This window comes from Hesperophylax consimilis, chromosome 21 (assembly GCF_061612785.1).
Source record: "Hesperophylax consimilis isolate HC1 chromosome 21, BYU_Hcon_1.0, whole genome shotgun sequence".
In the NCBI taxonomy this organism is placed as follows: domain Eukaryota; kingdom Metazoa; phylum Arthropoda; class Insecta; order Trichoptera; family Limnephilidae; genus Hesperophylax; species Hesperophylax consimilis.
In genome coordinates, this window is record NC_142856.1 from 14,551,491 (window position 1) to 14,615,704 (window position 64,214).

General features: G+C 34.4%; 3 protein-coding genes across 3 annotated transcripts; all 3 read left to right on the forward strand.

Annotated features, from left to right (window-relative positions):
• The first annotated feature begins 6,211 nt into the window (after positions 1 to 6,211).
• LOC149413639 (sodium-coupled monocarboxylate transporter 1-like) lies at positions 6,212 to 22,002 on the forward strand. Its single transcript, XM_089644445.1, has 11 exons — positions 6,212 to 6,399; positions 12,843 to 13,002; positions 14,840 to 14,957; positions 15,076 to 15,143; positions 15,293 to 15,447; positions 16,421 to 16,561; positions 16,774 to 16,882; positions 17,990 to 18,099; positions 19,108 to 19,282; positions 19,981 to 20,234; positions 21,735 to 22,002. Exons 1-11 carry the CDS (start codon positions 6,212 to 6,214, stop codon positions 22,000 to 22,002), a joined length of 1,746 nt encoding a protein of 581 aa, XP_089500571.1.
• A 555-nt stretch (positions 22,003 to 22,557) lies between these two features.
• Positions 22,558 to 38,003, forward strand: LOC149413640 (sodium-coupled monocarboxylate transporter 1-like). The gene is made up of 13 exons (XM_089644446.1): positions 22,558 to 22,775; positions 28,163 to 28,322; positions 28,779 to 28,896; positions 29,107 to 29,174; positions 29,283 to 29,437; positions 29,998 to 30,138; positions 30,318 to 30,426; positions 31,779 to 31,888; positions 33,240 to 33,321; positions 33,419 to 33,425; positions 34,563 to 34,648; positions 36,083 to 36,336; positions 37,745 to 38,003. Exons 1-13 carry the CDS (start codon positions 22,558 to 22,560, stop codon positions 38,001 to 38,003), a joined length of 1,767 nt encoding a protein of 588 aa, XP_089500572.1.
• A 2,686-nt stretch (positions 38,004 to 40,689) lies between these two features.
• On the forward strand, positions 40,690 to 59,638 carry LOC149413641 (sodium-coupled monocarboxylate transporter 1-like). The gene is made up of 11 exons (XM_089644447.1): positions 40,690 to 41,077; positions 51,840 to 51,999; positions 52,368 to 52,485; positions 52,687 to 52,754; positions 52,924 to 53,078; positions 53,580 to 53,720; positions 54,049 to 54,157; positions 54,349 to 54,458; positions 55,544 to 55,718; positions 56,470 to 56,723; positions 59,374 to 59,638. The coding sequence occupies exons 1-11, from the start codon at positions 40,860 to 40,862 to the stop codon at positions 59,636 to 59,638; spliced, it is 1,773 nt and encodes a 590-aa protein (XP_089500573.1). The 5' UTR covers positions 40,690 to 40,859.
• The last annotated feature ends 4,576 nt before the right edge of the window (positions 59,639 to 64,214 follow it).

Sequence of the window (64,214 nt, forward strand, 5' to 3'; positions counted from 1 at the left end):
TTTTTTTAAATATATGATGAATTATTTTATTGGGATGAGTCATAAAAAATCTTTATTTTGGGCAATATATTACGCTCTTGCCGGATCTGATTGACTGAGTACTAAAGACTGACTAGATGCTTTTTGATTTTTTTGATTTTGATATTATTTATGTTCAGAGTTCCTAAACCTGAGTTTACTGACTAACGTAATTATAAAGGATTATCTAAAGATACTTTGCTTGGATTTTTTTTTTTTTTTACTGACTAGATGCCTTGACATAGCCGCTTTATATAGGACACACTTAAGCCTGGTGCAGTCAATCTTCCCAGTCATCTCGGTACGATATACACAGAAGATCTCGCACATTATATTAACTCAGATGTACACCGCAGTGAAATTGCAGTTATCAAACATTAAGAATCACGGTTAAATATCTCCGCCGTTGGGGTAATGGTTTACAGAATTTTAAGCAGTTTATTTGGGGTTCTTTGAGCAGTGGTTGGTTTAAATTTACACCATGTAGTTTAAATTCTCATATTCATTCTTAATTAAAGCAGGAAGATACCTTACTTCTTAATTTATTTATTTATTCATTCATAAAATGGTACATTACAATAGAATCCTCTGCCACTCATCTCACTAGGGAATCCTTGTATCGAGATGAGCAGCTTAGCAATTATATTTAATGAAATAAGTAAAGTACATAATACATACATAGATTGATTATATCAAATATGGGGTTTCTATCTGATATATGACAAAAGCCACGATATGGGTAATCCTATATCACCACTTTCAGCTAGTGTGGAATTTTTAACCATTTTCTTGAATAGATTTAACGAACCTATAGTTTTTATATTTTCATTAAGCATATTATAAATTTAAAAAAAAACATTCTAGTGTTGCGCACTTGTTGTGATCTTTTGGCAGCATCAATTTTTTTGAAAAATTTATACTGTGCCTGTAGTATACTGACATAATTTTATTTTCACTATATAATAACTGTGAGGAATACAAAAAAAACTTACTGTACATTATTTTTTAAATTAATTTTTGTGCAACATTTAAGGGCTCTAGGGTATTCTTGTGATTATATGAAAGCATTGATTGAACAAGCGAATAATATACAGATTTTAATGTAACTATGACCAATATATTTCTTAGAGTCTTGAAGATGTAGGCCAGCTTTCTTATTCTCTTTGTTAATACAGTAATTTGATTGTTCCGTTTTAGATTTCTATCAATTATTAAACCAAGATTTTTGATATTGTCTACTCTTTCCAAAGGCCAACAACTACACTCCCGCACACGACAATAAAGACTGCTGATTTACAGAAGAAATGCCAAAAGTAATATTTTTTTGTTTTGGTCATGTTTAAGGTTAACAGGTTTTGATCAAGCCAAATTTTGACTACCCTTCCCGCCTCGCACTTAACGTAAATTTCATCCCATGCATCATCAACAAATACTAAAACAATGGAATCTACAAATACAACTGAAGTACTAGAGAACGGCAGCTTACAAAGGTCGTTAATATATTACAAAAATAAAATTTGACCTAGAACACTACCTTGAGGAACACCATTTACTATTGATTTATTTGAACTAATGCGATCATTAATCATTACTCTCTGTGATCTATTTCCAAGATTAGTTCTGAATCTATCTAAAGCCTTATTAATAAAACCCATTATTGTGAGTTTTTTTAGGAGTAAACCATGGGATTCGGTGTCAAATACCTTAGACGAGTCTAAAAAGACAGCCATTGCTCTTGAAAGCATCTGGAGCTTCAACGACTGGGGTCATCATTTTTAATGCTGCATCAATATTTCCCAAGTTCTATCGGAAGCCAAACTTTTTATCTGAGAGAACTTCATATCTTTTTATATAAGACATCAACCTAATTTTTTAACATTTATTTTTTTAAATTCTTTGAATAAATATATTTTATTTATTTATTTATACATTATTTATTTTCATTATCATTTATACGCCTATTGGGCTTTTACAATTATATAATTTTAATAATTTTAATTTTAGCTAATGTCTCTATTATTATAGGGAGATAAACAAACATCTAGATTATCCCCTCCTTTAACTCCCTTTGACATTTTTCAGCAATTAAGAATCAAGTCACTCTTAAAGCTAACATTAACAATGTGTCTAATAGGTATAACTAGATCGGAAGTATTTTTTTTGTAGACCATTGCACTTATGCTGTCATTTTCACTCGATAAACCTGATTCAAGATCATTCAGATTTTTAACTGCATTACAAATCGTCGGGTAAAATTAAAAACTGGCATTTTTCATAGAACGTGTCACTCAAAAAAAAATGATTGGTGTTGTTTGAACTGCACAAAATATTACCAAAATTTTTACCTATATCAGTGAAAAAATTATTCACATGATTAGTGATGAGTGTTGGATTATCATTTATACATAGAAAATTATTATTTATTATCAGTTTATTCATTGGTACTGCTATTTACTGTACTAATATACTGATTCCTTTAGCATATTTTGTTGCAATGCTTTTTTCATTATTTTCCATTATTTTTTATATTAACTCCACACAGGAGGCCCTGAAGAAAATAATTTCCCTCAGGGCCTATGTCATCTTTGGGGATGCTGTGTGGAGGGTCTTTTTGTGGAGAGGAAGGAGTGAACATGGGTCTTGAAGAGTCCCATGTTGTATGAGGGAGGAAACACAGAGGCCGGCAGTTCGTTCCACAGCCGAGCTGTTGAACTTAAGAACGAATCTTAGAAGCGACCCGTTCTCATGTGACAAATGTCAACCGTGTACAAATGTTGGTCGCGCGTTTGGCGTGTATCCCGACTACGCACCGGTGCCGAAGGGATCAATGACGCTAGTTCCTCAGAGCATCTTCCATTGTAATACCGATAGAACAAGGACAGCATACCTACCCGACGCCTGTTCTCTAAAAATTGCAGTCCGTTTGTTAAGATTGGGGAATCTATCAGACGGACCTCCCGTTTTTGCACAGAGTCAAGGGTTTTTTCAGGTATTTAGGGGCTCCGGACCAGAGATGGCTGCCAAATTCGACAGTAGGGCGCACTTGCGATTTGTACAGGGTCAGCAGTTGTGTACTATTAAAGTATCTGCGGGCCCTGTACAGTACGCCCAGCTTCTGAGAGGCCAACTTTACTTTACTCTGGCTTCGATGGAGCCCCCATACCTGAGCTGGTCACTTATAGTTACACCAAGCATATCAATGGAAGGCCTGTTCGGAAGATTGCTTCCGTTGAAGGAGACTAGATTATCATTTGGATCCCTTTTAGACGTAATCAGACAGGATTGGGTCTTTGAAACATTAAATTCTAGCTATATGTTGCCTTTTACCTCTTCAAATTTCTCTTTATAACATGTTGTTTTTACAATTTTTGAACTCAAATGTCTGTATCTTTGGTAATACGCAAAAAGTTCAATATTATTTGGTTCTTTGCGACAACTATTGTGTAATTTGTCACATTTTATGGGCAGTCAATAATTTCAGAAGTTATCCATGGTTTACAATATATTATATATTTTTAATGGATTATCTTTTTAGATGAACAAAATTATCTTATCAAATTATTAACATCACTTGCGGATAAAACCGTATTCCATGTTTCCTCTTTTAGTTTTGAAATTAGCATGGGTTTATTCTAAAAATATAAGAGTTTGTCTGTTTTCTTTCCTTCCTTATTTGAGGATAGATCTGAGAAGAGGAATTACGTGTTGCGGTCCCCTGAATACATAACAAAGCTTTTAATTAAACCACTTACAGAATTATTGTTTGAGCTCCTAATCTTGACTGTGTTTGCTCTGTGAAATTAATTATTTTAAAGACGGAAAATCTCATTTAATTCAGCAATATTTTAATTACAGAAACATCCGGTTTTTGTACTGTTTCGAGACAACTTTTTATTAACCTCAGTTTGCAGTAATAATATTAAAGTTTTTACATTAGAATGGTACAGGTTAAACGCCTATTCTCAGGGTGTTTTAACTTTTAACCAAATTGTCATATTATAAATTCTTTTCTGTTACTAGTTCTCTCTCGAGATGAGAAAGAGTAGAAGGACTTAATCGAGCTATCAGTGGTATCAGTGGCATGCAGTTCGTAAAGGCTATGCCTATCCTAAGAAAAATTAACGATGTAAAAAAATTAAAATAAAGTAGAAGCTTTTAAGAATTAGGAACTTTATAAGTTTTACACTCAATTATTCAGTTGGCCACAACAGTCAGCGGAAGACAAAAGATAAAGTTGAATTGTCATTTTCAATTATTTGCAATGAACATTTGTTTTATATCTTAACTTGAAAACTTCACAAAGCCTGCCGTTGGTCATAAATCAATGGACGCAGTTGAGTTGTATGCCTTGATTGACAATGGTGAATCCTTATTTTTCCACTCTTATCCCTACAACTTCATGACTATGAGAATGGTAAAAAATCTCAGTATGGTCCTGGTGAAAGACTACCATTCAGAATCTTAATGCTGCTTGAAATGACTTTTGTTGTGTTTGGTGATCAGATCTGTCTGAATAGCCAGGTTTTTCCCATCCTCTTCTTCCCATCTCCATCTGCTTCCCCTACCGACTCCCTTCAGCCTTACAACATACCAGAATCGGGATGCCATAGTCCAACTGTCTCTGGGTAGTTGGGACTGAAGTGCTGTTACAATAATAAGTAACGTCAAAGATTATTTTTCACTGCCTATCCACTGCCGGATTTTTTCGCGAGCAGCTTCCACAAAATTCTCCTGTTACCCAGCTACGTGTTTTCACAGATTGTCGATACTTAGGCTTTTAAACTGGCCTGGGGCCTTTCGGTTTCTCTATTATTGACTAACCAAATAACCACAATAGGCCAGAGACTATTATGTAAGTTTCATCCATCGATTTTTTTCCTCCATCAACTTCCAGATGTTTTCCTTGGTATTTTTTTGCCATAAACCCTCGTGTTATGCAGCCACGTGTTTCCAGAGAATAATTTGGTCGATTCTTTGGCTTTCAAAGTGGCCTCTCGTCTTTTGGTTTTTCTATTATTTATTTTTCAAAGAACCACAACAGACTGTAGGCTATAATGTGAGTTTTATCTCAATTGAAAAAATTAAAAAATAATCAATTCACATACCTTCGACCTACATAGTATATTTTTTTACAGGTCGCTGGATGTAGGTATTCCAAAGGTGACGGTGGAAAGGATATTACTTGGAGAAAACTAACTGTTATAAAAAAGGATGTTACGAGATTGTTGTAAAAAAAACATTAAGTTGACCTAATAAATCCTGAAATATTCTTGTTATTTGTTTTTGGGGTGTTATGCCGTGTTTCGCTAACTCCTTTTTTAGCCTTTAGGCTAAAGAAGGAGTTAGTGCGACACGGCATAACACCCCAAAAACAAATAACAAAAATACTTTTGGCCGTGAAAATCTTAAATCATACCTGAAATATTCATTTGAGTAAAGAGTTTTTGCACTGTTATTATAATATACATTAATTTCTTTACAAATGAGAACACCAACACGTCAACATGCATTAAAATCCTACCAACAATAAATTAATGGTTAATTAAATTATTGATTAACCGTTTAGTCGCCCTCTCTTTCATTACGTCATGACGATGACGTCACGATGGCAGTGTAACTCGCTGGCTCGCATTTTCCCAATAATTGAATTCTGTAATTGGGGTTTTTATCTGATTATAACACAACAAGAATTCATTTTCAAATCACTTCACAAATCTCTAGTACAATTTATGTCACTGTTTGAACAGACAATCTGACACAAACACCATAGACAAATAAATAATAAACATTTATTCGCTGCAATTAGGAAAGTATTTCTGATAGAAGACTGCTAGACACAGTGATAACCAACAGCTGAGAAGCTTTTATATCACAACATGTAATCATTTCAAATCTAACTGGTGACTTCGAAGGCAGTGGATCAAAAATCTGATCAAATATTTTTGTTTTTACGTTTTTGTAAAGAAAATCAGTGCCATCAATTGTGAATATTGAAAGGTTCATTTTTTGTGGTACCCTTAAATCATCTACTTGAATTTAGTTTTTAAATTGAATTGGTTTCTTATCTGATTTATACTCTTTTTGCGGTTTCAAGTAATGTACCATTTGGTCAATTTTGGAAAAATTTTACAAATTTTGGCAGGTACTTTTTAAAAATTTTACAATGGAAGAATCGTTAAAAAATATCACGATAATGGCCGATCAAGAATTGGCTCTATTTGACTGGACGGATTACTCTGTGTTCTTCGTGATGCTCCTCTCTTCTGCTCTGATTGGAGTTTACTTCGGCTGTTTTGGCAGTAGACAGAGTACTCCTGCAGAATATTTGCTTGGGGGAAAGTCCATGAAAGCTCTACCTATCGGCTTGTCACTAGTTGCAAGGTACGTATATCTTCTACTTTAAGATTTTGGCCCATTCCTCTGCAACTGATTAGATTTCAAGTTATCTTTACAATTCATATACTTTTTGATGTGAAACATCTTTTGGCGCTCCGAGATGAGTAAAATCGACTATTGCATAGCGTAGCAAGACGGAACGACGTTCTTGCACGAAAGGAGGAGTCACGAGGCTGGCCGAACAAACGCCATTTGTCGGCTCTTTCCTTCCAGCCGCCAAAACTCTGTGCGTTATATATACTTTTATTTTCAATGAAATTGACAATGGATCTTTTAAATATGATGATGATTTTTTTCAATTTGTAGTGTGTTTCTTTGCGTATGTATAATTATAAAATTATTTACTTATTATCAAAAATATAAATAACTTCCTTTAATAAAAATCAATTTCGATGTTTCTCATCTGCCAGGCGTCTGGCAGATGAGAAATTTTATATAAAGAGAGATAACACTTTACAAAATTGATTTTCTTAATTATTATAACTGTCTTGTTGCTACTTAAACATTGAAACTAATACGAAATGCAAAGCGGACGAGTCAAAACTGGACTTCAGCCAACAAATATGGACAAAAAACCCATGACTAATGTAAGCGTAATGAGTAAGATTCAAGTGGAACAAGACTTTTAGATGATTTGGACAAAAAGGGATAAAATAAAAATACATGGGCAAAGCGGTAAAAGCAAATGAACTAACAAAGGAGTGTAAGAAGTAAGACTATATCACGAAAATGTGAATGGTAGAATAAGTCGGAGACGAGCGAGGAAGTAAATCAAATACTTGAGTGAGATCATGTCAGAAGAACAGAAGAGTACAATATATGAGTATTTGAGACAATTTATGAATTGGAATAAGCAACGAATGTGTGCCAAGGAAAAGTTGTGCGACGGCCCTGTCTGTTTAACCCTCTAGAATTCCAATGAAAGGGAATGATAATTATTTAGTTTAAAAATATATATTGACATAATTATTTAATAAAGAAATAATTATTTCTTTATTTTTGAGGCACGCGGTATCACAGAATATTATCTTTAGAGTAGAATTACTGCTTCAAACAAGTCATAACCATAAAGTCGGTTATTGCCCTCGCGGAAGATTTGCATGCCACATCCATTCGACTGAAATATATTAACAAATATGACAATCATCTTTATTATTGTAATAAGCCTCCGTAAGTAAATTACGAACCGAGATCAATTTTATTTTTTTTATAATGTTTTTGAACGTCAATTCACTTCTTACTTTGCCGATACATCTTTAAACGGTTAAAAAATCAGATCAGCACAGCATGTTAACTGGTACGGTGTTGTAAAACAACACGTCTCTTTATATCGTCAACGTAAAATTTTAGGTTTTAGGATTAAAAACTTACTACTGTTGAAATAACGCATTATTTGTTTTTATAACTATTCATGTCTACAGCACACAAAATTTTACACCTTAAAAAATGTTATACAACTTATAAATAAAATAAAAAATGCTAAACTACCCATACAAATGATACATAAAAATACAAAATATATATTTTTTTTAAACTGTATCAAGTGAGAAATATTTCAAAGAGAGGCAAGAAACACAAGAGACACAAGGAGAGACACAAGTGATACATAATATAATTAGGTCAATAATTATTACATATTAATTAGGTCAATAATTATTACATATACCACAGTGTCACCTACTCAAACCTACCTCACACACAGCATAAAAATTTTTTAAAAAAACATATTACATACATATATATATTTGGTAGACACTGTAATGTATGTATGGAAATAAATAAATAAAAATATTTTTTAGCAATAAAAGGATTTTTTTTCTGAATGTCTTACAAATATGATTACAAAAGTCGCTGCTTTTAGCGAGGCCTACAAGGTGTCGAATAAGCAGTCAATATGCACGACTTTTTTGATAATGTCGTTCGTTATGCAAAATAACTGACCAATTGATGAATGGAGGTGAACTAACTGACCCCTCAATTTGAAAGAAATGGTATATACGATCCACGGACGATCAAAATGCGATCAATTGATTCCGTTCCAACTTGGGGGAACAAAAGTTGTTAGTGATAACTAACAAAAGTAACTAAAGACCTAATGAACTAAACTCCCTTTATAGTGTCAAAAGTACATGTGGACTGCCAATGTATATTAAAAAAATATTTTATTTCCACATTGTTAATTTATTAGTAATTTTTTACTTAGAGTTAGCCGTCTGACATTAGAAGTAGGATCATACTGGTACTCAACGTTGCGTGTGATAAGTGTGAAAATGTATGGATTGTAATTCATATATACATCGTAATTCTTTTTTATGTAACGTACGTCGACCCAGTATGATCCTTACTTAATTCATATGTTTCAGTAGCCAGTAATGCCAACGTATATCGATTTGGATTACCGATATCGGTTGGCGTATCAATAGTGCGACCATTCTACTACCTAAATCGCTAAAAAATCGTCGGTAGTTGCGCTTACCGATCCGATATTGTAAAATTATAGATATATACTGGCAACACTACAGTAAAAAACAATATTAATATCTGTGAGGTAATCCACGAAATGAACGAAATTACGGAGAGGTCGAAAAATATAATTTTGTGCAATGTACCTGAAAGTGAAAAGGTAACAGCTACTGACAAAATCTTGGATGACCAAACTGCAGTAACGAAAATAATTTCCAATATAGATATACCTGCAAAAAATAAAATTATTAAAGTTTACCGATTTGGTAATAATAATAATAACAAGCCAAGACCAATTAAAATCCAGTTTGAAGACTCCCAGACAGCTAGAATACTACAAGGAAAAAAACATCTCTTAAAGAATAATGTACGCATTTACTCTGACTCGACCCCAGCACAGCAAAAGCACCTAATGGACTTACGGACAGAACTTGAAAAACGTAAAGCCAATGGAGAAACGGACATAACTATAAAGTATATAAATTCGTCACCTAAAATAGTCAACATCCATCCAAAAAACCGAGTATAACTAAACTGAAAATATACTACCAAAACATCCGTGGACTACGAACAAAACTAGACGATCTACACGCAGCTCTTCCGTCCCATCATCATGACGTATATGCACTTACGGAAACCTGGCTTGACTCTGCAATAAAATCATCTGAACTTGGACTTGCTAACTACAAAATTTTTCGTTGTGACAGAAATGCCAGATCAAGTTCGAAGTCAAGAGGTGGAGGTGTTTTAATAGCAACGAAAGTACTCATCTAGGAAGTTACCGCCGAAAAACAACAACATTGAACATTTATTTGTGCAAATCTCTACTGGAATGGAAAAAATTATTATTGGAACCACCTACCTACCACCACTCTCCGATATTCAAACATACAGAAACCATTGTGAAGACGTTGAACATCTCCTGTCAAAATATCCAAACTCAAAACTTGTTATTCTTGGAGACTACAACCTTCCAAATCTAAAATGGGAATCCAACGACAGCGGCTACATCACAAACGAAAGCGAAAATGACCGTGCACGAGAAATCTTGGACACAGCAAATTTTTTAAACCTGTACCAGCACAATTTCATCTATAATAATAACGATCGCTTACTAGACTTGGTACTATCAAACATCCCTAAAATATCTGTAGAACTGTCTAATGATCCGCTCCTACCTGCCGACAATCACCATCCTCCCCTATACACGAAATTAAACATACCCCGTGATAACGATGCCAAACCTGAACAAAAAACTCTGAACTTTAAACGAGCAAACTTTGACTCAATTAACTGCCATCTCTCAAATATAGACTGGTCTTTTTTGTGTGATGAAAATATTGATAAATCTTTAGACACACTTTATTTTACATTTTCTAACACTATTAAATCCTATGTACCTTTTTACACGCCGAAAAAGTATACTTACCCAGTTTGGTTCTCATCGGAGCTAACTGCCTCTCTTCAGCAAAAAAAAGACAACACAAAAAATTCAAACAAAGCAAATCCATAGCTGATTATATAAACTTTAGGGAAACTAGGAAAAAATGTAAAGATCTTTCTAAACATTGCTACAAAATGTACATAACTACCATCGAGAATAATGTTTTTAAATCCAAAAATCTCTGGAAATTTCTAAAAAAAATAAACAATGAAAACTCGGATTACCCACCAATAATGCAAATGAATGGAATCAGTGCAAACAATACACAAGACATTGTAAACCTTTTTTCAGATTTCTTCAAAAACGTATACGATGACGAAACCCCCGATGATAAAATACCCGAATACAAATTTAGTAATACTACACACTTAACAAATTGCCATATCACACAAAAATCTTGCGAACAGAAATTACTTTCCTTAGACACTGAAAAATCTGCTGGCCCAGACAACATTCCACCAATATTCCTTAAAAAATGCTCCAATGCATTATCTAAACCGCTTACAGTACTATTCAACCGCCTCTTGTTCCTTGGATATTTTCCAAGCCGCTGGAAATCGAGCTTCATTACACCTATCCTCAAAAAAGGAGACGACACTGACATAACCAATTATCGCCCCATTTGTATACAGTCAGTACTTTCTAAGCTTTTTGAATCAATGGTCCTTGATGAAATCTATCCCAAATTAATAAAACTAATCGACCAAAAACAACACGGTTTTATCAAAGGTAGATCAACCGCAACTAACGTAACAATATTTCAAAACTTTATATTAGAATCTTTTGCAAAAAATAAACAAGTCGACTGCATATATACAGACTTTTCAAAAGCATTCGACAAAGTATCCCATAAACTACTAACCCGAAAACTATTTGCCCTAGGAGTAAGAGACAACATGCTAAAATGGTTTACTAGCTATTTAACTAATCGTAAACTATTTGTTAAAATAAAATCTTTGCTATCGAAAGCTTTCTGTGCGACCAGTGGCCTACCGCAAGGTAGTCACCTTGGTCCCGTTTTGTTTCTCATTTTCATTAACGATATAACAAATTGCTTCGACGATGTCGAGGTATTGCTCTTTGCTGATGACATCAAGCTATACAAAAAAATAACTGATGTAAATCATTGCCAAATACTACAATCAAATATTAATAAGTTTAAAGATTGGTGCGTACAAAATAATCTGTTTTTAAATGTAGACAAATGCAAAACCCTGACTTTCTGCAGAAATAAAAATCCTGTTTTATTTGAATATTCCATTAACAATACAGCTTTAGAAAGAGTCACGGAAATGAGAGATCTCGGAATTATTTTGGATGAAAAACTAAGTTTCGCCAATCATATCCACCAAATTGTAAACAAAGGCATGAAAACACTAGGCTTCGTATTAAGAACAACTAAAAACTTTAACTCCATACAAGCCATTAAACTGTTATACATATCTCTAGTTAGAAGCATAATTGAATATAACTCAGTAGTTTGGTCTCCCTCTTACAAAATTCACATTAATAACATTGAGCGAATACAAAAAAAATTTCTGCGTTTTATAAATTTTAAATTAAATATCCCACTAGAAGACTTACAATATCATTTCTTATTAAACACTCTAAAAATACACACATTGGAAGACAGGCGTAAAATAAACGATTTAACTTTTTTATTCAAGATTCTAAACTCTAAATTCGACTGTTGCGAACTTCTGCAACTCATAAACTTACGAATACCTACAATAACAACACGACAAAATACACTATTCCACTGCAACACACATAAGCGAAATTACATTGCGAACTCCCCAATACAACGGTTTCACACTATGGGAAACCAATACTTAGGTGATGTCGATATATTTAACATTAACTTTGCGAATTTTGTGGATTATTTAAAAGACCTATTTCAATACTATTCCTAAATGGAAGTTATATTTTTGTAAACCAGTCAAATCGCTGTATTTTTTAATTTATGTTCTTGATATTTTTAATTTTGTTTCTCGCATATACTTATGTAATTTTATTTTTATTATTTCTTTCTTTTCTTTCTTATGTTTCAAAACTGTCATTAAATTTGTACCACCCACATGTAAAAGCCCTCTGGGCGTTAAATAAATAAATAAATAAATAAATTTGACATTCCGATACATCAAACGATGTAGGTGTCGGATAAATTGTCAATAGGCACAAATTTTTGGATGACATCATTCGCTATGCAACATAACTGGCTTATTAATGAACGAAGGTGAACTATTTGTGCATCATTGCTGAGAATCGTGACCCTCACTCCAATTGCCTTATGAACCAGGCTCTTCTACTCCACACGGTCCTTAACTGATTATTATAGTCGTGGATACCGACGTTCTGGTCGTCTGCGATACTTGATCAGCCCAAACGCATCGATAAACATCCTCTGCTCCTCCTATCATCCACTTTGCCAGTGACTATCCTTCTTACCAATCTCACCACATCCCATTTTGAAAGAATTTGTTGTGGCTGTACTTTCATCGAAGGATTTTATCTTTTCTAGCCACATATCTGGAATAACCCTGATAGGAGTTCCCTCCGAAGTATACACTGACACTGCGACATACTGGGTCATCTGCATGTCCCTTATTGTCGTGTGCTTGGTCTCTTCGTATTTCTTCCTTCCTGTGCTGTGTAACATCAACATCTCTAGCGCCTACGAGGTAATCAAATTTTTTTCCGAGAATAAAGAATTAACCCAACATGTTAAGTACCTGTGCGTGTGCACTCCCAATTATACATATTAAGAATTTTCATTATACGTTTTTGCTTCTGTTGTACATATTATTGCTCCAGTTTCAGATATTTCTTTTATTTATTAATAACAAAAAGATCCTCGAATTACAAATAAATATAATACAGTTATTAATTACAAAATAGATGTATTTGATTTACCCCATAAATGAGCAGGGCTTGTGTATATGTACCACTAACACAATCACCAGGAACAAGATTACATGGAGATGAATGGACAATGGACTTGACGAACATCACAGCGGTGCTGCCAAGGTCTGTTATCTATGTGAGGATACTGTGTCAGCGCTTTATTAACAGCAGACACATACCTGGATGGATGACGAACTTTGTGGTGGCACTGTTGGTGGACGCGGTGCACTCTTTCGCTGCAGCAGCTGGTCCAGTTTCTTCACCGCCTAGGATTCTTGCTGCACTGCACAGTCTCCATCTTCTATCTTCGTGTCACCTGTTCCTGTACTTCATGTTATTTAACTTTGTTTTTGTAATATCTGCATCAACTTTAAAGCGCCCCTGAGATGATATCTCACAAAAGCGGCTATATGCAAATTGTAGAGTAAATAAATAAAATGGGTCTTTTATTGTATTGGTTTCAATTTGAAATGATACAGTTCAAGTGTTAAGAATACTTTTTAAATTAATTTATATATGTATTCATTTTTCAATTTTTTTCTGGTAATGAGTTAAAAAATTTACCTCCGAGATATTTATGATTGAACTGTCGGAGTAGGAAGTATTGACGTTTGTCTAAGATTTCTGTTATTTTTAAAGGGTGCAATTTTATTTTGGCCATTATTTTTATAAATTTGTAACATTGCATGGTAGAAGTATAGTGCAATCAATTGTCTGACCTTAAATTGTTTGAATAGAAGTTCGGACGAATATGAACAGGGTTTTTTCACTGTTTTTATTATTTGTTTTTGTGATATGTAAATTGTTTGTGATTGATTTTTATATGTACCGCCCCATCCTATAATGCCGTATTGTAAAATTGATTGACAGAAAGCGAAGTGTCAGGTTCTAAGTAATTTTTCGTTTAAAATATCTCTTAAATATCTAAATATATATGTTAGTTTACTTATTATAATAATAACAATATTATGTCGTTCAGAATATTTATATGTGGGGACTATTTTAAACGCTGATCTATTGTTATGCCTAGGTACTTAATATCGGTCTTGCTTTCTATGTTTGTACATAATATATTGCATTTGTGGTTTTCTGTATTTTTCATAGAGTGTTATGTTTATTTCTTTAGTAGTTTCTTGTTTTTTAATGAATAATAAGTTTTTTTAGAATTTAAAGTCAACAGGTTTTCATCAAACCATAATTTTAGTTCATTGATCTGTATTTGCCATGTTATTTAATTCAGGCCAGGTGTTTGCTTTTAGTAGTAGGACTGTATCGTCAGCGTAAGAGACAATGTCTACATATTTGGAAACATGAAATACATCAATGATATTTCATTGCTTCCTATTTATTCCCTATTGATGAGCCTGTTGGATCTTACTTAATCAATATATTTCATGTGTTATCCCTGCCATCAGGAAAACAAAATTCCACCCAGAAATGTGAATTTACTTAAAACTGATAACATGTTGTGTTTCTATTAAAAATAATTTGCCTCATTACCTAAGTATTTATCCTTATAATTTGTTTGCTAGACCTCTGCTTAAGAAGTCCCGATGTTTTTCAGTTTCATCACAAATGATAAAAATGGTAACATTAATTTGTTTTCGTTAACAGTATTTGGAATTACGGTTTTCAAAGACAGTCAGGAAATTCGCTTCGGTTATGTTCATCGTCAGTTGTCTCACATATCTGCCGTTTGTAATCTACATCCCATCACTGGCACTCAATCAAGGTATGTAGTAAGGTTTACTTGATGATTTTTTTCTTATTGTTTGCCTTTTTTCGTGTTCTTTTTCCATGTCTGTTTGTTTATTTAATTAATTAAAATGTCTTATATTTTAACTTTTCAGTAACTGGAATTAATCTTCATTTTATATCTATTGGAGTTTCTACTATCTGCGTGTTCTACACTATGCTTGTAAGTGTTCATTTTAAAATGTCATTGTAATTTTGAATAACATATCAAACTAAAACCGCTAGAAGGGTTGCACGAGTCGTCGAAAAAACCTAATTTTACCATTTGCTGTAATTGGAGAATTGTGATAACATTTTTTTTTATTTAAACAGGGTGGTTTAAAGGCAGTAGTATGGACGGACTTCCTACAAACCATAGTGACAATAGTGGCTTGCATAGCTATTGTAGTCATTGGAACCATTAATGTAGGTGGACTATCCAAAGTTCTAGAAATTGCACATGCTGGAGGGAAACTCGATATTTTTAAGTAAGTACAAAATCATATACATGATTTTTTTATTGTTGGAACGCTGCAAACACTTAGGAGCGCTATGAAAAAGTTTTTGGTAGTACTACGACTGAGAGTTCTATTACAACCTTTATTTTTATCACATTATAACGAAAAACAGAAAGAACTCTCAACAACAACTAATCTATCAGCTATTTTTGTATTTTCGATGCAATTTTAGTGAATTTAAAATAAAAAATTCAAGATTTCCAGCATTTGAGAACTTGGTATAAATATGTAAGTACGCTTAAGAGATAACAATAGCGGCGTTTGATCATGTTGGTGTAGTGTAAACATTTTTTTTGCATATTTCGTGTTGAGCTACAACGACAACAATAAAAATTCAAAATTAAAAATATATATGAAATACAAATATAACAGAAAAGTAAGAGACGCAAGTAATACATAATATGACCAGTGCAACATATTATTTATTTAACTCGTGCATGTTTTGAACATGCATGAGTTAAATAAACAGCAAACAGTGCTATCTTAAAACAAATATTTGTCATGCACGTACAGTGTTTAAATAATGATTAAACATTTTATTGACTTCTCGTGAGATTTACGTAAATTTTTTTATGACAAAATAGGAAAATGTAAGAAGTTGAATTTGACAAAACTCAGAATGGATTTTTTATTTAAAAAAAATTGAAATTGTATTTTTTTACTCTTGATATTTCTATTTTTTTTATCTTCCGATGAGATTGATGATGAGGAGTGTTATACTGAAACGCAGAGCAAACAGGGAACACGGTGACCTACAACAACAATAACAGAAATGATTTAAATATGGTCCACTTGATATGTAGCCATAAGGTAAATTAAGAATTAATTAACTAGGAGGAACACGCACCGACCACGACATGTTTTTTAAATTTTCTTATTTGTTTACATGAGCAAAAATCTCGCCATAATTACACATTTTCTAAAATGTGAAGTTTTTTTGCAGTATGGATCCCAATCCGTTCCAACGAAACACATTTTGGACTGTCTTCATTGGTTCTAGTTTCACCTGGACCGCTGCATTAGTTTCTCTGCAAGGAAGTATTCAGAGATTCATCGCTGTACCGACACAGTGTGAAGCTAATAAGTATGGAATTCATTAATTAAATTGATACCGAACCCAAGTTTTTCACAATATGTGTAGTAAGTAAATATTCGCAGGAGGGCACACTTCAAAATAATCTTCAATTAAACACGCATCTGCCCTGACGATGGACTCTGTGATGCTATACCAAACATTATTTTATCTAAAAACACCACCTTTGTTTCACCAAATAATTAAACAATGTTTTTTTTCAGAGTCCTCGCATACTACTATATTGGAATGGTATTTCTACTAACAATTAGTGTTTACGGGGGGATTCTCATGTATGCAGTTTACTACGGGTGTGATCCAATTGAAAGAAAGGTAATAGCACCTACGAAACATGGCTTATCACTCGGACGATATTAATCTATTCAGATATAGTTCCAGCATCTTTTTATGGGGACCTCGTTAGGGAGCGTTGAAGTTTTGTGGAATATAATCAGTTGGTATACTAAATAGTCCTTGTTTTATTTAAGCAGATTTTTATAAACTTAACATGACAGTTTGGTTCACAATAATTAATTGTCACTGATGCTTAGAAAATCTTGAGCTTAAATCAGCCTTAGTGAACGTGTACTAAACGAGATTCGCGTTAATATATGTAATACATAATATACATTTGCATAATGCGAGTTTCTATCAGTTCAGGAACTTCCAAATTATCTATTTGTTCATTTTATTTCTCTTCTACTTTGTACGATATTCGTCTATTTTCATATATTCTTACTTTCTTGAAAGTATTATTTCTGCTCATTTCTTATAAACTCTTTCTGCTTTATTGCATTCTATTTTGCTAATGTCTTGTACACTATTAATACTTGCTGGAATTCTATTCAGTAATCTAATGTACTTTTTGTACTTTCCGGCATTCTATTCTGATACTCTTTGTATACTCTTTCTGTTTACTTGCATTCTATTCTGCTGTTTTCTTGGATACTCTTAGTACTTGCTTGTAATATATTTTGCTACATTCTAGTTTACTCTTTTTGTACTTTCCGGTATTTTATTCTGCTACTTGTTGTATACTCTTTCTGCTTGCCTGCATTCTATGCTGCTGTTTTTGAATACTCTTATTGCTTGTTTGGATTCTATTCTGCTATACTCAAGTGTACTCTTTCTGTTTTTGTTTCATTATATTCTGCTGTTTTTGTGTACCCTTTCTGTTGCTTTCATTCTATTCCACTATTTTCTTGTATTCTCTTTCTGTTTTTCGGCATACTATTCCGCTTTTATCTATCATTTTATTTTCCTTCGTATTATTATTCTTCAAATTGATAAATAATAATAAAGTATAAAAATTTTAAGAACAACATGAAATAATACAAAAATAAACAATGCTGTAACGAACATTGATGTCGGATGTGGTTTGTCATGCGCAAATAAATATATAAAAAATCACAATTTGATACATTTATCTCCTCTTTCCAGCTGGTTTCCAGTCCAGACCAGATGTACCCATACTTTGTGCTTGACAAGGTGGGATACATTCCAGCTTTACCTGGGTTGTTCGTAGCAGGAGTTTTCAGTGCTGCCTTGAGGTAACATACATAATATTATACCCTCCAAACGGCAACTGAAATTGGTTCCCTCAGGATCAACTTTTGTTGGCTATGGATAATCTAAAGACACTGAACAGAAAATCTATTGAAGTGTGATGGTCACTATTTAACTAGACATTTCAGCTCCTTGTTTCCAGCCAGGTTAATTAAATGCATCAGATATTTTAAAGAATTTCATCAATTTCACCAGAAGTAATGTAAATAATTGACTTTACTTCGGGCACACAGACACGCTCACTCAACAATTCTATCGTTTTAACTCTCCAGTGTTTACAGGTATATTTCATAATTCGAATAAAATTTCTCTTTGGGTACAAAATTTCACAAATAAATGTACCTACTTAGGTAGATTAAATATTTTTTATTTCTTTTTTTCTTTTCGTGTTTGACCACAGAAATAATAAAATTGGCAATCGACTTACGATTTATTTAAAAATGATCGTTTGTAAACAGTTTTAAAATAAGAACCATATTTTTATCATACTTGTTTACGAGTATAATTGATGAGATAGAACTCGAGTGCCATTTTTTTCGAGGTGCTGTTATGGACACAGGCGACTTCCAATATGCATAAAACCATAAAATATTTAAATATTCATCGTGCCCACTAAACCATACATTAAAGAATAACACTAGAAGTGTCTTCCATACAAATTTTAATAGCAACAAATTTTCTATTGAGCCCAATAGCCTGACAGCAGTAACATCTTAGATCGCCATCCCATTTTTTTAATCCTCGATTTGGAAAATATTTGGAACATGCAACACGCCCACAAAGACTTTCTTGCGTCATCATTTATTCTATGCCTTTAACGGTTTTTCAAACACATAGACAAAGCACTCGTTTAAAATACGATCTTTGAAGTACATTTTTAAGTGGAAGAACCAACATCTCAGTATAGCCGTGGAAAAATTTTAAAAAATCATACTCGAAACCTTGCTTGAATTGACTTTGACCATGTTTAGTATATTTGTTTCCATATCTAGCTCTCTATCCGCAATTCTGAACACCCTGGCTGGTACCGTGTACGAAGACTATATCAAAAGGAAAAACTCCTCGGACAAGAGGGCCACCATCATCATGAAGGTGATAGTCGTAGCCTTTGGCCTATTTGCTGTCCTCATGGTGTTGCTGGCTGAGAGAATGGGCAGTGTTCTTTCGGTAAGACAATCAATGGCTTTTTCATAACCTTAACACCACTTTACCAAAGAAATCATATTTTAACAGTTGGAGCCACGTTTAGGAATATCATATCAAATCATTATTTTCGCTTTGTTATATTCGGGTCCTTGTCCTGCCCTATTTCAGCGGCCATTTGTGGACTAGCCTCTCGTCACACAGCCTCTGGAAATGATTTTCATCGCTTTGCATGGGGCTGCCCACTGGACGTCTTCCCTCTGGAATTGCAATGAAATTGTGTTAATGTGGAAAACGGTTTTCTGGTATTCTTTAAAAATGTTTAATATCAAAACAACCTCATTAAAGTCAATAGAGAATTATTTTATAAAAATTGGAAGGAGCTCGTGGAGAGTCAAACAGTTCATTCAATCCAATTCTGTTAAGGGATCACATCTGAATATATAGAATCTTTTGAGTCCTAGATATATTTTTTTTAATTTTTCTCCTTAGTCCGTTTACGTCTTCAGATTTCAAAAACCTTCTGGCATTCACACTGTAGACAGTATCAGTACTGAAAGGTACTATATATTTATGAAATCCACCCTTATGGTTTTGGAAACGTGACTTTCTATTGCAATTCATGGTGGTTTCTAAAAAAAGTTCACATATTTAATGCTTTCAATTAAAGCGTAATTTATTTACTTCTTGTAATTATATAATTCAATTAACATTGTTTTCAGGTTGGCTACACAGTCACCTCCATAACAGGTGCCCCCATCTTCTCCCTGTTCATTCTCGGCATCCTGGTACCGTTCGCAACCACCAAGGGAGCTCTGACCGGGGCATGTAGCGTAATAGCCTTCCAGACTTGGATCGCCATCGGCCAGTACAATGCTAATATACACCACGCGCAGAAGCCAATATATCCTGGGGTGCCTAATACGTGTGAATATGGATTCGGAAATAATTTTATGCCTACTAATTTTACTCAAAGGTAAGAAATGTTTTCAATATGATTTAAACAATTAGAAAGTCATATCATGCTGATAAAAATTACGTCAAAAATTGCACTTGGCAAATGCGTTATTCCTGGATGATAGGAGATCCCGAGTTCGTATCCCTATCGTAACTTTATCCTTTCTATACATTCTGTGCCTTCATTTTTTCCTATTCCTTGAAAAAAAAATCATGGATTAATAGTACAATGAATCGTTGCTTTAGTAAATTAATTCTGATTTAAACCCAAATAGGGTGACAGGCTATGCACGGAGAAACCTTACTGATTACAACCACTGTTAATAAATTAAAAATCTGGTCAAGTCATTTGAGTTCCTGTTGAAAAATGGACTGCAGGTTCCTAAGTTCCTAACAGAGTATCAGTTTAAAACTAATGTTTTATCAGGACGGCGAAATACGTATTCATACAAATACTCTTAATGATATAATCTGTGATGATATTTAGTGGGAAAATATTTTGAATTACTAATATTTTATCAGGAAACTGGCAAGCCTTCACTTTTTTAATAGGATCATTTTTCTTCGTGTGAAATATTCCATAATTAACCAAAAAACATCCTAGTGTCATTGGCTGTCTTACTCCAATCAAATACTCAATTTGATATCTTAAATTTCTGCCCGCCTCTAAACATTTTTTATGTCTTTTCTATTTCAATGTTTTTAAGTCAAAAACATTATATTAACATTGAAATATTAAATTAATTTTCCACTCTCCGCGCTGTGAATAATAAATAATCAATAAATTTCTAGTTCGCAAGGCTATCAACTAAGTACAAAAAGTTATCAACAACCCTTTTACAAGTTGACACACACTCATTTTTTGATTTTTGCATTGTTCCGATACTATACAGATTGATATTGTAGGCGATAACCGATATTGTACAGCGCCCTTGATGTGATTTTTCACTAAATCGGCGCTTTACAAGTTACGTAATCATTATTATTAGCTTATTAACACAAATTGAATAAGACACGATTAAATTTTTACATTTACATGATAATACGTATATCAAAAATAAATATTTTTCTGATTTTTTGAATAACTATCATTTCAATTTATTACAATACTTTTGTATAAACTTTTGGTTGAAAGGTAGGATTTTTTTAAACAGTGCAGTCATAAAAAATCCACACTCTTTTTCTATTATTTTGGAGGTCAGAACAACATTTAAAAAAATACGATTATGAACAAGATTTTATGTAACATCACATTTAAAAATTCTGAGAAAATTACTGTTCATTAGTAGGAAATGGATCAGATCGAAGCATTTAGGCTAATAAAAGAAACTTTCTATTTTTTTAAAGCTCTAGGAAAAAAAATGGCATTAAAATATCAGGTTTTTTAAATTTGGGAAATAATCAATCGTCTAAGAATCCAGATTCTTCTTCCAGTTTTCAATTTCATATTTCAAAAATATAAAAATCAATTCGCAATTTCAACAGTAATAACAGTGAATATTTTCTTAATTCTTTGCAGTGTTCCAGGGGCTGAAGAAGGAGATGACATATTCTTCCTTTACAAACTCTCCTTCATGTACCTCACGTCGTTTGGTACCATCCTTGCAGTAGGCATAGGGATGCTGGTAAGCCTTCTGACGGGGTCCCAGGACTTGTCTCTTTTGGATCCGAGACTCATCTCGCCTCCTCTTAGGAGGTTCCTGCCCAAGAAGAAGATGCAAGAGTACGAGAAGCAGCAAGTTAACCTCATGGCAGAGATGAAAGATATCATGGTTAATAAAGAATGAGATTATTCATTGCCGTTTTATTTGATATTTATATGGAGCCACATCTTAAGCATTGAGATAAATATACTTTTTGAAATCAGAGATTTGATTAGTTCCACAAGAAATTCTCTGCAATTGAGATTCTTATCTGATTATAACACAAAAAGTATACATTTTCAAATCACGTCACAAAACTCTAGTAGAACTTCTGTTACTGTTTGAACATACAATCTAACACATACACCACAGACAAATAAATAATTTAAAAAAACATTCGCAGCCATTAGTAACAACATTTCTGTCAGAAGACAGCTTGATACAATGATAACCAACACTTGTGAAGCTTTTCTAACATCACATGGAATCATTTCAAATCTTACCGTCGACGTCGAAGGCAGTGTATCAAAAGTGTATGTATAAGTTCAAAACTTTGAAATTCGGGTAGGTGATTCAAAGTGGTTTTAACTACTTTGAATCACCTACCCGAATTTAACTTCCAAAATCAACCATATGCTATACCATATGGTTGATTTTGGAATAGTTAGAAATTTTGGTAGGTACTTCTAGAATTTTACGATGGAAGAATCGTTAAAAAATGTGACTGAAATAGCCGAGCAAGAATTAGCTTTATTTGACTGGACGGATTACTCTGTCTTCTTCGTGATGCTCCTCTCTTCTGCTCTGATTGGAGTTTACTTCGGCTGTTTTGGCAGTAGACAGAGTACTCCTGCAGAATATTTGCTTGGGGGAAAGTCCATGAAAGCTCTACCTATCGGCTTGTCACTAGTTGCAAGGTATGTATATCTACTTTTAAGATATTATCCCATTTTTCTGCAACTCATTAGATTTCAAGTTCCCTTTCGTCTTTCAGCCCCAATTTAATTTAATGTTTTATGTTAAACATCTTTTAGCGCGGGGTAAAACCGACTCTTGCATATAGTAGAGGAGCACGAGGCTGGCCGATGATTAATGAATGTGGCCTTCATATAAAATATGAGTGTGTGTTTATATATGCTTCTATTTTTACTGAAATTGCTAATGGATCTTTTCTACATGATTGTGAATTTTTGATTTGTAATGTATTTCTGCGTATATTTTAATTATTACAAAATTCTTGTTTTATTATTAAAAATATAATGAATTTTCACAATTAATACCTATTATATCTTACCCTATGCTTGTGTCTGATAAGCCAGCACAGTTACCTTGTACTTTAGTTAACAGAAGAATATTATTGTTGCCAACTTACTTACCAATGCTTCTTTTGTTGACATTTTTGTTTTTATTTTTCGTACATTTGTTACTAAAATTTTGTTTATTTTGTCTTTTTTTTTTTTATAGTGAATACCTCACAAGAGTCCCAACTGCTCCCGTCTGGAGCCAGTGAGACTATGGCATCCCCAATTGGGGGGTGTTGTGAGGCTGAAGGTAAGTGGGGAAGGGAAAGAGGAAGGTGGGGAAGTACCTGGCTATTCAGATCTAGTCACTAAACACGGCTAAAGCCATTTGGAGCAACGTTTCAATTCTGAATGGTGGTCTACCGGTCTCGAAACGACCGTGTCATAAACTTTTCTTTTTTAGGTTTAAATTTAATTTTATTATTATATTAAGTTTACATATATGTATTTTTTTAATTATATAATTGTAAAGCTGCACATCTTGATAGAGGAATGCCCTAGTGAGATGTGCATAGTATGTTTTTTATGTAAAAAACTGTGTTTTTTTTTAAATAAATAAATAAGTGTAAGAAGTAAGACTATATTACGAAAATGTGAATGGTAGAATAAGTCGGAGATGAGCGAGGAAGTAAATCTTATAATAAATGCTTCAGTGAGATCATGTCAGAATGACAGAAGAGTACAATATATGAGTATGTGAGACAATGAATGAATTGAAATAAGCAAGGAGTATGTTCCAAGGAAGAGTTGTGCGACGGCCCATATAGAGTTCTAGAAAAAGGGTATGAGAGTTGTTTAATTTTTAAAAATATATTAACGTAATTATTTATTAAATAAATCATTATTTATTTATTCCTAAAGCACCCGGTATCAAATAATATTATCTGTAGAGTAGTGTTAAGAATTACTGCATCAAACAAATCATGAAAGCGGTTATCGCGTTTTGTTTGCGGAAGATTTGAATGTCACATACATTCTACTGTAATATATTAACAAATACTACAGTCATCCTGACAATAGTAGTAAACGACAAACCGATTTCCCAAATATTTTCCATGTAATCTTTTTGAACGTCAATGCACTTCTCTTTACACCAGTCTAACAATAAAAACTCAATATATATGCAAAAATTTAGGTACTTAAAAATACAAAAAACTACTCAGACTTATTCATAATATCTACATAAAAATATATATTTTTTAAACTCATCCATTTAAACAATATTATACAGAGAGGCAAGAAACAAAAGATACACAAAGATACACAACTGAAACATAATATAATTAGCTCAACGATTGTTACATATTTTTTAGCAATATTAGGACATTTTTTGTTAATGTGTAAAAATTATCTCTCTTATTATCTAGTCCAGTGTTCCGCAAAGTGTGCTCCGCGGCACACTGGTGTGCCGTGGCCATTCGTAAGTGTGCCGCGAGTCCCGCGTCACTTCTCACAAAGTGCTCTGTAAATCGGTCTTTACTTTTCTGTGCGGCGCGGCGGCCTGAGGTGGCGTGGGTGGGACTCGATCGCTGCGAAGTGGCCGTGTGCTACGCCGCTACGCTACATTATCACGTGTGCTACACTACATAAGTGGGGTGCTATTGCTACATTATCACGTGATTGCGCACGAGCTATCGGGTGACTATGCGCGTGACAACATAACATTACGAATTACGACGGCGACGTTGCGCCCGCTTGTTTAGTAGTCATTCGTTAATGCTAGTAGTTTGGTTGTGTCGTCGCGAACTTAATTGACTTTTTTAACTGCAAAAAAATATCCCATATTACGTGTATATAATGGATAAATTCGTTAAACGTACCGCAAGTTTGTCAAGTGAAACTATCGATTCCCAAGAAGAAGCAGAGTCAACAAAGAAAAAACTTAAGCTTTTTGATCGGAAATACGATGAGAGCTTTGTGCGTTATGGCTTTATATATTGCGGTGACGAATCGTGCCCAATCCCAAAATGTCTTGTTTTGTGGAGAAACTTTGGCTAATAATTCGATGGTGCCCAGTAAACATTCACGACATTTAACAACTAAACACCCATCGGTGGCTCACAAAGATAAAGCCTTCTTTCAACGCATGAAAGACCAGTCTAAGAAACAAGTAACTCTCATGAGTTCGTCTTTCAATACATCAAGCAAAGCGCACAAAGCAAGCTACGTGATCGCTAATATGCTGGTTAAATCGAAGAAACCTCATTCTCTCGCTGAAACTTTAATTTTACCTGTCTGCAAAGAAAGTCTGCAAGTCGCATTAATGAAATATCCACCGACATTCAATCAACGTTAATTGAAAAATGAAGGCTAAGTAGAGTTTTCGCGCTACAAGTCGACGAGTGATATCAGTGGTCACGCGCATCTCATCACAAATGTGAGGTACACGGATCGATATGAAATAAAAGAGAAGTTTTTATTTTGTCTGCCACTACCTGGTTACACCACCGGAGAAGAAATATTCAGAGTAACAAACCAGTACTTCAGTGAACATAATTTGGAATGGCGCAACTGCTTAAGCATTTGCACAGACGGAGCAGCAGCTATGACAGGAAAAATTAGGGGATTTATAACCAGGGCTTCTGAAAAAAATCCTTATATTAAAAATTTACATTGCTTTTTACACAGAGAGGCACTGATGACGAAATCTCTGCCTGATGAATTGTTGTCTGTCTTACAAGAAGTCGTCAACATTGTCAATTGCATGAAGTCGCGACCGCTGAACTCTCGTCTGTTTAATGCATTGTGTCAGGAAATGGGAGCAGATCATCAGTCACTTCTGTTTCATACAGAAGTACGATGGCTTTCTCGCGGAAAAGTGCTTTCTCGGATTTAAGAGCTGAAAAATGAGACCCAGACATTTCTAGAAACCCAGGGTTCAGACTTTACTTCTCTATTTAAAAAAGAAGAATGGGTAGCAAAACTTGCATATCTGGCGGACATATTCGCTCAATTAAATGAGCTGAACAAAAAAATGCAAGGAAGAAATTGTAACATTTTAACGTCTTCGGACAAGATTGAAAGCTTTCGCGCTAAGTTGGTGCGATGGATCAGCCACGCTACCAATGGTAGTAACGAAATGTTTCCAAATATCATGGCTGCCGATTCAGAAAAAAAGTGCAGGCTTTGATAGTGAAACACTTGGAGCTGTTAGCCGAAAAAATGAACTCATACTTTCCTAAGTGTGACCTGCAACCTATGGACTGGGTAAGAAATCCATTTTCGGAAAGCATTTCCCTTGGACATTTACCAATAAACGAGCAGGAAGAATTCATGGAGCTTAAAACTGATCGAACACTAAAATTAAACAGAGCTAGAAACTTGGCTCCACGTAAAAAATGAGTATCCGCTGCTGTCAAAGCGAGCTATTGCAATTCTATTACTATTTGCCACGACCTATTTATGCGAATTGGGGTTTTCAACTCTCACAACGATAAAGTAAAAAAAAAAGAGAACGCCTGAGGACGATCGACGAAGAGATACGAGCAGCGTTATCAACGATTGTTCCAAATTTTGATCGTCTGTGTTCAGTTAAACAGGCTCACATTTCGCATTAAACATCTTTTCATGTTATATTGATTTTAATAATAAATATTAATAAAATATTGTTTTTGGTAAATTTTGGTTCGGAGTGGCCACGCTTATTTCGAATAATTTTTAGAAAAAAACTTTAGATATGCTGTAATTACTATAAAAGGAAACTTTTTGGCTTGGTGGCGGCGGAAAAAGATGCATTTTAATTATCAATTGCGTAAAAATAAAATTCACTTCTCGAACCGATTCGGTGACAGTTCGCGGTCATTCTGTCACTGTTATGTGATAAATATCAATCATAATTACACAATCCCGGTTAGACAAACCCTGCTTTGCCAAACAAACCATTCAAAACCTGGGATGTTTTGTTAAATTATGATGACATGCAGCTTTCGTAGTTTAACCTCAAAGTTCGCCTTTATTCGTAATAAGCCTAGCCAATCCTATCCAAAATTTACCTTGTTTTTTTTTCTTTGGTGTACCGTTAAAATTTCTTGATTAGTTAGGTGTACCGTGAACATAAAAAGTTTGCGGAACACTGATCTAGTCGACACATTTGGGTAATTATTTTTAAATATATTCAGGTGAAACATGCTATGGCGTCGTAAACAATTGGCTACATTTATTTCAATATTGCTAAGACGTGGTATCAAGATGACTGTGAATTATTTTATGTGAAGATATTAATTTAATCAATTGCCTTCTAATTTTTTGTATTGCCTTGCCGATGTATTATTGGTTCCAAGACCCTACCAGAAGTTCTAGCACCGACGATCAATAAAGCCAAATAAAGCAATTTGTTAATACGATATTGACTAAATCGTGATCTATGGTCAGTTAGCAACATTCTCTAGCACGGTCAAAGATTGAAAAGACATTCCGAATAAAACCCGCCAAATCTCCTTGGCTGTCAGTTAAATTTGGGTGACTGCTGATGTACCCAACTTTTTTAATAATATCTTTCTTTATACAAACTTATTGGTTTGGTTTATTAATGAACGGAGGCAGATTAACTATGATCGTAGGATTGAAAGACGTTCTTTATGCGATCGACCGTACATTGATCGTTTATTCGATTGCTTTCAACTTAAAGGCTTAATAATTTCACCTGCATTCATTAATTAGCCAGTCATTTTGCATAATCAAAAAGTCATGCATATTGACTGCTTATCCGATACCTCGTAGGTCTTGCTAAAGCTTGAAGGTCTAGTCTAGACGATTTATCTATTTATTTATTTGGGCCTCATTGCTGATTGAATTGTGATATCCACTCCAATCGCCCTATGAACCAGGCTCTTCCACTCTGTTCACTTGCACTACTTGATAAGCTCAAACGCATCGATAAACTTCTTCTGCTTCTACTGCCATCCACTTTACCAGTGAACATCCTATTTATGAATCTCACCATATCCCATTTTGAGAGAATTTGATTTGGCTGTATTTTTATTAAAGGATTTTATTTTTTCTAGCCACATATCTGGAATAACCCTAATAGGAGTTCCCTCAGAAGTATACACTGACACTGCGACATACTGGGTCATATGCATTTCCCTTCTTGTCGTGTGCTTGGTCTCTTCGTGTTTCTTCCTTCCTGTGCTGTGTAACATCAACATCTCTAGCGCCTACGAGGTAATCAAATTTTTATCCGAGAATAAAGAATTAACTCAACATGTTAAATACCTGGGCACTCCCAACTATACTATGACATTTCATTCTATGTTTTTGCTTCTGTTTTACATATTATTGCTCCAGTTTCAGATATTTATTTCTGGATCATTGCTTCCTATTTATTCCCTGAATATGAGGCTGTTGGATTTCACTTGATCAATATATTTCATGTGTTATCCCTACTATCAGAAAAACAAAATTCCTCCCAGAAATGTGAATTTTCTTAAAATTGATAAACACTTTGTCTCATTATATACGTATTTAACAATATAACTTAAAGTGGTCTGGTTATTCGGAACCAGGGAATCTTTTTAAAGTTAATAGCCATAGTAATAAAGTAGACCTGTGCTTCAAAAATCTTATTTTTTTAAGTCATCAGAAACATAAATGATAAGATTAATATGTTTCTCTCCACAGTATTTAGAATTACGGTTTTCAAAGTCAGTCAGGAAATTTGCTTCAATTTTGTTCATCTGCAAATGCCTTACGTATTTACCTATTGTAATCTACATACCATCACTGGCACTCAATCAAGGTACGTTATCAAATTCATTGGATGTTTTATTTCAGCTGAAACCCATTTAAACCCGAGGACAAATAATGAATTAATTTAAATCTTCTTCTTTGATATCTACATCATTTCATTTTATTTTTCTTCTTATATTTTTTTTCTTCTTGTTCTTGTTCTTTTTCAATAAATGTATGTTCTTCGAATGAATTCAAGGCTTATTTTTTTACTTTTCAGTTACTGGAATCAATCTTCATTTTATATCCATTGGAGTTTCTACTATCTGCGTGTTCTACACTATGCTTGTAAGTGGTTATTGTAAAATGATATTGTAATGTTTAATACATACCAAATCAAACCGATATAAGAGTTTGCGTGGAAAAATTATGATAACAATTCCTTTATTTAAACAGGGTGGTTTAAAGGCAGTAGTATGGACGGACTTTCTACAAACCATAGTGACAATAGTGGCTTGCATTGCTATTGTAGTCATTGGAACCATCAATGTAGGTGGACTACCCAAAGTTCTAGAAATGGCATATTCTGGAGGGAAACTCGACATTTTTAAGCAAGTACAAAAACGTTTTCAAGATCTTTTTATTGTCGAATCGCTGCAAACATGTAGGAGCGCTATGAAAGAGTTTTCCGTAGTCCTGCGACTGAGAGCTCTATCATAACCTTTCTTTTTATCACATTATAACGAGAAAGAGAGGGAACTGTCTGTGTAATTTAAGCTATACTTTTTTTATCACTAAATAGAAAAATGCAAGAAGTTGGGTTGATAAAACTCAGAATGGAATTATGTATTTTTTTTTAAATAAATGAGGTGTATTATTTTTTACTCTTGCATAAGAATATTATTGTGATATTGAAGATTAGGAATGTTACACTAAATCGTGGAGCAAACAAAGAACATATGACCTACAACAGCAACAACAAACAGAAAAAATTTCGTTCCACCTACTATGTAGTCATATAGCAAATTGTCACAGTATAAAAGAAAAATAAAGTAACTAGGAGGAACTCGCGGCTTTCACGATTGTGTTTTTAGCATTTTTCTTCTGTGTCTAGATGAGCAATAGCCTTGCCCTAATTACAAATAATTTAAAATGTGAAGTTTTTTTGCAGTATGGATCCCAATCCGTTCCAACGAAACACATTTTGGACCGTCTTCATTGGTTCTATCTTTACCTGGACCGCTACAATAGTTTCCCATCAAGGAAGCGTTCAGAGATTTATTGCTGTGCCGACACAGCGTGATGCTAATAAGTAAGCGATTTATTAATTAAATGCTATCCAAAACATTGGGTAAAGTGGTACAATACCTGAAAAATAAATCAAAATAATTATTTTGGCCATGAAAATCTCAAATCATATCATACAATACAATTTGTTATTTAAAAACATCAACTTCGTTTTATCAAATAATGTAACGATTTTTTTTTCAGAGTCCTTGCGTACTACTACATTGGAATGGTATTTCTACTTACCCTAAGTGTTTACGGCGGAATTCTCAAGTACGCAGTTTACTATGGATGTGATCCAATTGAAAGAAAGGTAACAACTTACGAAACGAGGCTTATCATTGACGCCTTATTGATCTATTCATAAACGGTTCCAGTATCCTTTTTTGGGGACCTCCTTAGGAAGTGTTTAGTTTTTGTGGAAGATAAACTGTTGGTTAGCTTGTTTTATTTAATTTAGATGTAGCAGACGTACACGAATGTAATATTTATAAAGTGTGCCTGACAGTTTGGTTCAGAGTAATGAATTTTCCTTGATGCCTAGGAAAATTTATGCTTAAATTAGCCTTGGTGCACGTGTACTAAACGAGCTTCGTGATAACATATAATTTACTTATTATTTTTTTGGTAAACTAATGTTTTAAGACAAGATTTTTTATGCATAGCACAAAGGGTAACAATTATTTTACAAGCAATAATTATTCGCCTGAAACACTCATCCACATTGAAAAATCTCCTGATAAAAGATACATGACGCCAACGGGACTCGAACCCGTGTCCCTTCGATTTCCGGTCGACAGCTCTGACCACTGAGCTATGGCGGCTTATCTCTTACCCGCGAAATGTTCAAGTATTTCACCTAAAAATGTAGACAATTTGTCTCGACGCTATCTAGTGAGAGAGTTAGCACTTACAATGCCTTTCTCATATAAAATAAAGTTGGTTGTTTTCAGGTGAAAAAATGTAACAAGCAGTAATTGTTGAATGAAACACTTGTATATATTGAATCATTTCGCGGGTAAGAGATAAGCCGCCATAGCTCAGTGGTCAGAGCTGTCGACCGGAAATCGAAAGGACACGGGTTCGAGTCCCGTTGGCGTCATGTATCTTTTATCAGGAGATTTTTCAATGTGGATGAGTGTTTCAGGCGAATAATTATTGCTTGTAAAATAATATAATTTACTATTTCATAATGCGAGTTTCGGTCAGTCCCGGTACTACAATTTAGCTTATGATCCCTTCTGTTATTTTATTTTATTTCTTTTCTATTAGCTTATATGTTATTCTGCCATTTCATGTTTTTTTGCTTTCTTGGCTGTTTCGTATTCTGCTTATTTCGAATACTCTTCTTCTACTTGCATGCACCCTATTTTTCACTACATGCTTGCATTCTATTCTGATTTATTCTAGTGGACTCTGCTGCTTTCTGGCATTATATTGTGCTTGCATATATCATTTTATTTTCCTTCTTATTATTAGTCGTCTAATTGATTAATAATAATATGGCATTTTGGTTGTTCTTGCTCAATATGTGAACATTTTATGAACAACCAGAAATACAACAAATAAGCAATGCTGAAACGAACATTGTTATTGTGTGTGGTTCGTCATGCGCAACTCAATATTATTAACTCACATTTTGGAACATAGATTTTCTCTTTCCAGCTGGTTTCCAGAGCAGACCAGATGTACCCATACTTTGTACTGGACAAGGTGGGACACATTCCAGCTTTACCTGGGTTGTTCGTAGCAGGAGTTTTCAGCGCTGCCTTGAGGTAACATAATATTACACCCTCCAAACGGTATCCCCAAAGATGACCTTGGCCCTGAGGGAAAACCTCATGATCCCCTTTTGTTGGCTATGGATTAGCTAAAGAGGCTAAACAGAAAATTCATAAAACTGTGAATATCACTATTTAACTAGACATTTCAGCTCCTAGGCCCCAATGAAATGCATGAATGAGTTTACATATTTGAACAAAATTTTTCAATTTCATTTTCACAAGTAATAGAAAATTTACTTTATTTCGGGCACACAAACACGCCCTCTCAACAATTATATCGGTTTATCTCTTCAGTGGATTATATCAGTATATTTCAAAATTCTAAGTGAATCTTTTTGATTTTTTGATTAATTTAACAAATAATGTGCACATGTTCTAAAAATAATGAATTAGTTGCAAAGCTGTGGTATTTTTGTTGTGTAAATATGAATTTTATTGTGAGTATAGTTAAGACATTTTACGGTCACAAAGATAATGTTGAAGCCGTGAAAGAACTTTAATTTATTCGAATAAACTTTAATAACTAATGATTTTATCACAGTCGGGAGAATTGTGATTCTGCCAATGGAACCTATTTTGTTTTTGAACAAATTGTGTCAAGCATATTTTTAAGCATAACGGACACATATCCAAATTACAAATTGTGTTAGTCGACTTAAAGATACCTTTAACCAAAGATTAAATAATCACAATAGATATGCCTTTCATACAAATTTGAATGGAAATAAATATTCCAATGAGCCCGATAGTCATGTGCTCTGTTTCACTTACACTCGCCCGACATCTTCCAATGAGCCCGATAGTCATGTGCTCTGTTTCACTTACACTCGCCCGACATCTTCCAATGAGCCCGATAGTCATGTGCTCTGTTTCACTTACACTCGCCCGACATCTTCCAATGAGCCCGATAGTCATGTGCTCTGTTTCACTTACACTCGCCCGACATCTTCCAATGAGCCCGATAGTCATGTGCTCTGTTTCACTTACACTCGCCCGACATCTTCCAATGAGCTCGATAGTCATGTGCTCTGTTTCACTTACATCATTTCGCCCGACATCTTCGATCTCCACCCCATTTGAATTTCGTAATCACATTTTCTTATTGGATATTTAAGTATCGATCACTTCTTGTGTTATTATACATTATATGCCATTAACGTTTTCAAATACAGAATCCGTATAAAATAACACGTATAAAATATGAACTTTCAAATATTTGTTTAAGAAGAAGATTCAATCTCTCAGTATCGTCCTGGCGGAATACAAAAATTCAGACTCAAAACGTTGCTTGAATTGACTTTAACCATGTTTAGTATTTTTTTCTGGATGGTTCTTTATCTAGCTCTATGTCATCAATTCTCAACACCCTGGCTGGTACCGTTTACGAAGACTACATCAAAAAGAAGAACTCCTCGGACATGAGGGCCACTATCATGATTTTTTTTTTTTTTTTTTTTTATTATTTTAATATAGATCATAGTTACATTAAATCATACATATTTTGCAATATATCATATTTAGGTACATAGTTGGTCATGTATACCTTATCAGAAAAGAGGAGCTCTTGTGCCTGATAAGGGAGCCACGATTCTTACTTAGATTCAATGTTATGTGTAAAATATAAATATTATATATATATATACATATATATACATATTTTTTTTAACATAAGTTTTTTTGGAAAAAAAGTTTGATTTTATTTATTTGTTCTTGTTGGTTCGTAATACAGCGCAATTCAGAAGGGAGATTATTGTAGTTTTTTATGGCTTGGTAAATATAATGGTTTTGCATTTGAGTTGTTTTAAAGATTGGCGTAATAAATTGATTTCCATTTCTCATCAGTTTGTAAAATTCTTGATATTCTGTGTTATTTTTTTCTTTACACATTTTTATAATTGAAGTTTGCTTAAATATATCATCAATATTTGGTACTGGAAACAATTTAAAAAGCAATTTTGTTGGGAAAGTAGAGTTTTTTTTAAGTATTACCTTTATAATAATTTTTTGTGAGACTTTTACTGAGTGTAGGTTGTTTTTATAAGATCCTCCCCAACCTATGATTCCGTAAATAAGCAGGGAGTGGACAAGAGCATAATATACATTTTTTAGTATTTTCACATTTAAAATATTTCTTAACCTAACAAATATATATATACATTTCCTTATTCTCTTTACTAACTCCGTAATATGGCTTTTCCATTTCAAATTTTCATCGATGATCACACCAAGATATTTAATTTCAGAAGAAGAGTTGATTACAGTACAAATAGGATTAAGTAGTTTACAGTTGACATTGTCACAATTTTCATTATGGATTATGATATTTACTTTGTGTTTAGGTATTTTTTGTAGTGAAAATAATACATATGTTGTTTTTTTGGCATTAAGTGTGAGTAGGTTATTATCAAACCATGATTTTAAGATATTAATACATTCATTTGCAAGTTTGTTAACTAGTTCCCATGTTTGACCTTTTATTAATAAGACAGTATCATCAGCATAAGAGATTAATTCACCTTTGATTTTCTGTTGGAAAATGTCATTTACATACATTAGAAATAGTAATGGTCCGAGGACCGTGCCTTGAGGAATGCCAAATGTACTTGTTAGTGGTGTACTAAAGGTTTGGTTTAATTTTACAATTTGAGGTCTCTCTGTTAAGTAGTAGTGATGAAGGTGATAGTCGTGGCCTTTGGCCTATTTGCAGTCCTCATGGTGTTGTTAGCTGAGAGAATGGGCAGTGTTCTTTCGGTAAGACAATCAATGGCTTTTTCACAAACCTTATCACTGCTTCGCCGAAGAATGTTATTCATGCATTGACAGTTTGATCTACTTTTGGGAATGTCATCTCATATCATTATTTTCGCTTTGTTATATTCGGGTCCTTCTCCTGCGATGTATTAGCGGCCTCCGGCATTGACTAATTACAACTCATCAATGGCTTCCGACAGGACTGAAATCTGGAATTTATTTTCATCGCTTTGCCTGGGGCATCCCACTGGACGTCTTTCTTCTGGAATGGCCTTCAGTTTTTTTAAGTGGAAAGTGGTTTTCTTCCATGGTTAATAAGCTTTTAACATCAAAATAACCTCATTAGAGTCTGTTTAATGAAGATTGGAAGGGGCTCGTGGGGATTCGAACATCTCATTCATTCCCATTTTGTTTAGGGATCACTTGTGATCCTTTTTTTATGCGTACCGCACAAGATTCCCAACTGCTCTCAACCGTCTGGAATATAATTACTGACTATAATTGTTCGAGGAACGAACAAGGGTTGGGATAGCCGTACTTCAAAGGGCTATTCCACAAAGATAAAGCATAAATGAAGTGTATGGCTTGTGACAGGTGAATGCGAAAACACAATTCGTAAGGTTAATTCACAATCAACTTACCGGGTGGCGAATGAAATCTGCATGGTGAGACTCATCTGTCAGCACTGGGACGGTGATCGTGGTTCGTTAGCAGTCTTTATTTTAAATTAAATTGCGATAAAATACGTATTAAGTGATTATTCCGATTAACAACCGGCGATGGTGTACACATTGGTTTTGACAGGACGAACGGTTTTTGTGCGACTGTTCGGCTCACGGCCCTCCGTGGTTATAGCTGACGTGTGCGAGTTTAAACTGTACAGTTCAAATTCTGACCATACTATTTGTTAGCACACGGCCTGTCAAAAGCAATCGGCGTGACGGAACAATAATATTCCTAATTAAAGTATGTTGTGAAGTTTAAGCAGCTGGGAGGGGAAGAATATGGGAAAAAGGAAGGCGGGAAAGTAACTGGCTATTCAGATCTGGTCACCAAACACGGCGAAAGCCATTTCAAGCAACGATTCAATTCTGAATGGTGGTCTCACACCAGGGTGATACATAGAGTTTTTTTCCACTCTGGAAAGTGCCGCAAATATACCTAATATTATTTTTAAATGAGTAAATTAAAATAACGCAAATAAATCAAATAAAATTTACTATAGGACGCCGGGATTCTAATCCGCGACCTCGAGCTTGCTAGTCGAGCTCATTATATCCTAAATTATTCTTAATAATATCTCACCCCTTCACCCCAGTCCGTTCACCCCTTCAGATTTCAAGAGTCTGTCAAATTTGTAATTGTTCAAAAAAGTTGGCACTTAAAATTAAAGCCTGATTTATATACTTCCGATTATTTTATGATTGTTTTCAGGTTGCTTACACAGTCGGCTCCATAACAGGTGCCCCTATGTTCTCGGTGTTCATTCTCGGCATCCTGGTACCGTTTGCAACCACCAAGGGAGCTCTGACCGGGGCATGCAGTGCGATAGCCTTCCTGACTTGGATCGCCATCGGCCAGAGCAATTCTAATATACACCACGCGCAGAAGCCAATATATCCTGGGGTGCCTAATACGTGTGAATATGGATTTGGAAATAATTTAATGCTCACTAATTTCACTCAAAGGTAAGAAATGTTTTCAATATGATTTTCATCGTAAAAAAACGCAAGATTAATAATATATGATTAAATTGCATGGTTCCAAATAGTAATTTAGATGTTCATAGTAAAAATAATAAATAAATACATCATTTTTAAATATTTTATATTATATGTTAATCTTATTGAGAAAACTGGATAAGGAATGTGTATGGATAAGGAATGTGTATGTAGATGTGTGAAGGGATATTAGGTGGTCAGAGTGTAGAATATATGGGTGTTATGATTAAAATGTATTGCAGATGTAGAGATCCATAGAATTATTTGTGTTTTGAAAGTATGGAGTTGGGTTTCGGTTTTTATGTAATCAGGGACGAGGTTGAAGATATAAATGATATTGTATTTGTAAAAGAAATGTGTTAGATAAATTTTACATGAAATTGACGAATATTTAAGACATTATACTCAATAAAAACTCGAACGGTCGCTTGTTCATAACATGTATTACCATATTTAGAGCTTAGTCACCCCAAATTATGAAGCTGTATGTTAGTAAAGATTGGCAGAGAGTGTAGTATACTGATTTAAGTGTTGTAAGAGTGAGGATATTTTAAGCGTTCTAAAAACATAAGATAGCTTTCGAATCCGGGGTGCTGATCCTATCCATAGATGCTAAGTAGATGTTGATCAATCAAGACCCCTTGATATTTTATATTGGTGACTTGTTCCAAGTTTGGGCAATTATAAGAAGAATCAGGTCTTGGACAGGAGTAAATTAATATTTTTATATTGCTAATAGGTTGGGTTGCAGCGGACAGATTGAAGCTTAAAAATTTAGTTTTTCCAGCATTGAAAGTAAAGAGATAATTATTTTACCAATTCTTTACAAGGCCTGTGTCGTTTTGTGCGATGTCGAATTTCATTTACAATTTTTATGTTGAACTATAAACAGTGTCATCTGCACAAGATATTAGTTTTCCAGTTATGGAAACACAAAAAGGCCAAGGACACTTCCTTGTGGGACTTCGAATTGATTTGGTAAAGTACGTTTGAACGTATGGTTGTGAGATCAGATTTTTTTTTAAACCGTTAAAAAAGTCTTTCGTTTCTTTCTATTTTTGTGGAGGTCAGACCAAAATTAATACAAATACGATTATGAACCTGATTTAAAATCAAATAACATTAAAAAAATCTGAGCAAATGACTGTTCATCAATAGAAAATCCATCACATCGAAGCATTTGCTTATAAAACAAACGTTTTATCTTTTTTATTTGTTGGAAAAATTTGGATTACAATATCAGGTATTTTACGATCGCCTAAAAGTCCAGATTTATCTTCCAGTATTCTATTTCCTAATAAAGATTTATTTCCTTTAAAGATTAAAACGTAATTTCTGAAATACTAATAATTAATACCTTCTTAATTCTTTGCAGCGTTCCAGAGGCTGAAGAAGGAGAAGACGTATTCTTCCTTTACAAACTCTCCTTCATGTACCTCACTTCATTTGGCACCATCCTTGCAGTAGGCATAGGGATGCTGGTAAGCCTTCTGACAGGGTCTCAGGACCTATCTCTTCTGGATCCGAGACTCATTTCACCTCCTCTTAGAAGGTTCCTGCCCAAGTCGAAAATGCAAGAGTACGAGAGACAGCAAGTCAACCTTATAGCAGAGATGAAAGATGTTAATAAATAATGAGATTATTCATTGCCGTTTTATTTTGGATATTTATATGAAGCCACATCCTAGGCATTGATATATATTGACATAAGGGAAACTTTCCCTTGATTAAGTTTTTGGCTTTCTTATAAAATTATTTACAAAATAAATGCCTATTACCTACAATATAAGGCATACCAAGAATATAGACATTTTATGCTTGTAGCTTCCTCTTCACACACAATAAAGAACCAATTGCGACCAATTGTGAAAATACCCTAGATATTGTAGTATTTTTGAAGCTGAAATTATTTATATAAATATTTTCCTCAGGATCATTGCCTTTCAAAAACAAACACTGTCAATTTTAGGGACTCTCATAAATTCACATTTCGGATGAGCACCGTTATTGAAGTGAAAAATTATTAAATTTCTCAAAATATTAAACAAAAGAAATACATATTTAAAATAAAGAGTTTTTTTATTATTTAATTAAATAAAGTCATTTCTAGAAGCTAGCACTCCGTTGTGGACTGCTAGCTTCGCTTCTTTGGGCATTTTTTTGTTAGCACCAACCACGTTCAGTCTTCCATTAATGGAGTTACCTTCATTTACCCTGCTTTTAAAATTTCTGTCAACCTTCCCACTTCTTGTAAGAAATCTGGTCTCTCTATAATATCATACCTATACTATATAATACCAACAACAATTTTACGTCACAAACCAGGAATAGGTGAGGTTTTTTATGTGAATGCGGCACATGGGTCTTAACTGCTACCAACCGCCTAGAGCCAGTGAGACTATGGCATCCCCAATTGGTGCATGTTGTGAGATTGAAGGTAGTGGGGAGGAGAAGGAGATGAGAGAGACGAAGGTACCGAAGCACCTGGCTATTCAGATTTGATCACCAAACACGGCTTAAAATATTTCAAGCCATATTTCAATTCTGAATGGATGGTGGTCTTATACCAAGGCGATACTGAGAGTATCTTACACTCTGGAACGTGCCGCATATAACTTATGTTATTTGTAATTATTTAATTGTGAATTAACAGGAATCAATTAAATAAAATGTACTTGTGCCTGCCGGGATTTAAACCCGCGACCTCAGGATTGCAAGAACCTCGCAGCACGACCACAGAGGCTGTCTATACCCTACACACGAACAAATCTTTCTGGAGGCCAATCAAAAATTGCATATTGTACATCTTTGGGAATCTAGTTCTTCGCATTGTCTGGAGTGTTCCAGTTGCGATGTTTTTTGTATTGACGAGACGTTCTAGATGAATCTCGTAGCATCGCTACACATCAGTAAAGAAAATTTATTTGTCTAAATCTGGCTTCCAATAAACTGGCCGTCTTGTGTAAGGCTAGCAGAATATTCAATAGTAACCAGCTGCTAACCCTATGCAAATCTCAAGTAAGCCCAACAATTGAATTTGGGAGCCACCTCTGGGCTGGAGCTTTACAGTACTAGATAAACTTACTTGAATCTGTGCAAAGGAGGGCGGTCCGTCTGATTGACAATCCTTTGTTAACAGACCGATTGCCATCTCTACTGCACAGTCGTAATGTCGGCATGCTGATTCTGTTTTAGAGGTATTTTAATGGAGCCTGCTCTAAGTAGCCAGCAGCATTGATCCCAGGTGCACCGTAGCACGTGCGTGATACTTGACGTACACGAGCGGAATACCCGTTCACAGTTGATGTTGGCTTCCCGTGAACAGGCCGCTTCTTCGACTCGTTTTCGTGTAGTACGGCTCGTATGTGGAACGAGTTACCGGCATCTGTTTTTCCTCCTCCATATACTACGGGCCTCTTTAAGACTCGCATTAACAAAGCCCTACCTTAATCCGCCTCACAACGCTGCTGCCAAACGGGTGCCGACATCAAAAATCTGGTCAAATCATTCGTATTCCTGTTAAAAACGGGACAACAGACCTTTAACGAATGATTTGATAGATTTCCCACAAACAAATTATCAGTAAAACGCGAATGTGTTACGAGGATGTTGGAACACGTCTTCATAAAAATGCGCAGCTGCATCAACACGTGTTCCGATATATTCTGAATGTACTCAAATTTTATTTGTAAATGGCTTGCCACCACGTTTTTAATAGGATTTTAATAAATCAACCATACTCATTTTTCTCCGTGTACAAGATTGTTAAAAAAACGTTGCATTGACCTAGAAAATCCTGAATAATTTATTTTGTTTTAGAGTGTTACAGCTTTATGATATACATTAGATTCTTTAAAAAATAAGAACATAACACATTACATTTAGAACAATAATTTTATAAAATTTTATTTTAAACTTTTTTTAAATCCTACCGACAGCGAATTAATAATAACTTTTTGGTAGACCTCTCAGACCTCTCTTTCATTACCAGCCGCGCCAGCGGTGATGACGTCACAATGGTTCGTAACTCGCTGTCTCGCATTCTTCCCAATAATTGTATTCTGTAATTGAGATTCTTATCTAAAAGTATATATATTTAAGTCACGTCACAAATTTCAAGCAGAACTTTTGTTACTATTTGAACATACAATCTAATGCATACACCACAGACAAATAAATATAAAAAAACATTTATTCGTAGCCATTAGTAACAATATTTTTGTCTGAAGACAGCTTGATACAATGATAACCAACACTTGTGAAGCTTTTCTATCATGACAAGGAATCATTTCAAATTTCACCGGCGACGTCGAAGGCAGTGTATCAAAAATCAGTTGTGCAAGCAATTGTGGATGATATCGAGGGGTTTAAAGTGAACACATTTTATGTAGTACCTATTCTCAATTCGAGTAGGTGCTTCAAAGTAGTATACCGTTTGGTCGATTTTGGAAAAATTTATAAATTTTGATAGGTACTTCTAAAATTTGACGATGGAAGAGTCGTTAAAAAATATGACGGAAATAGCCGAGCAAGAATTAACTGAATTTGACTGGACGGATTACTCTGTGTTCTTCGCGATGCTCCTCTCTTCTGCTCTGATTGGAGTTTACTTCGGCTGTTTTGGCAGTAGACAGAGTACTCCTGCAGAATATTTGCTTGGGGGAAAGTCCATGAAAGCTCTACCTATCGGCTTGTCACTAGTTGCAAGGTACGTATATCTACTTTTAAGATGTTAGCCCATTTCCCTGCAGATTTCAAGTTCCCTTTCGTAATTCAGCTCCAATTTATTTAATTGTTTATTGTTAAACATATTTTGGCGCGGAGTAAAACCGACTCTTACATAGCGTAGCAACACGGGACGATGCTTTTGCACGGAACGAGGAGTCACGGCTCCTCGGCTCTTTCCTTCCGGCCGCCAAAACTCTGTGCGGTATATTTGCTGAAATTCTTACTTAAATTAGCAATGGACTTTTCTATTATTTTTTTTTTAAATTTGTAATATAATGCTTTGCGTATGTATTGATATTTATAAAATTATTGTTTTATTATCAAAAATATAAATAATTTTCTCTTCCTTCAATAAAAATCAAAGTCGATGACTCACATCTACCAGGCGTCCCGTTACGGCTATTATTTTTCTTAACCTTTTATATAAATTCATTTTTAACAATAGTTTTGTAAATAGAGACATAACACTTAACTACATTGACTTTCTTCGTTTTTATTACTGTCCTGTTGCTACTTAAACATTGAAACTAAAAAAATTGCTAATTCTGCCTCTATGTATTGTATAGTTTTTTTGCTTCAAATTAGGTTCGTTTTTGTTGGTTTTATTCGTTTTTCCACTATTTTCTTTCTACTATCTTCGGTTTTTTACTTATAGTTCTCTTTTTTCTTTCTTTTGTGGTACTGAAATATAAAGTATGTTATTTTTAATACAAAATAATTTGATTTTCGGCGTTTGGATTCGATTCAGTAATCAAGTACCGGATACAAAAAACAATTACGCTTGGCCCCGTCATTTTTATTAATGTTAATGTGTTTCTTGTGGATTTTCAATTGCCTCCGTAATCATATTACACCAAAACTAATCGCCTAAAACCATATTCATTTTCACAAATTATTCTGAAATACTGTCTTTGAGGATTGGAGCGCGCACACACCCACATCTGCCCCAATGATGGACACTGTAACGTTGTCCGTTGACTAAAGAAGGAGGAAGCGCAACATGGCGTAATACCTTTAAAAAAATCAACTTATGCTTGTCAGTGAAAATATCAACTCATATCAAAATAAATTTAAAAATTTTTAAAAATTTTTTCGAATTCTTCGACTAACAGAGTTGTACACAACGCCACAGTTGATTTTTTACTAGCATCACTTTAACAATAAATTACTGTACGCTGATACGTGACGTTATCTTCGCGAGAGAAAAATCCATATGTACATCAGTTGGTAGCTCGACAGCACTTGTTTAGTACACCCTAACCCCTGAGCAATTATTGTTTCAATAACAATAATACTAGTAAGTAATACTAGCTCTCTAATTAAAAATTTACGCGTATTAGATCTATCAAAAAATTTATATATAAAGATGCAAAAGTCGGTCATTTTGAATACATGTAGGATAACAAAAGATTTTTTAAATATTTATGTTGAGGGATCAGTAGGATTTATAGGCCCTGTTAGAAGTTCTACCGAGCCGAACCCTCTGATATGAAAATATCTGGAGTCGGTGAATTATTTTCCCATTTGATCTCTGGTGAGTTGGCGTGTTGTTCTTGTATTGTTTTGTATTTATTTTGCTTATATAATGCACTTACATAATGTCGATTGACTAGATGATCATTTGTGGAAAAGTGTGTGGAAGGGTTAAGTTTTTTCTTTGGGGAAGATTTAACCCGGACAACAAAATCGGAAGTTTAAAATAGACTTCGCGCAAGGTTAAAAGATGCTCTTAAACACGGCTACCACCTGGACAAGATTGATCGAATACGGAACATACAAAAAAAATTACAGATAGACAGAAATCCAAGCAGGCGAGTCACAACGAGAATTCGCTACTCCCCGTCAACAAATGTGGAGAAGAAAACCCATGAATGATATAAGCGTAATGAGAAAAATTCAAAAACTAACAAAGGAGTGTAAGAAGTGAGATGACTTTAATACGAAAAATTAAAAGGTAGAAGAAGTCAGAGACTCTCGAGGAATACATGGCACCACCAAGTGAATCAAATACTTGAGTCGGATCATGTCAGAATAACAGAGGAGTGCAATATGTGAGGATGTCAGACAGTGAATGAATTGAAATAAGCAAAGAGTGTGTGCCAAGGAAGAGTTGTGCGACGGCCCTGTCTGTCTAACCCTCTAGAGTTCTAGAGAAATGGAATGATATTTATTTTGTTTAAAAAAATATTTTATCATAATTATTTATTGAAGAAATAATTATTTATATATTTTTGAGACACCCGGTATATTATCAAGAGTGAAGTTAAGAATTGACTGCGTCAAACAAATTATGAACATAAAAACGGTTATTGCCCTCGCGTTTTGTTTGTGGAAGATCTGAGTGTCACATCCATTCGACTTAAATAGATTAACAAATATGAGAGTCATCCTGACAATCGTAATAAGCCTTCTCATTAAACGACAAACCGATTTCTAAAAAAAAATCTATGTTATCTTTTTAAACGTCAATGCACTTCTCAGCACAGCATGACAACCAGTACGGTGCTGTGAAACAACATTTCTCTCGATTTCTCTCTCTCGTAACTTTTTAGGTATTAGGATTAAAAACTTAACACGTTTTACTGTTAAATAACGCATTATTTGTTTTTTTTTATCTGTTTATGTCTACAGTAAATGGACGCGGTCAAATTAAAAAAAAAACTGTAATGTAATACAATCTCACTTAAATTTGGGTGACTTTAAATAATAATAATAATAACTAATAATATCATTATTTATTCAAAATTATTTTTTTGTTTATGAACGGAGGCAGATTAACGAAGATCGTAAGATTAAAAGACGTCCTTTATGCGATCAATCAAATCCGTTCGTAACTTGGAGAGACAAAATTCAGACACGTGTTTCGTATATCTCGTAATATGGCTAAGGATCTCATTGACCAATTAACTCAGCTATTAATAATAACCTCCTTAACTAATTAATTCTCTATTTAATGCCAAAAAGTAAATACGGACTGCCAGTGCATGTGAAGGTTAGTATTTCAATACAAAATTCCCATTTATTATCATTTTTACGTAAATGTATAACGTTTGATGTTTCGAAATATCAAAGTAATAGTGTTGCCATAACATTATATCAATAACTTTACAATATCGAATCGATAGGCGGAACTACCGACGATATTGTAGCGAATTAGGTAGCATGTTAAAAATATTGATACAATAACCTATTTCGGTTATGCAAATCGATATACGCTGGCAATACTGGCAGCTGGCAGACGTAAAAGACCATAACGTCAGACAGCTACGTAAAAGAAAATACTACTAATAAATTGACAATTTCGAATTGAAATAATAACTTTAAAATACACTTTCAATCCGCATATACTTTTTCAAACAAAAAAGGGAATTAATTAGATCATGAGGTTCTTAGTTATGACTCACAACTTTGTTTCTCCAAGTTGGAACGGAATCAATCGATCGTCCATGGATCGTGTATACGATCTTTCAACTTAAGGGCTTAATTCATTCACCTCCATTCATTAATTAACCAGTTATTTTGCATAACGAACGACATTATTTAAAAAATCGTGCATATTGACAGCTTACCAACCCCTTGGAGGCCTTGCTAAAGCTTGGAGGTTTATTTATTTAATAACAACGGTATAAATATGTTCAATTTTGCAGGCTACCGACATCTGTAGTCTAGAAATTTGAAGTTACTACGTTTAACCAAAATGGTGTGAGTCCTTGCTTAGAAAATAGTGTCAATTTGGTCGGTATAGCAGGTTTCATTTTTACTGCTAGACATCACAATGACAAGTGTTTTTATTTACATGTAGTGGGTTTTGAAGTCTTTAAAAAGGCTCGCATTATGTGTTTTTTCGTTCTTTTCTCAACAATAACTCGATAATAAACAAGCTCATAAGTCAGAGCGATCGTAGCAGTGTTATTCGCACAGTTTCTTTATAAATATTGTACCTGTTTCAATAGTTTGAAATAAATGTAAAGTGGTATCAAGAAAACCAGTTTTTATTCAAAAAGGATCATCCCCAATTTTTAACATTTGATCCTTCAACCGGATTACGATCAGGAGATTGTATGTAAAAAAAAACAAAGAACCAGCAGCCAAAAGGATACAAAATTGATTGAAACTGGAAATCATTAAGGAAAGTGGACCACATCGCAAATCTGAGATAAGTATTCAGTGCTTTCCTTCCTATCATCCATTTTATGTTTATTCAGGTCTCATGTAATTTAAACGAGATTAATCTTAAATAGAGTCAATATTATAAATAAAATCACTACCCACTTGAAAATAAGAATATAATATTATTGAATAGTGTTCTCAAATAGTATTGTCAAGATTGTCGTGGTATTCTTTCAAACGGGTGTTTGCTAAAATAAAATAATTGTCAACCGATATTAACAAAATATAATTAAAAATGGAAAATATGAAGTCATTAATAAACAAACGCGGCGTAATCAAAGGAAAACTAACCCGATTCGCGGATTCCTTAAATGCATTGTCGGTAAATGAAATTAAATTAAGATATGAGCGGGTGAAATCATTGTTAGATGAATTCGAAGCAGTTCAACAGAAAAATGAAATGTTACCGGATTCAGACGAAATTGAAAATTATAGTCAACGAGAAGCTTTCGAAAACCAATATTTCTCAGTTTTGGCAACGGCCAAAGGCGCGATCGAATCCGTCGATCAAAGTAAGGTGGAAATTAAACTACCCAACCTCCAATTACGGGAATTTCATGGCGATCAGAAAAATTGGGTTAATTTCGTCGAAACCTTCAAGACTTTAGTCCATAACAATAGAAATTTAAGCAACGTACAAAAATTCTTTTATTTGCAATCAACTTTAAAGGGAAACGCATTAAAGATAATTGCTAATCTAGAAATTTCTGAATTAAATTACATTTCCGCTTGGGAATTATTAAATGAACGTTATGCAAATTTAAGAACTACCGTTCATAAACACATCCAAGCTCTATTTTCATTAAAAGACATGAAACAAGAAGAGCCTGTAGCATTGAGGTATCTAATTGATGAAACAAACGTTAGTTTAAAGGCATTACAAAATATCGGGGTCAAGGTAGATCAATGGGATCCATTGGTTATTTATATAATATCAAATAAATTAGACGCAGCTACCCGAAAAAATTGGGAACAATATATATTACAAGACGAATTACCGACGTTAAAGGAATTCTTAAAATGTTTATCTGCTAGAGCCCAAGTATTGGAACTGATGAACGCTTCTGAGAAAAAATTTTCTAGCTTACATAAAACACAACTAGGCAACAATAATTGCAAAAAAGATTCATCAGTATTTTTAGCAGTAAAGGCTAACAACTGCATTTATTGTAACGAGAAAGGTCACCATATTTATTATTGTAAAAAATTTCTGAAATTAAAATTACATGAGAGGATTGATGCTACGAAATCAATCCAAGCTTGTTTTAAATGTTTAAAGGTGGGTCACCAGGCACAGAGTTGCAAGGCAACCTTTTCTTGCAGGCGTTGTGGCAAAGATAATCACAACACCTTACTACACAATGAGGTACCTCTGCGGGAGGCCTCCAATATGGATGCTGATAACGAGGTTTCAGTATCGAATTTTTCTGCATTGGATAAAGCAGAAAAAATAATATTATTGTCAACTGCCAACATAGGAGTTGTGGGTAGTAACAATAAAATTTTTAAAGCCCGCATTCTGATTGATTCAGGGGCCCAGTCAAATTTTATGAGAGCAGAATTTGCTAATAAATTAAATTTACCATGTGAATTGATAAACAAACCCGTTTCTGGGATCCATAATAACATCACTCACATAAAAAAGAGAATTTCAGTGGAGATGAATTCGCTTCATACTGATTATAAAAGTGAAATATCATGTCTGATTTTACAGGAGATTACAACAAATTTACCACAAGTGACAATGGCGAAAAAAGACTTCAAGTTACCACGAGGATTGGAGCTAGCTGACCCGAACTTCAATATAGCTGCACCCATCGACATCCTGTTGGGCGCGGAGAGCTTTTGGGAAATCCTAACCAACGATAGATTGAAACTCGAATCGGGACCAACACTTCAACGTACGCAACTGGGATGGATCATATCAGGACCAATCCACATGTACCCAAAGCAAAGGCCTGTATCAGATTGTTGTAATTTATCTATAAATAAAATAAGTCACCAAATAGAAAAATTTTGGAAATTGGAGGAGATTAATCCCACTAAGATTCTAAATCATGAAGAAAAGGCTTGTGAAGCCAGTTTTGCTAGTACTCATACTAGACAAGACGACGGTAGATACGTAGTAAGTTTACCGCGTCGAGCATGCATTGATCAGCTGGGAAGTTCATTGCTCACTGCTGAAAAAAGATTTAAAAATATAGAAAGAAAATTTGTGTCAAATCCCGAATTGAAGACACAATATATACAATTCATGCGTGAATATGAGGAATTAGGTCATATGGAGGTGTGTGACCAGTCAAAGGGGGATCGTGAATCCTATTTTTTACCTCATCACGCTGTAATAAAAGGAACCACTACAGATAAATTGATAAATTCTGCAATATGGTGGAATGGACCAAGTTGGTTGACCGAGGGAGTCAACGCTTGGCCTATATCAAATATTTCGTGTTCAAACCCTCCTGAACTCAAAGGCAAAAATATTCTATTATCCACAGATATTCAAGAATGGGAGATATTTGAAAAATTCTCATCATTTATTAAATTGAAAAGAGTTACTGCGTATGTATTGCGATTTGTCAATAACTACAGAAGTGTTAAGGGTAAAATTTCAGACAATTTAAGTGTGGCGGAATTGGAATCAAGCTTGAAATGTCTATTGAGATCAGCTCAAATACACGCCTTTCAAAAGGAATTGAAAGAATTAAAAAACCATGGCATCGTCAACAAGAAAAGTAATTTAAAATCTCTTAATCCCTTCTTACATGATGGTCTAATATATGTAGGCGGTAGGTTGAATTTGGCTACACATTTATCTTACCAACAAAAACACCCAGTTATCTTGCCGGCTAAACATAAGCTAACTGAATTGATAATACATCACTACCATTATGTAAACCTACACGCAGGACCTCAAGCTTTGTTAGCTGAAATACGATTAAAATTTTGGCCCATCTTTGGTAAAAATACTATTAAAAAGATATTACATAAATGTGTTGTATGTTTTAGATGTCGTCCCCGAACCGGTCATCAAATCATGGGAAATTTGCCACCCGAAAGAATTACGCCGAGTCGTCCTTTCGCTATCACCGGAATAGATTACGCCGGACCAATTCTAATTAAAAGTGGGACGCTGAGGAAGGCTTCCCTCGCAAAATCGTATTTATGTATCTTTATTTGCTTCTCAACCAAGGCCGTTCACTTGGAATTAGTTTCGGATTTATCTAGCAATGCTTTTTTGAACAGCTTAAAAAGGTTTATATCCCGTAGGGGACAACCTGAAAAGATCTTTTCCGACAATGCTAGTAATTTTAAAGGAGCTAGCAGCAGACTCAAAGAGCTGTACACCAGCTTGAGGGAAAACAACGACAATATTCAAAATTATTTAGTGAACAGAGGTATTGAGTGGAAGTTCATAACCCCTCGAGCCCCTAATCAGGGAGGTTTGTGGGAAGCAGCAGTAAAATCAGCAAAATTCCATTTATATAGAATCACTAACAATTCTTCATTAACATTTGAACTCTTATATACCTTAATTTGTCAGATTGAGGCCTGTTTGAACTCCCGTCCATTAACTTCCTTATCCGACGACATCCATGATTACCAACCTCTTACCCCAAACCATTTCCTTATAGGCACTGAATCCTGTATCATTCCTGAGAGAGACGTCCGGGCGATACCGGACAACAGACTAACTCAATATCAGAGGATCAGTTCGCTAATTCAATCTTTTTGGTCTAGATGGAAGCAAGATTACCTGATGGAACTACAAAAGAGAACTAAATGGCAGACCAGCACTCAACGGGCACTGCAAAAAGACGATCTGGTGATTTTAAAGGAAGATCATTTACCTCCACCTTTATGGAAAATGGCCCGAATTCTGCATACACACCCTGGAGCGGATGGAGTAGTACGAGTTGTTACACTAAAAACACCTCAAGGAGTCTTTGTGAGGCCCATCACAAAGATATGTCTGATGCCCCTGGATTCAGACACTAAACCTGTAATTGACATCCCGGACCTTACCAAGGATTGATTATGTACATTACACTATGATGCTTATCTTCTCGACTCCACCTTGGATGGATCAAGCAGAAGACCTGAGAAGAAAGAAGAAAAAAAAAAAAGGAACAATAATTGTGTTGTGTTCAGTGTAAACTATATTATTTGTGTTATTGAACTATTTAAATATGTAAAAATTAGTATGCAGACGTGTGTAATTTAGTCATTTTTGAATTTTTTTTGGTTATTTAATAGGATTAATAATTTTCTAGTTATTTTTAGTTAATTAATAGAGTAATTCAACAGCATTTATACAGTTAAATTTATAAGTTTACCAGTAGGGCATAAAAAAAAGGGGGTTTTATTTTGTTAATTTCTGCTATTTTGAATTATTTTGTTAGTATTTTTGTGGTATATTTAGATTAAGAATTTTTAGTTTATTCTGTTTGGTTTATAGTTTATTTTTAAATAGATTATCATTCAAAAATTTAGTGCAATTTTTGAATCCCGCCCCCTGGCAATATGTTCAATTTTGCAGGCTACCGACATCTGTAGTCTAGAAATTTGAAGTTACTACGTTTAACCAAAATGGTGTGAGTCCTTGCTTAGAAAATAGTGTCAATTTGGTCGGTATAGCAGGTTTCATTTTTACTGCTAGACATCACAATGACAAGTGTTTTTATTTACATGTAGTGGGTTTTGAAGTCTTTAAAAAGGCTCGCATTATGTGTTTTTTCGTTCTTTTCTCAACAATAACTCGATAATAAACAAGCTCATAAGTCAGAGCGATCGTAGCAGTGTTATTCGCACAGTTTCTTTATAAATATTGTACCTGTTTCAATAGTTTGAAATAAATGTAAAGTGGTATCAAGAAAACCAGTTTTTATTCAAAAAGGATCATCCCCAATTTTTAACATATACCATAAACAATAGATCAAATACAATGACATCAGAAAGTATAAAATGATCAAAAACTCTAGAATGATATTAAAGTAAAAAATGAGGTACCCGCAAAACTTCTACGTTGACTTTCTAGGTTTAATTAATATTTATTGAAAGTATATGATATTATAGCCTTCTTGCAGTTAAATAGATCCGCCACATCTGCTTATCTGTTACTAACTTTATGTAATTTAGGTATAAGTGAGTATTTTCAATGCTCAACCCTGGTATTGATACATTTAAACATTATTTTGGAACGAGCAGCTCGCGTAAGTATATGAAATTCATTGAGGTTTAAGTAAATTAGGGCTGCCTATACCACCATTTACGATTTTGAACATAAATATTAAGTCGGAGAATTTTAATTATTTTAATTCTTTCATTAAATATTTATTTATTTATTCACGTCTTGAAGGCTTTTACACGCAAACATTATTGTAGGTAAGTTGTTCAGGAGTACGATAATGAAGGTACATTAAATTTATATTATGTCAATGGTACGAAGGTCAAAAATCCTGACGACAAAGCGAGTCTAGTAACCTACATTATGTCGTTGACTGATAAATACAAGGTACGAGGGTCAAAGATCCTGACGACAAAGCGAGTCTAGTAACCTACATTATGTCGTTGACTGATAAATACAAGGTACGAGGGTCAAAGATCCTGACGACAAAGCGAGTCTAGTAACCTACATTATGTCGTTGACTGATAAATACAAGGTACGAGGGTCAAAGATCCTGACGACAAAGCGAGTCTAGTAACCTACATTATGTCGTTGACTGATAAAAACATTGATTTATAATTGGTTTCGAAACCACTACCTCTAGGGCCAGAACCTAGGATTATGCCACTCAACCACAGATATAGTAAAATAGTGATTTTAAATATTTTTCTGCGAATTTCTCTAAAATCAATATATGAATATTATCATAATTTGTGTAAAAATTGTTTTAAAAAATTTAATTTTTTTAGTTGGATAATTAGAGTATATTATAGAGGTTTCATATTTATGACAAATACAAAACAAAAGAGGTTATAAAAGGCAAAGAGTTCACAAAAATACCAATTTTCTACGTATTTGACTTTTTACGTAAGTATGAGTAGACTTACATTTTATTGGTCATGATTTAAAAGATATAATATTAAAGCCTTTTTGTACCTAGCTACTTTGTATATCGTCTAGCCTAGACGATATACAAAGCCGTATGTCAATTCGATATTAACGAAATCCAAAAGCAGTTGCTTTCAGCATGTCCTCCAAGGTGTCGGATAACCTGTCAATAAGCACAACTTTTTTGATGATGTCGTTCTTTATGCATCATAACTGGCTTATTAACGAATGGAGGTGAACTATTTGTGCATCATTCCAGAGAATCGTGATCCTCACTCCAATCACCCCATGAATCAGGCTCTCCCACTCCGCACGGTCTTGAACTGACTATTACATTCGTGAACATCGACGTTTCAGTCGTCTGCGATACTCGATCAGCTCAAGCGCATCGATGAACTTCCTCTGCTTCTACTGCCATCCACTTTACCAGTGACCATCCTGTTTATGAATCTCACCAAATCCCATTTTGAGAGAATTTGATGTGGCTGTATTTTCATTGAAGGATTTTTTTTTCTAGCCACATATCTGGAATAACCTTGATAGGAGTTCCCTCAGAAGTATACACTGACACTGCAACATACTGGGTCATTTGCATGTCCCTTATTGTCGTGTGCTTGATCTCTTCGTATTTCTTCCTTCCTGTGCTGTGTAACATCAACATCTCTAGCTCCTACGAGGTAATAAAATTTCAATTTGAGAATGAAGAATTTACTCAACATGTTAAATACCTGTTTTACACATTACTGCTCTAGTTTCAGATATTTATTTCTGTATCATTGCTTCCTATTTATTCCCTGAAAATGAGGCAGTTGGATTTCACTTGATCAATTTATTTCGAAGAAATGTGAATTTTCTTAAAATTCTCTGTTTCTATTAATTATACTTTGTCTCATCATCTACGTATTTAACCTTATAATTTAACATGGGATTCTTTCTAAAGTTAATAGCTTTAATAATAATCTAGACCTCTGTTTCAGAAATCCTCGTTTTTTCAGAGTCATCAGAAATTATAATAATGATAACATAAATTTGTTTTCCTTTACAGTATTTGGAACTAAGGTTTTCAAATACAGTCAGGAAATTCGCTTCGATTATGTTCATCGCCAGTTGCCTTACATATTTGCCTTTGGTAATCTACATCCCATCATTGGCACTCAATCAAGGTACGTAGTCAAAATCACTAAATGATTTTTTGTAGCTGGAACCCTTTAAAACCCGAAGACAAATTATTTGTGAAATCTTTTTCTTTGATTTCTACATCACTTAATTTTCTTTTTCGTAGACTTTTTTCTTCTTGTTTTACCTTTTTAATATCTTTATGTTCTTCGAATTAATTCAAAGTTCTTCTATTTTTTACTTTTCAGTAACTGGAATCAATCTTCATCTTATATCTGTTGGAGTTTCTACTATCTGCGTGTTCTACACTATGCTTGTAAGTGGTCATTTTAAAGAGTTATTGTAATATTTAATAACATATCGAATTAAACCGATACAAGATTTATGTAGAGGTGCAAGCGTGGTCGATAAAACTTTATTTTACCTTACTGAAATTGGAAAATTACTGTATTTAAATTATCTTACCAATTTGTTTATTTGAACAGGGTGGTTTAAAGGCAGTAGTATGGACGGACTTTTTACAAACCATAGTGACAATAGTGGCTTGCGTTGCTATTGTAGTCATTGGAACCATCAATGTAGGTGGACTACCCAAAGTTCTGGAAATCGCATATGCTGGAGGGAAACTCGACATTTTCAAGTAAGTACAAAAAATTTTTCATGATTTTTTTTATTGTGGAATAGTTTCCGGTAGTCCTGCGACTGAGAGTTCTATCATAACCTTTATTTTTTTACATTTTAACGATAAATAGATGGAACTGTCTGTGAGATTAACGTTACAATTTTTTATCACTAAGTAGAAAAATGTAAGAAGTTAAGTGGTTAAAACTCAGAATAAATGAAAGGGTGTTATATTTAACTCTTGCATAAGAATCTTATGATGAGATTGAAGATTAGAAATGTTACGCTAAAATGTGGAGCAAACCGAAAAAATGTGACCTACAACAGCAACAATAACAGAAAAAATTCGTTCCACTTACTATGTGGTCATACAGCAAATTGCCACAGTATAAAAGAAGGATTAAGTAACTGGAAGGAACTCGCGCCTTTCACGATTGTGTTTCTTGCATTTTTCTTCTGTATCTACATGAGCAAAAGCCTCGCCCTAATTACAAATTATCCTCAATGTTATTTTTTGCAGTATGGATCCCAATCCGTTCCAACGAAACACATTTTGGACCGTCTTCATTGGTTCTTGCTTCACCTGGACCGCTGCATTAGTTTCCCACCAAGGAAGCGTTCAGAGATTTATTTCCGTACCGACACAGCGTGATGCTAATAAGTATGCAATTCATTAAATAAATTGTGTACTCAAAACATATCAATATCAATTTAAACAATATGTGTACTGAACAAATATCCGCAATAGCGCACACTTCAAAAATCTTCAATTACACAAACATCTACCTTGATGATGTACACTGTAATCCTATCCGAAACATTGGTTTAAGAAGGAGGTAGTGCATCTCAGCATAACACCCGAAAAATAAATCACAATAATTATTTTGGCCTTGAAAATCTCAAATCATATCACACAATACATTATGTTATCTAAAAACTAAAAAACACCAACTTCGTTTGACCAAATAATGTAACAATATTTTTTTCAGGGTCCTCGCATACTACTATATTGGAATGGTATTTCTACTAACTATAAGTGTTTATGGGGGGATTCTCATGTACGCAGTTTACTATGGGTGTGATCCAATTGAAAGAAAGGTAATAACACATACGAAACGTGGCGCATCATTCACGCCATTGATGTATCATTGATATATTCTTGCTCAATGTGTGAACATTTTATGAACAATCAGAAATGATAAAACGAACATTGTTGTTTAGTGTGGTTGGTCATGCGCAACTCAATATTATTAACATCACATTTTGGTTCATTAATTTTCTCTTTCTAGTTGGTTTCCAGACCTGATCAGATGTACCCATACTTTGTACTGGACAAGGTGGGATACATTCCAGCTTTGCCTGGGTTGTTCGTAGCAGGAGTTTTCAGCGCTGCCTTGAGGTAATATAATATTACACCCTCCAAACGGTATCCCCAAAGATGACCTCGGCCCTGAGGGAAACCCTCGTGATCTCCTTTTGTTGGCTATAGAATAGCGAGAGACGCCACACAGTAAATTCATAGAACTGTAATGATCATTATTTAACAAGACATTTCAGCTTATAGGCCCCAAACAGGCAATTAAATGCATTAATAAGTTTGGATATTTTTAAAAATGTATCAATTTCATCAGTAGTAATGGAAAATTTACTTTACTTCGGGCACACATATACGCCCACTCAACAATTCTATCGGTTTATCTCTTCAGTGGGTTATATCAGTATATTTCAAAATTCAAAGAAAATTTACTGTTTGGTACACGATTTCACAAATAATGTACCTAAGTTCTAAAAATAATGTTGTAGACACAAAACTGTGGTATTTTTGTTGTGTAAATATGAATTTTATTGTGAGTATAGCTAAGACATTTTACGGTCACAAAGATAACGTTGAAGCCGTGAAAGAAGTTTAATTTATTTGCATAAAATATGTCTAATGATTTTATTACAGTCAGAAGAATTGTGATTCTGTCGATGTAACATATTTTCTTTTGAACAAATTGTGTCAAGCACATTTTTTAAACATAACGGCCACATATTCAAACTCCAAATTGCGCTAGTCGACTTAAAAATACCTTTAACCAAAAATTAAGGAATCACACTAGAAGTGCCTTCCATACAAATTTAAATGGAAACAAATGTTCTATTAAGCCCGATATCCCAGTTCTCTGTTTCACTTAAACTCGCCTGAAATGTTAGATCTCCATCCCATTTGAATTTCGTAATCACATTTTTGTATTGGAAATTTATGTCTCGATTACGAAAATATTTTGATAACGAAACACACCCACAAGGCACTTCTTGAGTTATTATATATACTATGCCTTTAACGTATTTCAAATACAGAAACCAAATACTCGTATAAAATACGAAATTTCGTATAAATTTTTGAATGGAAGATCCAATCTCTCAGTAACATTGCTCGAAACATTGCTTGAATTGACTTTAATCATGTTTATTATTTTTTCTGGATGGTTCTTCATCTAGCTCTCTATCGGCAATTCTTAACACCCTAGCTGGTACTGTGTACGAAGACTACATCAAAAAGAAAAACTCCTCGGACAAGAGGGCCACCATCATGATGAAGGTGATAGTCGTGGCCTTTGGCCTATTTGCTGTCCTCATGGTGTTGTTAGCTGAGAGAATGGGCAGTGTTCTTTCGGTAAGACAATCAATGGCTTTTTCGCAAACCTTATCACCGCTTTACCGAAGAATGTTATTCATGCATAACAGTTTGAGCTATGTTTAGGAATGTCATCTCATATCATTATTTTTGCTTTGTTATCTCATATATTCGGGTCCCTGTCGTGTGCTATTTCAGCTGCCTCCAGCCATTGGTGGACGAGCCTCTTGGTCACAGCCGCGGGAATTGATTTTCATTGCTTTGCAAGGGGCAGCCCACTGGACGTCTTCCTCTTCCCTTTTAAATTGCCCTCAGTTTTTTTTTCATATGGAAAACGGTTTTTTGGCATTCTTAATAATTTTTTAATATCAAAACAACCTCATTAGAGTCTATTTAATGAATATCGCAAGGGGCTCGTGGAGAGTCGAACATCTCATTTAATCCAATTTTGGTTAGGGGTCACATGGATATTTAGAATCTTTTATATCCTTTTTTATGTGAAATCGCCCAAGAGTCCCAACTGCTCTCAACCATCTGGAGCCAGTGAGACTATAGCATCCCCGATTGAAGTATTTTGTGAGTCTGAAGGTAGCGGGAAGGGGATTGAGATGGGACGGCCAAAGCCATTTCCATAAACTTTTTAATTATATTTTATAGGATTTGGAAAATTTGCAATTCTTCAAAAAAGTTGGCACATTTAATGCTTTACATTAAAGCGTCATTTAAATACTTCCTGTTATTTTATCATTGTTTTCAATTAATTATATAATTCAATTAACATTGTTTTAAGGTTGGCTACACACTCGGCTCTATAACAGGTGCCCCTATCTTCTCGGTGTTCATTCTCGGCATCCTGGTACCGTTTGCAACCACCAAGGGAGCTCTGACCGGGGCATGCAGTGCAATAGCCTTCCTGACTTGGATCGCCATCGGCCAGAGCAATGCTAATATACACCACGCGCAGAAGCCAATATATCCTGGGGTGCCTAATACGTGTGAATATGGATTTGGAAATAATTTAATGCCGACTAATTTTACTCAAAGGTAAGAAATATTTTCAACGTGATTTTCAAAATGACAACGTAAGATTTAAATAAAGCACATTGGACTCTAATCAGCGAGTGATAAAAATACGTTAATTAAAAAGATTTTTGGTTAAAGTGGCACACTTAGCCGATTCGTTGATCCCGGATAGATTAGAGATCCCGAGTTCATGTCTGTGTCGAAACTTTACCTTTTTTTAGTAATACATATTTTTTTTATTCATTTTATAGATTTTTTTACAGTGGGTACATTTTTGTGTTATTTTACCCGCCATGGCAGTATGCCCCTGTGTTATCGATCGAAATGTTTCATAATATGATTAAATTGTATGGTTCCAATTTAGTAATTTAGATGTTTTATAATAAATAAATACATCAGTTTTAAATATTCTATACTAAGAAAATTGAATAAGGAATGTGAGAGATGAATGAAGGGAGATTAGGTGGTCAGAGTGTAGAATGTATGGGTATTATGATTGAAATGTATTGCAGATGTAAGGATCCATAGAATTATTTGTGTTTTGAAAGTATGGAGTTGGGTTTCAGTTTTTAGGTAATTAAGTAGGAGGTTAAAGATTTTTAGAACAAGGCAGATGAAATTTCTTTGTGCTAATGTAGTAGGAAGTTTAGGTGCATTGTATTCTCGGTTGGTTATATTTCTGGTGATTTGATTGTGTTGTTTATTGTTTTTTTTACAAGAAATGAATAAGCATAAAATTTAGATAGAGTTGACGTGTCTTTAAGACATTATTCTCAATCAAGACTCGAATGGGGGAATATCTTATCGATCACTTTTTGACAACAAGTATTACCATTTTTGTGCTTTTTGTAGATAATCAATAATAGTTAGACCACAGTCACCCCGAATTATGATGTCGTATGCTAATAGGGATTGGCAAAAAACATAGTATACTTATTTAGAAGTGTTGTAGGAGTAAGGATATTTTAAGATTTCTAAAAAGATAAGATATTTTTCGAATGCGGGGAGTTAGAATGGCTAAATGCAGTTCCTATCCATAGCTGCTAAGTAGATGTTGATCAATCAAGACCCCAGATATTTTATATTTAATTTATTTGATCCCCAAATATTAATGATTTGTTCCAAGTTTGGACAATTACAGAAAGATGGTCTGGTCTTGGACAGGACTACATTTTTTCATTATTTTTAGTAGTTTGGGTTGTGGCGGACAGACTGAGGGTTAAAAATTTTGTTTTTCCACTATTGAGGGTAAAGAGATAATTATCTAACCAATTCTTCACAAGGCTTGTGTCGTTTTGAGCATCGAAAGCTCCTTTACAATTTTTATATAGAGCTATAAATACAGTGTCACCTGCACAATAAATTAGTTTTTACAGTAATAGGTAGGTTACAGAGATTATTAAAATATGTGAGAAACAGAAAAGCACCTAGGTCACCTCCTTGCGGAACTCCGAATTGAATTGGTAGAAAGTTACTTACATCTATATTGTTAATTTTCACGGTTTTCCATCTGCCAGTTAGGTATCGGATAACCAGTCTAGAGTTCTATCCCGGATTCCTATTTGAGATAGCCTTTCTAGAAGTATATGTGAGAAATATGTGTGTTCTTCTATTTCGTATTATTTGTTGTTGTTCTGTGCATATTATATCTATTATATATTATATTTTGCGTCTTATTTTATTTCGTAAATTTTTTCCAAGCGTTAAGCTATAATAAATTAATTCTTATTTACAAATTCAACATGGTGGAAGCTATTGAAGAATTTATTCATAATTAACCAAACCACATCCTAGTGTCATTGGTTGTCCTTCTCCTATCAAATGCTCTATTTTCTATCTTAAATTTCCATCGTTCTTCCAGCATTTTCTTATACCCTTTCTTAACTCCATTTAAAAAAATTGTTTTTAAAAATTTTATGTTATTCTCATCATCAAGATTGAAAGATTAAATCTATTTTCCATTTTCCGCGCTGTGGACTTATTGATGTTAAATAACACTTGAATCCTTGAAAGGCACAAATGTGACATAATTCTATTTATATTATTTACACTGACAATATATTTAAACATGACTCAATCATTTTTTTATGTTTGCAAGGCTATCAACAAAGTACAAAAAGTTATCAACGACTCTTTTATGTGTCGACACACACTCATTTCCTTGATGTTTATCAACGTTGCGATATATGCGTATTAGTATCAGCTTATTAACGTGAATTGAATAATGTATAGTTTTTACTTTTACATGATGATAATATTCTTAATATATCAAAAAAAAGAATTAATTTATTACAATGATATTGTTTGAACTTATGGTTGCTAGTTCGGTTTTCAGTTGAACAGTTCAGCTGTAAAAAAAGCCGTTCGTTTCATTCTATTTTAGTGTAGGTCAGACCAAATTAAAACACAATTACCATTATGAACCTGACTTAAAATCACATCACATCACAAATTACTGTTCATCAATAGGATATCCATCAGATCGAAGCATTTTTCAAAACAAACGTTTTATTTTTTTAATGGTCCTGAAAAAAAATTGATATTCAAATATCAGGTTATTTTATAATCGTCTAAGAATCCAAATTCATCTTCCAGTCTTCGATTTTCTATTTCAAAGATTAATAAGTTATTTTAAAATAATAATAATTAATACATTCTTAATTCTTTGTAGCGTTCCAGAGGCTGAAGAAGGAGACGACATATTCTTCCTTTACAAACTCTCCTTCATGTACCTCACGTCGTTTGGTACCATCCTTGCAGTAGGCATAGGGATGCTGGTAAGCCTTCTGACAGGATCCCAGGACCTATCTCTTCTAGATCCGAGACTCATTTCCCCTCCTCTTAGGAGGTTCCTGCCCAAGAAGAAGATGGAAGAGTACGAGAGGCAGCAAGTCAACCTCATGGCAGAGATGAAAGATGTCATGGTTAATAAATAATGAGATTATTCATTGCAGTTTTATTTTAAATATGTATATGGAGTCATATCCTAGGCATTGAGATATATATATACCTTTTGATATCAGAGATTTGACCACTTCCACAAGTGTTCTCTTCTGGCTGTGGTCTTTCGTTAGTCGCCTCCAATCCTCAGTCCATCCCGTCCTGCTCCAATTCTCTTTCGTGCAATCTGTCCACCTTTTCTAGGTCGCTATCACTGGGGCACCCGCCTTGTTTCGATTTTTGTCTTTTTGTCATCTGGCCTTGTTTCAAAATGTCCAACCAGCCCATTGCAGTATTTATGACCTACAGAAACTTACGTGAAAGAGACACGCACAGTCACCTATTCCTTCGTATGACATTGGGTGTCTTCCACTAGTACACCCGCTTGGTCGTGATTTGTTGTATCCTATTCACATTCTTATTTAGTCCCACTTTGTAATTTATTAATTTTATTGGCCAATAGCGAGCCTGAAAAGCATCGAGTCACAAGATGTACAGATGCACATAACAACCCAGTTTTATGAAAACTTGTTACAAAAACTTCTAAAAATGTACTCTAAACTACCTAAGATTCAGTTTGTGGCAAAAGTGTTTCTAAAGTAGTTGTTTTCCTAAGAAGAAATGTAAATTTTTTATCAATTTGTTTCTTTAATCGATACGCCGATTTTAAGCTATCTAAAATGTGTTTATTTTAAATTTTAATTAGAAAATCCGCGAGTGCTTCAACTTAAAATATTTCTAACATCCTCTATTTTCTCCGTGCAGAAAAATAAAAGGTAAAAAGCAATGCTTCTTCCGCTTTTTCGGCTGCAAGATTGTGCACTTTCTTTTTGATAATTTTTTTAAACCATTATTTTTGGTTTAAATAAAACCCACATTCTGAATAATGCACAAGAGTGCCAACTTCCTGGAACCAGAGGTGCTATTTTTATGTGGATTCCGCACAAGAGTCCCAACTGTTTGGAGCCAGTGAGATAATATAAAACACGGCTACCATCTTGACAGGATTAACCAGACACGAAACAAACAAACAAATTTACAGATGGACGAAATGCTTGAAAAGATGTCCAGTAAAAACGTGACTTCGCTACGACGCGACGCCCAGTCAATTAATTTGTGTTATGAATGCTTTCCATGGACGTAATTTGTGATACAAAAACATTTATATAATTTAAATGGGTATCATAAACACCGTCGCATTTCAATCTTTGGAACATTGACGTCAGCGGTGGGAATGCCCAACATGTACACAATCATTTACAGTAGCTATCATGTACCGACAATATTATTTAACCTACGAGTTAACCTACGGATCAAAACAACATTTTTTGATTTGTTATTAACTTGTTTATTTTAGTAGACGAAATATTAGTAGAGTAGAGTTGTTAATACAGGGTTTTCCAATAAGAGGTGTTATTTTGATATTCAAAGAAACGTTTCCCGATACGTTTTCGTTGCTTGTGTGGCACGTAGCGCCGTCTTGTTGAAAGTAAACGTTGTCCAGATCAATTCCATCCAATTTTGGCCATAAAAAATCATTTATCATCTCTCGATAGCGCGATCCATTCACCGTTGTTCCAGCCTCATTTTCGAAAAAGTAAGCTCCAATGACTCCGCCGGACCATAAACCGCACCAAACAGTCACGCGTTGAGGATAAAGAGGCTTTTCAACAATACTCTTGGGTTTTCTGAGCCCCAGATGTGACAATTTCGCTTGTTGACGAAGCCACCGAGGTGGAAATGGGCCTCATCACTCAAGATGATTTTTCGATGGAATTCTAATAATTAATAATAGTGATTTTTAATAATTTCAATGCGTTGTCGAAGCGTGTATTGTTCCATTTTTAAATAACGTAGTTTATACTTGTCAAATGTTAAAAAATGACAGCTTTAAACGTAATATCTACCAAAATAGCGGGCTATTCAAAATAACACCTCTTATTGGAGAACCCTATACAGATATTACCTTCTTCTTGTTAGTATATTAATAATTGAACAGATAATATTAACAACTCTCAATGTAAATATGTAGGTAAGGAACGGATAAAAATACAGAAAATAAAATGGTAACGGTTGTAACTAGGATTCGAACCCAGAGGCTCTAGAAAGATCAAAATCGATAGGCTCATCTTTAGACGACTTTATAGCGATATTCCTAGAACGGTTGCGCTGTTGATAGTCGAACCGATATTGACAGGAAATAAATAAGAAATCGAAATACGACGGGAACACTGCAGTCGACAGGCCCTTATCGAATGAATTGGTGGTTTTCCTCTTAAACTTTTAGCCAAAAGGAGATTTACTATCGCGATGTCGGAACACGTCTTCATAAAAATCATTACTTTTTTCGCATTTAGTCACTATACAATGTTAGGGAAAATGCAGGTGCATAAACACGTGTTTCGATATATGAGGAATGTACTAAAAGTTTAACAGGAAACCGCCTACAATCTGCTATCCCGTTTTTAACCAGATTTAAATAAATCAACAATACTCATTTTTCTCTGTGTTTAATCATAGATATCAGATATTTATTTACAGAAATAAAATTGGACACAATTAGAAAGAAAAAAATGTACCTAAAATAATGTAAACAAAAAATAGAGAAAAATAGGTTGGTCCAAAAAACAATTTAAAACCGAAAAAAGTGGATTATCAATTTCAGAATTAGTTTATTTTTTTTTAATTTTACAAGGTTTAGGCTTTGAAGTATCAGAGGAAAGGTCATTTAACAGCAGGAACTATCATTATACTCACATGCTTATTATTGTAATGGTAGGATATTTCCGCATCTCCGAACAATGAATGATCTGTGTACACGGGTCTGTGTACACGCGCCATTAATATTAATAATAACATTATATTATGTTACAAGCATCACACTCGACGAACAATAATAAAATGGTTTGCGACAACAAACTACACAGAGCAATTCTTATTTTATTAGACAGCAAACTATATAGTTTGATTTCTGGCGTTATGAAAATAATTCAACTATCATCATTTTTCTCTAATTTCCAGACTGATTTTTCGGGTTCGTAACGATATTTCCATCGACAGATTTTTAGTTTATGCATTGTGGATTGTGAAAATTGTGCAGATATTTATTTTGTTTCATATTTTTTGATTAATTTATCGTACAATTTATATTGCAAAATGGTGTTGAAATCCTGAGTGAATAGTTTAGTAGAATTTACATTATGCTGCTAACCATAGAATATAGACGAAAACTAGAAGCATTTATATTTTTAATAAATCTTCTCCGTTATATATTAGTGTATAACCGTTTTACTGAGAACATGAATATTAAGTAAATAAATAATGTTTGATTATTGAAGATAATATCAGGGATTTTCAATCGAAAATTTGAAACGGAAAAATAAACGGTCACATCTGGGACTTGAACCCAAAACATTTGCCTTGCCGGGGCGCTACTTTACCGAATGGCCATTGCCGAAAATGTGATGTTTTTATCCAAGACACTATAAGTTGATTGCATTTTGTTCGAGTTAACCTTGCGATCATTCATAAATATAGCAGCCAATAAAAATGTGCGGTGAGAAAAATAAAGATAAAGTTGTTAGTTCTTATTCGAAGTATGATACATTAATTATGACCGGAGGAAATAGGGTCGCATTAGGGTCGCAGCGCCCCGGCAAGGCGAAGGTCCTGTGTTCAAGGCCCAGATTGACGGCCGGCATAGTCCAGTGGTAACGCATTGGACTGCCATTCCGAAGGTCGCGGGTTCGAACCCGGCGTGCGCAAATAAATTTTATTTGATTAATTTGTGTTATTTCACAATTAATTAACTAAAATAATATATAGTATATTTGCGGCACGTTCCAGAGTGGAAGATACTACCAGTATCGCCCTGGTGTAAGACCACCATTCAGAATTGAAACGTTGCTCCAAATGGCTTTAGCCGTGTTTAGTGACTAGATCTGAATAGCCAGGTACTTCCCCACCTTCCTCTTTCCCTTCCCAACTTACCTTCAACCTCACAACATCCCCCAATTGGGGATGCCATAGTCTCACTGGCTCCAGACGGGAGCAGTTGGGACTCTTGTGAGGTATTCACTATAAAAAAAAAATTAAAAAAAAAGATGCGAACGTATCTTTTTCTGATTTTTCTGTTTCTAACTTACCATCACGCCGTTTCCCCGCCCGCCAAACAACTCGGTCTTGCCACACACTTCTTGCCTCATTCACATTCCTACATCGTCTCATACATACTCTTCTATTATTCTGACTCTTAACATGGCCCGACTCTTGTATCTGATTCACTTGATCGTGCCATGTGTTCCTCGGGTCCCCGACTTCTGCTACCATTCGCATTTGCATAATATATCCTCCTTACACTCCTTTCATCGCTCATTCGCTCTATATGCCCAAACCATCTAAGCGTCCCTTTCTTAATCTTATTCATTACGCTTACATCAGCCTTGCACTCTTTGCGGATCTTCACATTCCTCACACGATCATACATGGTTGTACCACTCATACGCCTCAGGGATCTCATTACTACAGCATTGAATCTACTTTCATCCTTTCTTTGCCAGTTCCAGGCCACAC

Bases quoted from the DNA above. Each gene is read 5' to 3' on its own strand.
- LOC149413640 (XM_089644446.1), top strand. From the start codon at position 22,558: ATGGAAGAATCGTTAAAAAATGTGACTGAAATAGCCGAGCAAGAATTA. The intron at 29,175-29,282 runs GTAAGTGGTTAT...TTATTTAAACAG, and splicing joins GCGTGTTCTACACTATGCTT to GGTGGTTTAAAGGCAGTAGT. The intron at 36,337-37,744 runs GTAAGAAATGTT...AATTCTTTGCAG, and splicing joins CTCACTAATTTCACTCAAAG to CGTTCCAGAGGCTGAAGAAG.
- LOC149413639 (XM_089644445.1), top strand. From the start codon at position 6,212: ATGGCCGATCAAGAATTGGCTCTATTTGACTGGACGGATTACTCTGTG. The intron at 13,003-14,839 runs GTAATCAAATTT...TTTCGTTAACAG, and splicing joins ACATCTCTAGCGCCTACGAG to TATTTGGAATTACGGTTTTC. The intron at 14,958-15,075 runs GTATGTAGTAAG...TTAACTTTTCAG, and splicing joins ATCACTGGCACTCAATCAAG to TAACTGGAATTAATCTTCAT.
- LOC149413641 (XM_089644447.1), top strand. From the start codon at position 40,860: ATGGAAGAGTCGTTAAAAAATATGACGGAAATAGCCGAGCAAGAATTA. The intron at 54,158-54,348 runs GTAATAACACAT...TTCTCTTTCTAG, and splicing joins GTGATCCAATTGAAAGAAAG to TTGGTTTCCAGACCTGATCA. The intron at 54,459-55,543 runs GTAATATAATAT...TTCTTCATCTAG, and splicing joins GTTTTCAGCGCTGCCTTGAG to CTCTCTATCGGCAATTCTTA.